At 36.5% G+C, this 72,089-nt stretch overlaps 2 protein-coding genes across 3 annotated transcripts in view; both read left to right on the top strand.

The window, feature by feature from the left end:
- Nucleotides 1-15,516: 15,516 nt before the first annotated feature.
- Nucleotides 15,517-43,728, top strand: LOC149794655 (threonine synthase-like 2). Of its 2 annotated transcripts, none has more exons than XM_089964255.1 (10): nt 15,517-15,733; nt 19,370-19,592; nt 22,481-22,675; nt 26,474-26,626; nt 34,854-35,005; nt 35,703-35,769; nt 36,923-37,068; nt 37,901-38,026; nt 39,261-39,403; nt 40,775-43,728. In XM_089964255.1, the coding sequence occupies exons 2-10, from the start codon at nt 19,370-19,372 to the stop codon at nt 41,004-41,006; spliced, it is 1,437 nt and encodes a 478-aa protein (XP_089820381.1). In that variant the 5' UTR covers nt 15,517-15,733; the 3' UTR covers nt 41,007-43,728. The 2 variants fall into 2 exon arrangements, with proteins under 2 accessions (XP_089820381.1, XP_089820380.1); XM_089964254.1 differs by having other exon boundaries at nt 15,517-15,672.
- Nucleotides 43,729-50,394: 6,666 nt separating this feature from the next.
- Nucleotides 50,395-72,089, top strand: part of LOC149794656 (uncharacterized) — a 31,338-nt gene continuing 9,643 nt past the window's right edge. The window contains exons 1-7 of the mRNA XM_089966215.1: nt 50,395-50,702; nt 54,935-55,142; nt 57,856-57,944; nt 64,068-64,174; nt 66,500-66,705; nt 70,653-70,839; nt 71,508-71,633. Coding sequence (XP_089822341.1) covers nt 50,669-50,702; nt 54,935-55,142; nt 57,856-57,944; nt 64,068-64,174; nt 66,500-66,705; nt 70,653-70,839; nt 71,508-71,633 — 957 coding nt within the window. The 5' untranslated portion in view covers nt 50,395-50,668. The remainder of the gene's footprint in view (nt 50,703-54,934; nt 55,143-57,855; nt 57,945-64,067; nt 64,175-66,499; nt 66,706-70,652; nt 70,840-71,507; nt 71,634-72,089) is intronic.

Here is a 72,089-nt window from a genome sequence, read left to right on the forward strand (position 1 = left end):
ACGGTATCATGGCGCTGTTCAAAAGTGCTTCATACAGCATTGACGGAAGAGAAATTGAAATAATTCAGGATAATGTTGACGTTGCTACAACAATCCTGGGATTAGCGAGATACTCAGATGATTACACTAGATCAGCTGGTCCGACTATGATGTTCGCTAAGGATAATTCTGATCATCCTGAACACAGATCTGCTATTCAAGTACAAACAGCACAAGGCACTGCTGTAGACCCACAACCGGCTGGATTTGCGGCCAGGCCAGGTGCTGCATTTCCAATATTAAGGCCTAGTCCAGATTACAATTTAGGTTTTGCTACGCGTAAATTAATGTTATCAGGTGAACGTAGGAGATTTTCATGCGCAATTCCACTGTCTCACATCTTTGGATTTTGCAGACATGTCAGAAAGGTTATTTTTGGAGTCAATCATACAGTTGTACTTAACCGAAAAAGTGATGACGTTGACGCCATCTGGCGAGAAGACGGTGTTGCTGGCGGTAAAGTAATATTATTCAAGCTTGCTTTGTGGATGCCAGTGATGTCCCCATCGATCACTGAAGAGCAACGGTTACTCTCTTTCATGGACACAGGCGGTAAATCACTGATATCGTGGTTAACAACATCAACAGATTCCATTCAAGGTGCCGGTCTCGGGCAGTTTACGTGGCATATATCATCACAACAGGGAATATCAGCGCCGCGACATATTTTTGTTGCACTCCAGCAAAATGCGAGGTTGACTTCCCAACTACAGAGTCATATGATATTTGACAAACTTGCTGTCTCTGAAGTTTCGCTGCGAATAAACGGACATCAAGAACCATCCGAGGATATAACGATAGATTTTGAAAATAATCAAGTTGCGCGTGCGTATCATCGTCTGATGACATTTATGGGACGTGATCAAAATATTGATACCGGGTTGCAGATATCACAACTGGATTTTACAACGCTGTATCCGATTTATTACTTTTCGCTGGAACATTTGGATCTAACCAAACAATCTGTCGTTGATATACACTTCAAAGCTCATGTAGGTGAGTTTCCCGCCGGCCCGCCTGCTGGGTTTAGAGCTGTCGCGGTTATACTCTCCGATAAAGCAATGCTGCTTGAAGGTGTTGGCGGACGAATGAGAGTCATTGACGCTCCAGTCGAGAATATGTAACGCAATTAAAATCAAACTTAGGATATAATGTCATACAATCACGTAAATGTTACTTTGTCGCCGTCGCAAATAAAAAAATTACAATCAGCGGCACGCGCACGTACCGGTGTGACTATCACGCTGTCGCATAATCAATTCGGTGGCGGTACAAATAAAATATCACTGACAAATACGCAATTTAATCATGTCAAAAAGGCCCGTGCAAGTGGTTCAGGAGCACGAATAGATTTTTCTGCTGCTGCTGTCGCCGACATGAGTAAAGCCGGCGGAATATTTCCTCTCATTCCAATACTCGCCGCAGCACTTCCCGCAGCGTTAGGAGCAGCAGCAAAGGCCGCAGCGTTAGGAGCAGTTGGAACCGCAGCTGGTCTCGCTGTAAAGAAGGCCGTTGGTGGAAAATATAAAACTCGCACAGGCGGAAATATATTCCCACTCATGTCCGCGTTGACGGGAACTCCGATACCGATTAAGGAATTAGTTAAAAATATAATATTACCCAAACTTGCCGCGGCGAATATTCGTGCGGGATCCGGATACAAAAAAAAAGGGAGATCCGCTCGCGGATCAGGGCTAAGACTACCAGGAACTCCGGCATCATGGTACCCAAAACGGGTTTAAAAACGCTTCGTGAGACGCAGTCTCCAATGAGCAATTTTGATTTATTAGATGCTGTTAAAAAATTGCGTATAAAACATTTCAGAGGTGTATTCATGCGAGATCAATTACCGCAACGACCAAATAATCCAGAAACTGGCATTATCAATCTCGACAACAAAGACGGTCCTGGAACTCACTGGGTTGCTTACGCGATCGATCCACGTGGAATTATCTATTTTGATTCGTACGGTTTAGCACCGCCAGTTGAGTTTCTCAGGTATGTCCGCGGAGTGCCTCGCACTCTCAACAGCAGATTTTTTAATGTTCCAGTGTGGCAGTCGACGTTACCAACACAAACATTAATTGATCCGCCCATTTGTGGGAGCGAGGTTTTAAATGTTCTTGATGCAATCTCAAGAAATCCAGCAACGTCTCCGCATCGAGTAGTGCATGAATATACCGCATCGAGAAATGCTAGCATTTGAAAAACAGCAATAAGAATAATGGTGGATATTTACGGAAGACCTTTCACAAGAAAAGTCAAACCTAGCACGGATGTTGATCTCTCAAAATATGCGACCCGAGATGAAGTCGATAATCTTTTGAATCTAGCCGGAGTTGACCCAGATGAGGTTGCTGTTTTTCAGGACAAACAAGGAAAACTAAAAACTAGCAACATCAAGTGGAATGATTTAATCCGTAATGTTCGTACAGCTGTCCCTGGTAACTTTCCCGTTTTTACTGACCGTGGTAGCATCAGGGATTCAAGTATATCGAACAAAATCATCAAAGACATCAACGATGAAATTAAAAATTGTGTGAAAAAAACCGGTGACACAATGACCGGCGAACTCAGCATGAGCGGCAACAAAATAACCGTTCTAAAAAATCCGGAAGGTCTCGAAGATGCCGCAAATAAACAATACGTCGACGCGCAGTACCAACTCGTTGCTGGCCTAGTCAGCGATAAAGTAACAAAATCCGGCGACGTAATGACCGGAGAACTCAGCATGAACGGCAACAAAATAACCGCGTTAGCGAATCCCGAATCCGACCAGGATGCGTCAAACAAACAATACGTGGACATCGTCAACGGTAAACTAAATACGCTGCGGTCAGAGTATGATGTTCACGTGAACGGGTTTAAAAGACTCCAAAGAAACTTCGTAAAAACTGATGAGGTCGTGGATAAGTTCTTTGGGACTCCTCCAGTCGTCGACACGAAACTTTCTGAAATCATACCAAATCTTACTAATAACGCCAACGATATCAACAAAATTAATACCCGGTTAGGTGTAGTCAGAACGGAAAAAAGTTTTTCAGATCAAGTTCAGATAATAGAAAATAACATTAACACGATCAAACAAACACAGCAGAATATCGTAGCGGGAATTCCTGAGATCGTTAACAAAACCAGTCTGATTAAAGTTCCCACTGGAGTTACTCCCGGGCATATCACCAACATCGTATTCACGGTATCATCGGGATTCGCAACATGGTCACGACAAAATAACACTATCAAATATACAGCAACAGCCACCGGTGTTTACAGGTTGTCTGTGTTTTCAGCCGCTAAATTTGAAATCTTCACAACATATCCTTGGAGACATTCCACCGATAAGTATTCCGGGGTTTGCACTGTAATACTAAACAGCGGAACCGAGGAAACATTTATGCTTGAAGCCGAGGACGATAGTTTAACAGCAACATCTTACTGGTTTTGTTTGGAATTCGTCGCTGCAACGCCTCAATTGGTTACCGCGTAATTGAAAATCGGCAGCGATTTTTAAATAAATGTCAACGACGCCAGATGCTCAACAATATCGATACAATCAAGTCCGTGAGTGGCAATCTGAGTTAAAAACTGTCATCGAAGTAACCAGTCAAAAAGTAAAAAAATACCGCAGACGCATAACAGTGTTAGACGTTATGGTTTATTCAGTATCCGCCGTTGTTGCATCCGCGGGAGTAATACTATCAGCGGTCACTCCGGTAACAGCAGTAGTCGCTGCCACGATCTGTGTTTGTACGACCACTACCGCGGCAGGAGTTTTCGGCATCATAGCAAAAAAAATATCCTCGTGTGCTAACACAAAATTACACGATTACACGACAAAATTAAATACAGCCACGACCGCATATCAGAAATTATCATCGCTGATATCATCATCGTTAGACGTGCAATCCAGCGACGCTACGTCGATATCAGATTCTGAATTTAAACTAATGTCAGATGCGTACAATGACTATTTGAAAACTAAACAAATAAATAATGTCACAGGAACTGCTTCAGCAAATAGTCACAAACACAACACCGGTAAGGACCACAATGATCTCAGTGTCCTCGACGACACCAGAATTCAGCATTAATTTTCGAACTCCAATTCGGGTGAACGAAATCGCGTTGTCGAAGCTCAGTGCGTATCACAGCTGGCCCAATATCAGGTCGGCATCATTTGGCGGTCAGCAGCCGAATAATTCGTTTGTGTTCGGGAAACCCAGCGCGGACCCACAACAACGTGAACTTGAATGGGATACAATTACGCTACCCACTGGGAGTTATCAGATCGAAGAAATCAACGCGGAGATACAACGCCAAATAAAACGAATCACCGGCAAGGAAGCCAAAATATCTGTGACCGCGCACGAACCAACGCTGTCTGCGGTCATTGAAATCTCAACACCGGGATACGCCGTGGATATTTATAGCAGCTCAATCCGAACAGTATTAGGATGGCCACGAGAACGACCCGAGGTTGAACCGGGTCCACCACCACCCGCGAAATCAGATTTCGAGACCAACAAAGAAGTACTACACGACCTCGTCGGGGATCATTTATTATTTGCAGATAAATTAATATCCGGCGAGGCCTGGTTTGCAACATCACCTAGAATTCCCGTAAATGTGTTACGGTCAGCTTTTTTTGATGGGTATGGATCCCGGGATTACCAACCAGAAGATATAGAAGCTCATTTTTTTAATCCGATCAAACAAGCACATAAACAACAGCTAGAACTGTTGCGAGTATATTTTCAAGATTATATTTCTGATATAACAAGTGGAACTGCAAGCAGTTCGGGAACTGGAAACGCTAGCGTTTCTACAAGCAGTTCTCGCGATAAAATTATCACCGTCATAGAAAAACTAAACAAACTCGCATCCGCGATGGAAATTATAAATCAAAAAATAATTCAGCATCTACTGAATCTCAAGGGCGATTACGGAAACGAAAAAAGATCGAATTTTGCATCCCAATTTGGTATTCCCGTGGAGAAGATTTCAGAATTTACACTTCCCGGATATAACGCGCGCACGCTACGAAAATCAGTCCAGGATCTCATCGATGAATCTTTCGAAGATATTTCCGCCGCGTACACGCGAACAAAACCGCAGCCGGTTATTCTCAAGCACGACAACAGTACAGCATCCGATGGCAGACACATCTCACCCGGGATCGTAAATATCACAGATGTGGTCGCGGTCAATCTTGTATGTGACGTCATCGACGGTAGCTACAGCGCATCAGATAATACTACACCCCAACAGGGGTTTATCCTGTATACGTTCACACCAAAAGATCCACCGGGTTTTTTGATTGTGCAAGAACCAATCAATGTGGTCTATCTGCGGTGTAATAATCCGTGGTTGTCAACGATAAATTTCAAACTCGTCGACCAACGGGGAAATTTGTTGGACCTGCGTGGCGAGACTGTCTCCGTGAACTTACTGGTGAAATCCTAGAAACGCATAGCGTTTCACAATTAAAAAAAAACAGTTGTGTATAATGGAACACGAATACATCCACGCACGAGTTCATATTCATGATAAGCAAATTCTTCACACGGCAATAAAAACCGCATTTGGAAACTCAAAGAGTCAGCCCCCAGAACAGTATTTCCCCGTTAAAATAATCGTTGACGTGTATGGCAACGAAGACTTCTTGTTAACTCCGTCACAATTGACGCAGTTACAGCAAAATCATATGATCACAGCTTGGTGTCAACGAGAACAGATTATGAACTATTCTCATTGTTGTATTGATGTTGAAACGCTTAAGCAAATCCTGAAAATCTGAAAACGCCCTTGAGAAGTCCTTTGGACTTCCAGAGAAATGCTTTGAGTTTCCAAGGGCAAAAAAAATAATACACTTTTTTTTTTACCCGTGGAAATGTGCTTTACACTCCAAGCGGGGGGCTAGCGTTTCTCAGGTTCTACTTTCACTTTGTGCTGTGAGTCACACGCGGCGGTTTATACTTCCTTGTCGGCCTCGTAGTCACAAATACTAGTATTTTCGTCAGAAATGCAAGGCATTTCCACGTCGACGTGGTTCACCACGCTTAGATTCTTTATATAACCTTTTAACCGTCTCACCCTGGTGATAATTAATTTTCGAGTCTCATACTCGGATGACAATCCAAGACGAATCTTCTCAACTGCACGGCACAGTGGAATAAATTCAGATACCTGATTTTCAGTTATCGTGGCAAGTGATCTGTGAATGCGATCTTGCAAACCCTTAATGAACCTATAACGGGCGGGGAGATTGTTCTTCCCCGATTGTGATAGCTCATTCAAGGATTCAAAATCTGACATAATTGTTTCAGTGTCTAGTAAAATATTAAAACCTCGCTGTTGTAATTCTTTAATTTCAACAAGTATGGTATTTATGTTTTCGTGATTCATATTATTATATATTTTTATATTTTTAATAGAAAAACTTTGCATGAGAAACGCTAGCTTTCCAAAACAAAACGAGACAGTCGGAAACATTTATCCCCTGCAAGGGCCTAGATCGTCAAATAACGTTCTAGAACCCCACGAGGACTGCTTCCGACATGACAATACAACATGTAACACGAAACACTTTATCCCCTGCAAGAGCCTCTAGATCGTCAAATAACGTTCTATAGGCTCAAGAAGACGTGTTTAGTGAATTGACAAGGACAAACATATAACACGTAACTTATCCTAAGGACGGACCCCTCTGACTGCCAAGTGACTCAGAGGCACATTTATTTACAAGACGAGACAGCCCTGGCTTCTAGGATCGAGTTCTCTAGCAGGCCCGGCAAACATTTATTTGACAACACAAACAACCTTTACCTCTGATTCGAGTATCACAGCAAGCAAAGGTACAATGAACATGTAATCTTATCCTAAGAGACGGTACAGAACAGACAACCTTTACCTCTGATTCGAGTATCACAGCAAGCAAAGGTACAATGAACATGTAATCTTATCCTAAGAGACGGTACAGAACAGACAACCTTTAACCTCTGATTCGAGTATGACAGCAAGTAAAGGCACAATGAACATGTAATCTTATCCTAACTTATCCTAAGACCTTATCCTATGACGACACAAACATACACAGGTGGGTCATTTTCTACGGTCAGCAGCAGAGCAAAACCATCCATTGAATCGACCATTGGATGGTGCACAAAAGACACCCGCCATTGGCGGATTAAATTTATGGTTTTGCTTGCGCGTGCTGACTTTCGATCGACCCAAAGGTCTTAGGGAGCGATTTCGTATATAACCCAACTGTTACTTGCGAGTTGGAAATTCGCTCTAGCAGTGGGCGGGACTTGTTTAAAATATTTTAATTGTATGTTTTCTCGAGCGCGGTCATATAACAAGCACAGAAGAGCAAAACAGTCGGATATATTCAGTAAAACGAGGATATTGTTTGTAAAAAAATATATATTCTACGGTAAATAAATGATTACATGTTATGAACTCGATAAAATATTTTATCAAGGTGGCTTTCTTAGGGGGAGCAAATCCTCTGACCAGCAACGACAACTCTGCAAAGCGTTACACACTCGTGGAGGAGTTATCGTCGTTTGTGTCAACGATAAGAGTTATATAACAGAATGAAATCTTCTGTTTGAGCTTCTTTGAAAATGCTGTTTTGTAGATCCCATCTGCGACATGCTGTACAGAAGGTGGACAAATACCGAAATACCTACCGGCGGCGTTTATTGACTGGAATACAATTTCTTCACCTGTAATTGCGTTTATAGATTTAATAGCTCTTCTTGCAACTGTTTTACAACGCCCTGTGTTACCCAGTAGGCAGTTCTTGCGTTGAGTGACCACGCGAAGATTGTTTATAGAGTTATCAAGTATGTTACCGTTAATGTGATCAATGACAAAACCCTTAGGGATCACTCCAAAGAAACATTCATAGACGAAACGATGACATAAATACCTCCCTTTGGTAACAGTAAATCTTAAATAACCAGCATTATCAACTCCACCAACTGGTCGTCTTCGCGTGCAGTGTCGTACTATACCATCTCGGTTTGCTTCATAATTTGGAATAGTTGGATGTGGAACAAATTCTTGTTCGGGGACGAATTCTTGATTCATTATACTATAAGCAAATCATTTGTCTAATTCATAATTTGTCTGAAAACTTATTTATGTAATCACGCTCCGAGAACGTGTTCGAGTCTGGATTTTTTTTATCATAATACCGTTTTAGTTCTCGATAGCGTTTCCCCCCACACGCTGAACATAATTGCGTTTTTCCTCGTACTCCAATGCCGCATCTGATACACGGTATCGGTCCTAGACTCCCGCCGCGGACCTGTTGAGCATGTTGTCCACAGTATTCGCCTCTGCAACGTCTGCTACACGGCGCTGATGAATTTAGTTTGATCCACTTGCATGAGTGCGCGGGCGCACCAGAGAAATGCTTTGCATGAGCGATGCTAGCATCGCCAGAGAAACTCTTTGAGTTTTCGTTCATTATATATAATATTTTTGTCTATTTAAATACTTGTCTTAATTATAATAATGAGTTTTGAAAGACTATCCAGAATAAAACCCGCAGGTTCTCGATTCGATCTTGACCGGTTAACCACTGATCGTCGACGAAGAGAGTTAAAGGAACTGCTTGGTGTTATCAAGAATGCCAAGGAAGAGTTTCGTCGTGATGGCGCCGCACATGTGTGGTCGACATATAAAATTATCCCCGACGCGAGCGTTATCATTGATGCTACCATGAACGATACAATCGCGCGTAACATAATTGGGTATCTCGACGATAGAAGATATTTCATACAGATAAAATTTATTGTCAAAGTGGTCAACGAAAACGACGATGACACGTGGATTATCCGTGATAAAAATGATCCTATCCTTGACATTAAAAGGAAAACTATTTTGTTGAGCAATAATTCTAGACCAGGAATGTTGACGGGGGTTGATATACCGTATTACGCCAGATCGTATCCAGTAACTGCAGTCGTTTACGGAATATATCCGATAAAAAAACCAAGTGTAGATAAACTCACGCCAATGAAAACATCAGTAATGTTAAATTGTGTAGCTGAGCGAGTAATGGAACATTTTAAAAACGCAGCACGTGGAAATGGTCTAACTGAGATCAGAAAAAATAAAATAACAACATGGGCTAATCGAGTCAAAGATACAGGGGCTACAATTAAGGATGTTGCCGCGCTAGAAAAATTATTAAGATTTCCTATAACGGTATTATCGCTAACAGGCGAGGAATTGTATAAATCGAAATACAACCGTAGTGGAGCTTCAATAACAATTATTGATCATAACAGCCACGCCTGGACGGAATCAGTTAAAATATTTCCACGCGATCGTGTTATAAGGTATTATTCCGCGGGTATGTTTGATTGTATTTATCAAATAAGTAAAACCGATCCGGTATCGGTATGGTTGTTTAGAAGTTCTGAAGTTGGTGATTATGACCAGTTCGTGACCCCGAACGGAGAAATATATAGAACTGCGGAGTTACAAAATGAAATGAAAGCGCTCACAGAAAAATATTCAACTGAGCAAGTTGATCAATTACTAACTAATTGTTTTACTGTTCCAAGTGTTGCCGCACATATAGCACGACAAAAAAATAATTGGAAACCAACCATGAAGAGTTTTCTCGAGAATGTTCAGCAGAGTTGCATCGAATACGGACACGGCGGTTTATGGAATAGTGTATTTGTTAGTGATAATATGGTATCGGTGGATATGATTGCGTGCTATCCAGGAAGTTTTCTTGGCTATGGCGAATGCGCTGAATACTTTAAACGATTTGGACATCCCACAAATTTAATGACAAGAGTAGCTATTAACGGACCTTTACCTGATTTTGACCTGACTGGATTTGCTCGCGTGGAATCGTTCGAATTTGCAACACGGTTACATCCTATTAATTATGCTTGGTTTGGCAGACATTTCCACGAAAGGAAGTGGGTGCCGTTTCCGTTGTTGCGGTTTATGGTTGACAAAACAATACTAACATCTGTTGTTGTCAGTGAGGGGATTATTTGTTACTCAAAACAAACCTCAGTTTGGTTACCAACTCCAACTGATACTGCGTGTTATTCTGACTTAAAATTAAATTATCCTACAGCGTCTGAAGAAGAATTACGCACACTGGCGTATAAACATGATGAGCGCAACTGTAAAGATCTCGGCCGAAGATTGATAGGTAAATTTACTCAAGGTGGAGCATATGATCATAAACGACATCACAGTCGATTAATTATGGATGAAGAAGAATTAAATTTCATTATCGCTGATACTACTGCGAAAGATACATTTTGTAGCCGCGAGGATATAATAATATCATTGCCGGGGATGCCTGGAAAACGATTAGGAACAGTTGTTAGTTATATCGACGGTGATTCAGCTCAGTACACTCATTTGAGATCCTCTATGCTGGCTTATGTTTCTATAAATTTATTGTCGATGGTGAATAGAGTTCCCTTCGCGGTAAGGGTTGCAACAGATTCGTTTTATATTAACGAAGACGATTTAACAGCGTTAGATTTACCAACATCGGATGATCAATGGGGAACATGGCGAGTAAAAAAGGAAGAGTTGCACGCGTACTGTGAATCAGCTGATGTTGAAATTAAAGATGAATATCGTAAATCAACAACCTTGTCGTGGACAACTTTGTCGTTGCCTTCTGTGTACGATCCAATTGCTAGACACAGAACAGTTTATTTGAACGGACCTGGAGGCTGTGGTAAGACAACTCGTGCAATCGAACTATTTCGCGGTTCTGATTTGGTCGTGCTAACACCAACACACAGACTTGCCAGAGAAATGATACAACGCGGAGTAAAGGCCTGCACTTATCACGGCTTTTTCAAATACAGCGGCGGTACATGGACTCCTACGCGAATGGGAACGAAGTATATCCCGGAGAAAATCATCTGGGATGAAATAGACACTGTGCCGCTGGATACATTACAACGGTTCCTGACGTGGTTGTTAACGAAAAATACCGCAGTTGTGATGTGCGGCGATCATGGTCAACCACCACCATTTGTCGGCGAATCTCCCCACGAATGGTTGAGAGGGTTTGTTGATTATTACGAGGAAATGCGTGATGACATCAGAGCGCTTGATGACACATTAAAGGAGTTTAAAAAACTAATTAGGCTACAAACCAATAAAGTCCAATGTGAAATAATGCGTGAAATAATTCCAGAGACTTCATTTGATAACTTTTTAACGGCGTGGAAACCAGATGATTTAATTGTTGCAAGTAGAAAATCAGTCAGAGATACACTTCAGCGGCGACTATTTCAGTTACAGCGGCAGAAATTTCCAACGTTGGAAGTGCCGTTATGTTATAGACCAGATGATACACGATTGCAGAATATTGATGTTGATATTCCCGGAAAACCAGAGAAACAAAATTTAGTATTGAATGATATAGTAACAGTTAATGTCGATGCGGTCGAAGATGCATTAGCAATAAATAAATCACCGTGGACACTAGGATATGCTATGACGATTCATTCAGCACAAGGATTAACTATTTCTGATACAACTGTTTGGATCGTTGATGACCGCATCGAATGGTCAAATTTAGTTTATTTAGCCGTGTCCAGAGTAAGAAAGATGGCTCAGTTACGAAGAATTGTATTAGATACGTCAACGAAGTCAGCCGTTGTTGAGTTAACGCAAAAAGATCAAATAAGAAAAAAATTAGACAGTTACCGACAAAGTGACAAGAAAAATAATAGAGAGTTTAACCTGGATATCAACGCTGTGTTGTCGTTACGTGAGCGTCAGAATAATCACTGTGCGAGTTGTAATTGTTTATTGCTGTGGCAGTATCCGAAAAACGACCCAAGACAATTTACCGTGGATAGAATAGACAGCAATCTCGGTCATACGCGTGAAAATGTAATGCTGACCTGTCTTGAGTGTAATCGACGCAGAGGTGTTGCTGCAGTTATTTAAGTGATCGAGGTGGTAATTGTGTATCCGTGGGAATCACCTGAAGTTGCTCGCGTGTGAATCCACGCTGAGGAGCAGTCGAATCTAATCTGTAGATTGCGTTTCTCCCAGTTGATCTGGTTATGCTGGATATCTTGTGTGTGGTAACACTCCATGTGGGATCGGTTGCTCTTTTTTTTCCTCCTTCGAGTTCGCCGGGTTCGTATAAATACCTAACGGTGACATTACCCAGCAACGGGGACGCTAGCGTCGTTGGCTGCGTTGAAACACGTTCACTGACGCGGGGTATATATTTTTTTGTGATTGCATTTACAGGTCTCATGTTTGTTGTTCTGGTAATTTCATTATTCAGCGCGGCTATCACGTTTGGCAGTCTTGCAACCCATTCACGAGATCTCGTATCGTAAATGAATTCCCTCGCGTACTGGTATCCGAATAATCTCTCAGCGAGTGTTCTATTAAATCGCTCAACAATTGCCTGATCCCGATGAATTTCAGTATGCCCTCGTCGTATAACAACGTTATGCTGCTTTGTCAGTGATGACACCGCGCCCTGAAATTCTTTACCAGGATCAACTTGTAATAATCGGGGCCAGCTTAGAGGTCCTCGCTGATAAATTCGTTTAAACGCAGAGGCAACTTCAGCGGCTGTTTTAGTCGCTAACGGTTCTGCTTCTTTGTATCTACTAGCAACATCAACTACTGTTAGCGCGTATTTGTATGTTTTTCTACGGACAGTATCATGAGGAAGAAATAGTATGTCAGCCTGATGAACTTCATTGGGGGTACTAACATCAAAATGTGCAAAGTTGATTTGTCGAGGTGGTGGTAGGTAGATTTGCCATATTGCTTGTTTTGACAGCCATTTTTTGGCAACCTCGCGTGTTACTGATGCCGCGTTGGCGAGTTTATTAATTGCTGAGTTACCTCTCCAGTATCCGATTGGGGAATAATAAATCGCTTGCATTTTTATTTAATTATCCAGCGCCTAATGCTAATTTAGATTTCATCGCTGATCTTACTAACCAATTAGCGAGTGACTCCTTAAATGATTTATTTTTTATGGCGCTTAGTGCATGAATTAATTTCACATCCGCGATATGCCTGTCTTGTAGATCTTTACTTCGATAAGCAACATCATGTATGTGACACGCTGCGTCGATAGCGTTTATCGGATACTCTCCCGGTTTTGGTTTAGATTGTTCATCAAGTCTGATATCTAGTCGTGTCCCTGGACCGCAGTAATTGTATCCTGGGAGATGCTTTTCTCCGGGATATTTAGCCCAAGGGGTACCTGGAAGTCGTCCGAGGGTTGCTGCGATGTCACCTCCGCTGACTTTGTCAGGCTTTTTTTTTGAAATCTAAATTTTTTTGTGCCACATTGCGCACACTTACCAGAAAGTGCTTGTCTGTTATTTTTTGTTGTAATGGTTGTTATGTCGTTTGTAGGGGTTCGTGCCTTACACTTCACACAATATAGATCCATAATTATTATTCTTTATATACAAATGGAAATTACAGATTTTTCTGCGACGCGAAGAAAGGAGCCAGTTAAGCATAATTCAGTGCTACCAAACTCTATCCGCGCGATTATAATTGGGCCATCCGGTTCAGGTAAAACACAGCTGTTGCTGAACTTGATAATGAAGTGGATGAAATGGGACAAACTATACTTGATAGCTCCGTCTGTGGATGATCAACGTTGTTATGATGTTATAAAAGATTTTAATGAGAATGCAAAAGCGCTGAGTGAAGACGGCGAGGATGTTGTTGAATTTATAACTGATATTGAAGAAGCTCCGTCCGTGGAAGACCTTAACGGGGAAATAAATAACCTAGTAGTGTATGATGATGTGATGCTGGACAAGCAAAAAAATCCTGCAAGAATATTTTCCCGGGGTCGTCATAAAAACACTGATGTGATTTATGTTACTCAGCGTTATACACAAATTCCTAAAGTAATCAGGGATAACTGTAATCTTCTTGCGGTGTTTAATGGAGTTGATGTTCACACGCTGAGAAATATTCATCAAACCTGGTGTAGCGGCGATATGGATATTAATAAGTTTAAGAATTTCTTTAGTCGCGCTCAAAGAACCCCGCATGGATTTGTGACAATAAATTTACACGATCCCAGAACAAGATACCGTATCGGACTTGATACATTGTATGGTTAACATGAAAATGTTTTTCCTTGGAAATCTTCGTCTTCGTAGAGCAGCAGGGGGCGCAAACTACACCTGATTTTTCGATGATACCTCACCGTGGAAATTATGTCGGATACGAGTCGGATTTATTGAAGTAACTCGCGTTATATCAGCGGAAATACAAAGCATTTTCAAGGACATTTTTTTTTGTCTCGTTTTCTGAATAAAAGTGTTATTTCGTCGAAATAAGCCCTCTATCGGGAATAGTTTCAGTGGAAGGGGTATTTCGGAAAAGTATTTTGTAGGATTCGCCCCCCCTGCTGCTGTCTCTCTACTTTGATCTTTATTGAGCCTATAGTTTCAATTTGGATGAATTTTTCCACCTGTTGAATTGTGCTGCATTGGACAATCAGGTAGTTTCGCCTTGGTCTTATCAGTTTGAATTGTCCAGTGTGAATTTTGGCCAGTGCTGTCATAATACTATTGGTACTTAGACTAGCAATTCTGTTGCACCTGCCGCTTATGTATATGGGCCCCATACTGTTGAACCGTATTTGAGCTGTGGTTATACGAGCATCTTGTAGCAGTAAGCCTTGATGTATCTGGGGCAGGATGACAGGTTTCTTTGCAGAAAAGATATCTGATTGGCTTTTTTGGTTACACAGTCCTTGTGGGAGTTACAAGATAGATTGCTATCCAAGATGACACAAAGTACTTGGCGTTGTTGGTCTCGTTCAAGATTTGCTTGTAGATAGAATAGGAGGTGTCAATTGTTGGTTGTGCGTATGTGTTCGCACTATCACTGACACATGTAAATACTTATCTCCCGGCTTTTGTTTTATAAAAATAAAATATATCAATATCATACAACGCAATTGAATTATTTTGTTTAATCGTATCAAAGAAACAGATACCTTCGCTGGTAAATGTATAGTCCTACATGTAAGACCTGACGCTGATATTCATGTTTTGGGCACCTAAACAAAATCAACATGTGCTATGTCTTACATGTAGGACTAGTAAATGTGTTGTTCTCATATCAAAATTGTAAATTAATATTAAAAGAATAAAGTTTTACTAGTTTTTAAATACTGAATATTTAATTACTGGGAAATAGAAAGTTTGCATTCATTTTGTTTCGCAAAAGTATGATTTTTAACACAAATATAAGCTTATTTCATGATTTTCATCGTTGTATTTGTATCATGGAATAATTACGTATTATTTACACCATGACTTTGACTTCATTGTCTTTAGTTTACTGACTGAGTGTCCCTCTTCGCAATGACGACTCCAAAACACGCTTTGTGCGCTCAGCCGAACATTATTAACATAATCACCAGCGCTGAAAAGCTTGAATCACGAAAACGATTGACCACAGTTTATCAGCTGATGCCGTGTAAACAGCGATCCATATAACCATTAGGGCTAGTACTGGGGTGTTAAATCGTTACCCAAAACCACCGTACATCACCCATTGCTGCAGTTTTATTCAAAGAAATCAGTGCATCGAACATATAAAGTAATCTTCGTATAATGCAGCACATGTCTATTCAAAGAAATCAGTGCATCGAACATATAAAGTAATCTTCGTATAATGCAGCACATGTCTTTAAATTCTGTCGTTGTGAGACAACGGCAGACCATCATTATTAGCAGAGGGGAAAAAAAATCAATATCCGTACATAGTACATACAATGCTGTCGGGCATTTCTGAGCACCTAAGGTTTCCGTCTCGAATACTGAAGCAAAACGCATCCCAAATTCGACCGATTGACGAAAATAAAATACTGCTATGCTTACCATTTGAAGAGAGGCAATCGTCACCAGAATATTCTGTTCAAATTAATATTAATTTTTGGACACACCGGATACCACCCCCGTGTTTTCATGACTCGCGATATGTCGGCCTATTCTGCGCATAGCTTTGAAAAGATGTAGTGTTTATCCATTCGGCTATAGAAATGAAATACATTACTTTAGACTGTTTCTGTCAGCTGTTCAATGGAGTAATTATGTCAGGTTTATAGCTAGTTTTACAAAATTCAACATAACAATGCCAATAAATGCCCAAACATTTGTACAAAAATTAGTAAAGTTCAACATTTAAAAAAAAAAAGAAGCTATTATGTGGAAGAGAAACAACAATGAATAGGATGTAATATGTTTACAACGTCTTGTTAATGGGGAAAAAGTATTGGAAACAGACTATATGCCAGAGATTTTCTTGAGAATTTATGTTCTAGTGGCGAGTCAAAATGTTGGGTAGCATATGATTTTGTATGTGTGGGACGACTTGCGAAATTGGAAACTTGGATTAAGATACAGATTTTTTTTAAAGGTATTCATTTCCATCTTATAAATAATGTATTTATTAGATGATTGAAAAAGATACATAGTAAATAGGATTTTCTGGGTTAGAGGTTCAAGAAGGCCATGGAGTGGGTCTTAATGTTGACAGTTAGAAATCATATTTTCATACACATTTTGAGTCGAACATGGTATATATTTTTACACTTAATGAATATCACTTTTCTTAATTAAAGTATGATCGTTCTTTCTTGCTACAAAATGGGGTTTTGACCCAAAATAACATGAGATCCAATGTTTACAGAAATGACATATCATTGCGCAGAATTACCCGACACGCAGAATTGGCCGACATGGGAGGTATATATAATAGGCATGGTTGGCAACACAATCTATAGGTGTGTAGGGTGGCCTGACATGAGATGTTATTATCCTAGTCCTACAATAAGGCATACCACATGTTGTTTTTGTTTTAGTGCTAAAACATAAATATTGGGTGTTGTGTCTTATGTTGTAGGACTAGTTATTATCCAGGACCTATGGTAAAACTGGCCATGACGTGATGTAATTGTCCCTGAAATGATGCAACTGGCCATGCATGACGAGATGGGATTGTCCCAGACATAATGCAACTGGTCATATATGACATGAGATGTAATTGTCCCTGACATGTAATGCAACTGGCCGTGTATGACATATGATGTTATTTTCCACGAAGTGATGCAACTGGCCATGCATGACATGTGATGTTATTGTCCCTGACATGATGCAACTGGCTATGCATGACATGAGATGGGATTGTCCCAGACGTAATGCAACTGGCCATATATGACATGAGATGTAATTGTCCCTGACATGTAATGCAACTGGCCATGTATGACATATGATGTTATTGTCCCTGACATGATGCAACTGGCCATGCATGACATGTGATGTTATTGTCCCTGACATGATGCAACTGGCTATGCATGACATATGATGTTATTGTCCCTGACTTGATGCAGCTGGCTATGCATGACATATGTTATTGTTCCTGACATGATGCAACTGGCCATGCATGATGTGATGTTATTGTCCCTGACATGATGCAACTGGCTATGCATGACATATGATGTTATTGTCCCTGACATGATGCAACTGGCTATGCATGACATATGTTATTGTCCCTGACATGATGCAACTGGCCATGCGTGACATATGATGTTATTGTCCCTGACATGATGCAACTGGCCATGCATGACATGAGTTGGGATTGTCCCAGATGTAATGCAACTGGTCATATATGACATGAGATGTAATTGTCCCTGACATGTAATGCAACTGGCCATGTATGACATATGATGTTATTGTCCCTGACATGATGCGACTGGCCAGGTATGACATATGATGTTATTGTCCCTGACATGATACAACTGGCCATGCATGACATATGATGTTATTGTCCCTGACATGATGCAACTGGCCTTGCATGACATATGATGTTATTGTCCCTGACATGATGCAACTGGCCATGCATGACATGTGATGTTATTGTCCCTGACATGATGCAACTGGCCATGCATGACATATGATGTTATTGTCCCTGACATGATGCAACTGATCATACATGACATGTGATGTTATTGTCCCGGACATGATGCAACTGGCCATGCATGACATATGATGTTATTGTCCCTGACATTTGATGCAACTGGCCATGACATGTGATGTAATTGTCCTTGACATGTGATGCAACTGGCCATGACATGTGATGTGATTATCCCCATCATGATGGAACTGGCCATGCATGACGTCTGATGTGATTGTCTCTGAGATGTGATGCAACTGACCATGCATGACGTGATGTGATTGTCCCTGACATGTGATGCAACTGGCTATGCATGACATCTGATGTGATTGTCTCAGACATGTGATGCAACTGACCATGCATGACATAATGATGTTATTGTCCCTGACATGATGCAACTGGCCATGCATGACATGTGATGTAATGGTCCATGACATGTGATGCAACTGGCCATGACATGTGATGTAATTGTCCCTGACATGTGATGCAACTGGCCATGACATGTGATGCAACTGGCCATGAATGACGTGATGTAATTATCCCTGACATGTGATGCAACTGGCCATGACATGTGATGTAATTGTCCCTGACATGTGATGTAACTCATAGTGACATGAAATGTTAAACTTCATGACATGTGACCATGACATATGATATAACTCATATACTTCCACATGAATGTTGTACTCAGATGAAATTAGTAATATACTACAACCTGCATCTACAAACTGAACCTCTTGTTTTGTTGGTGATATAATGTTTGTATTTTCCTCTGCTGCTATCTTTCATACTGTAAGTAATTAATATGCACAAATTGTGGAACTGCTTTAATATTACCTATTTCCATCTAATTTCCCGTAAGTCTTACTGCTCTATCTCCCCGATCCTCCAGTACACACTGTGAGTCATAAAGCATTAACAACTTTGAAACTGATCCTGTGAATGATTAGAGTTATGTACGGTCATTGTTTTTGTTCTTTTTTCATGCTTATTTGATTCTGGTGGCCTAGTGGTTAAAACATCTTCCTCGGATGTGGGAGGTCGTGGGTTTGATCCCTGGCCAAGTCATACCAAAAACATAAAAATGGTACTAACAGCTGCCTCGCTTGGCATGCTGTATTAAGAGGTTAGTGTTAGGACTGACCAGCCTGGTGTCAGGATAATGTGACTGGGTGGGAGATCATGCTACATGTCTGCAGCATGATGATGCCCCAGTGCTAGACATCACTGTAAACTGCCACACTGCAGACATTGTAATGATATGACTGAAAGGTTTTTAAAGCTATGTTAAAAATCCAAATCACACACAGTTTTTTTAATTCAGCTTGGGTTTTTATTCTAGATGAAGTTCGACAGTACAAGGGGTATTGTAAAGGGGCTGAGTTTGGAGGAGGCTATTTTTACGGGATATGCTGAAGATGGTGGAATATTATTACCGGAGACTATTCCACAGGTCACTCTGGATCAGCTGAAGGCATGGTCGAGCCTCTCTTACACAGAGCTGGCCAAACAGGTCATTCCAATGTTCGTAACTGAGGACGATATTCCAAGAGAAACACTGAATGGTATATTTTTATCCCAATTATAAATCTCATCTGGCCATTGATCTTTGAGTCCCTCCATCGATTCATCTCTAAAATGAAATGAAACTTGATCAATGTAATATGTTCTAAAAACTTGAATGATGTTAATTTTGCTACCTGACTGTGTGATTGTGATAATGAGCAAGAATTTATATCTTTTGCAATTTCTTTATAATGAGAAATAGTAGCATCAGCTATTCTAGCGTTTACTGAATACATGTAATTGTCACAAGCCATGGGCAGAAATCTGCTATGCTGTCATTTCATCTCTAATTTAATGCATTAAGATTTACTTTCTCATGAATATGCATGGCCCTGCTTAACCAAACACTGCAGTGCAGTGCACAATTTTTATTGGATGGTTGACCCAACATGACCTGATTGAGCAAGACCGTTAGTTTTTTCTTTCAGCAAATCATGAAGTTATGTCAGATACATGGACAGATAAGAGTATATTTCATGGCTGGTTAAGGAATTGGTTTGTTGACACACATGGGAAATAGGAAATCTTAACACAGGTAGCTACGGGCGAAAAAAGAAAGGGGGACATTTTTGCCTGTGGCTTGTGATGATGAGGTTGTGAGTTATTAGAAGTTTTGCTAATATGCAGCTTTCCATACCATTTACTGTAAATATCTATATACATGTGTGTATCTATACATTGTTATGTATATTTGATTTAATTTAATTGTTTGTTAGTTCTTAAAAAAATTTTATTCCATTACATACTGTTTTAATGTAACTTTATTTACTGGATTTGACATTTTCCAGAAATTCAGTTCAGTACTGTTTGACCTGACTGTTATTTATAAACACTTAATAATAGAAACACTGTGTCTAGTTTCTGACCTTGATTGAGAACCAGTGATTGTTTTGGTAAACAACTTTAAAATATTTTTAAAAATATTCTTTCTCAGAGTAAGATTCATTAAGTGGCTTCAAGGCCATACATGGACTACATGACATCAAGCACGTGTCTATTATTACAAACTTCTAATTTTTCTAGAAGGTTGACCTACATCCAGGAATTTGTTTTGCATCTTAAACTTGTGTATAACTGTTGTCTTTATAGATTAATCAGTCGGGCTCCAAATAATGTGTTGTGACCAGCTTGAGTTGAAATTTTATTTTATTGAATTTCAAGTGATTTTTTTCCCCTGGAAATACATAGTGCTCCAACAAAATTGTTGGATAAAAACATTTATTGGAAGTTATACTGAATTAAAAACTGGAATAATATTTTCTGTGATTCAACAAGAAACTGTTGACACAACAATGCTTCACAGATTACAACAGACATCATTGTCTTCCATTTTGGATTTTGGATTTCATTGGGATTCGAACTCAGTTTCATTCAGGACTTCTTTTTTTTACTAGGGCTTCATTTTTTAATTCTTGGATAATTTTTGGATTTGATTTGTAAAACTGTTAAAAAAATTCTCATTTTTTGCTTGATATTCTTGGGAAATAAATTATGTGTCAAATTTTACAAAGCTTGTTGTCTTCACTCTTTTCTGTTACTTTTTGTAAGACCCTAGACTTGTAACAACAAGTATGTATAATGCTTATTATAAGATTTACCAAGTGTCAGAATTAGATTACAGTGTTTTTCTCTGCAGAATTTCAAAGGTATGAAAGGAGTTTAAAATTGTTTCTTTTTTTATATTTTTGGTTCTTGTTTATGTTCACTATGACAGTTTCATGACTGCAATACTTGGGATTGAACCTGAACCACAGAAGTGCAAAACAGCTGTGTTGCGACTGCACATCTAGACTTTGTAAATCCGGCTTTTCATGTTGTTGTCTTTGTGTAGCATATGAATGCATTATATATTTTTTTCTTTGGTTTCAATTGTATTGTGTTCAAGTTATATTTGAACAAATTTATGATGTTTTGATAATGTTAGAACTATCAATCATTTTGCAGAGTTAAAGTTTTAGATATAGAAAGAAATATAAATACTAATGACTTATACAAATTGTAGCATCCATGTTTGTTGATTCAAACCAATTTTTGCTTCAAGCTTTATCACAATTAACGTTCCTAATACATATTATAATGAATATACTGTCTTTATTTCTACAGAATTATGACCCAAGATCAATTTAGCATTTGAATGGTTCTTAAGCACTCTGGAATTTGGTTGAAACTTTAAAAATGTTATGATCTTGATTAAAAGCCATTCATATGTTAACAGAGTAATGGTGCTTATTAGACAAAGAGTTTTGAGTGGAACAAATATTGCTAAAGCAGATGCTGTCTAATTTTGGGCACAGTAAAGAATTGATCAAATCTGATAGGAGTTAATGAATTTTGGCGATCACATGGAGATGCACCTTTGTTGCTTGTAAACATAATTTGATTATTTATTAGAGAAAACTATCAGTAATTATGTCAGTGGGAACTTTGTTTTATTGGTATGATTAGGAAAACTCAGAAGCTAATACTTGTGTAAATTCTGGCTACATATATTTGCTAAAGTGATGTCATACAAGGCAGACGGAAGCTAAGTTCTGAAACATGCACATATAGAGTGGCTACAGTTTATTTACACTTTGATATATGTTGACATATGTGAAGGAATGTTTAATATTATAAATGTGGACAGCCTTGATACTGGATGGAAGTGAAGTACAGAGATTATTCAAAATGGTTTAAAATTCCTATCCAGGTTCACATTCCAATATTTCCTTGCCTATGACCACCAAAGCTGCTATTCACATGCTTTTTGGGATCAACATGTATTGTGCATTGAAACTGGGTTGCAGCGACCTATATTCCAGAGTTGATTCAAAATGGAGCAGAAATACTTGTTTGATGCAAATTCTAATTTTCAAGATAATATTATGGATTCCCAACCATTTTCCAGGTTTGCTGGATGCTGCTTTTACAACCTTCACCCATCCAGAGGTAGCACCGATCAAGCATCTAAAAGACAACCTGAATGTGATGGAACTGTTTCATGGAAAGACTTGGGCATTTAAAGACCTGGCACTTTCATGTGTGGGACAGTTCTACAACTACTTCTGTGCCAAGAGAAAACAACATTTTATCATCTTAGTTGGTAAATATAAGTGGATTGGATCTTAATTATCAGAAAAGGTTAATAATGAAAGAGACCCATGTTGATTTTAAATTAGCTTTTTGCATCATCTTGGTGCCTTAATTATGAGTACACTGGCCCCTCAGCATACCACCCTTCATTATACCACTGTATGAATAAAACATTTGTTTTATTATTGCCACAGTGGTCTCCCACTTCATTGCCCTCTGACCAGCAGCCGTCCACTGTGTATGGTCAGAATTCCTTGGCATTGATGACTTTTTGTTGAAAAGTACCCCTCTATGATGACGACCCCTCTAACAGTGTATTAGTGCCATAAACCAGTGCATTAGTGCCAGAAACCAGTGTATTAGTTCCAGAAACCAGTGTATTAGTGCAAAAACTGTCAAATTTACCTCACTTGAGCATCCACATAAAGAAGTTTACAGAGAGAAGGGGGCCGCAAGTGGCCGAGTGGTCTAAAGCGCTCTCCATTACGGATCACTGCCATCCATACTGATTATGATATTAGATGTTAGGTTGTGTCATGTTGATAATACAGATAATTTTATCAATGAAAAAAGTTAACTCACCAAGAAGCAGAATATTGTCCAGCTCAAGTCAGCATGATATCAGGTCACCAGAAAGTAAAAATGGTATGTTAGCTCTCATGGTCTCTCTCTTGTAAATTATAAAATGATCTGGGAAGGGGACTACTCTGGTGGCCTAGTGGTTAGAACATCCACCTTGGATGCAGGAGGTCGCAGGTTGGAACCCTTGCTGAGTCATACCAAAGACTTATAAAAATGGTACTTGCAGCTGCCTCGCTTGGTACTCAGCACTATGAGGTTCATGTTAGGACTGGTCGGCCTGGTGTCAGAATAATGTGACCAGGTGGGACATGATGCTTTATGTCTGCGGCATGATGCCCCAGTGGCTGACATCACTATAAACTGTCACACTGCAGACATCATAGCGATATGACTGAAAATTTGTTAAAGCTACATTAAAAATTCAAAATCGCACACACACACTGTTCTGGAAAGGGTACTTGACTAAAACATTCAATCAGGAGTTAAGCTCACTTCCACTGTGTACATTAAGCATTTCATGTAATAACTACAGATCTCCAATGAAGGAATAAGTTGTTGCTAAAAGTGCATGATATCATTCGACATTCTCCATTAGAAGAAAGAGTAAGAACAGTTCAGTTAATTGAAAAGAGTAATATTCCTTTGATTACAGCTTAGAAATTTGATGTTCGAATGTTTTAGAACAAAAATCGTCATTTACACATTCAGCAGCAGTGGGAAATAGGAATGGCAAACAAAAATAGTAACAGTCAGATGGTTATACCCAGATTCTGTTGATAAAATGGTTTTGCACCATGATAGATGATTGTTCTTAATTGTTTTAAAAAGCATTGATGTTGCTGTTGCTGTTGTTGTTATGAGGTTTAACGCCATTTTTCAGCACACGATAGGCTATACATGGCAGCCAGTATATTAATGGTGGAGGAAGATCCCAGCAAAACCCCTGGAAAGAACCACCAACCCACGAGAAGCTGGTGGCAAGCTTTCTCACATACCCACATTGGTAAGATGGCAGTGAACTGTAACGGAGATCGCTTTAGGCTACTCAGCCACTCAGGGCCCCTGCATTGATATTAGTTTTATCACATTGATTCCATAATCTTTAATGAAATATTACATATTTAAAAAAATACATCTGTCATATGTTATAGTGTTATGTAATTATTACATCTTTGTGATTCCCCTCTAGAAATGTCATGCCTCTTCTAAGGCCACATTCCTGCAGTAGATAGGATGGCTTTGTTAGAGGGGACCGCTTCACTTGATTGATTCCAATTTATTTCCTGGCTTGTGAGACCACATTTCCTGTGGATTCAAATCATTATTGCTCAATTGTTTATGTCCAGATATCATGACACCTTTGTTGGAACATAACTCAGTGATTTTATGTACTGTTTTGACACTGGCTTGTTGGAACATTTCTCTGTTTTTATGTACAGATATGAAACAGGCTTTTTGTAACATTTATCTGTTTTTATGTGCTGATGTGACACAGGTTTGTTGGAACATTCTTATGTGTCTTTATTTTGTGAAACAGGCTTGTTGGGACATACATATGTGTCTTTATGTCCTAATGTGAAACAGATTTTTGGGACATCCCTGTGTGTCTTTATGTCCTAATTTGACCCTGTCTTCTTAGAAAATATGTTTTTTTTCTGTGCTGTTAAGACATACCTGTGTGTTTTAATGTTCTTGTTGGAATATATCAGTGTTTTTATGTACGGATACAACAATCTCTTGTTGCCTGTCAAATGTGTAATCAACCAAGGTAAAACCTGTAGCAGCACACTGTTCCAGGGTCTGTATGATGTGTAAACAACCAAATATAAGGTAAAACCTATAGCAGCACAGTGTACCAGGGTCTTGTTAATGTTTGTGTGTGTGATTTGGATTTTTAACATAGCTTTAACAATTTTTCAGTTATCACTATGATGTCTACAGTGTGGCAGTTTATAGTGATGCCTATCACTGGGTCATCATGTCACAGACATGTAGCATGATGTCCCACCAGTCACATTATCCTGACACCAGGCCGACCAGTCCTAACACTAACCTCTTAATGCTGAGTACCAAGCGAGGCAGCTGTTAGTACCATTTTTGTAAGTCTTTGGTATGACTCGGCAGGTGATCGAACCCATGACCTCTCACATCCTAGGCAGATGCTTTAACCACTAGGCCACCGGAGCAGTCTTGTTAACATGTAAATAACCAAATATGTGGTAAATAGCACAGTGTTCCAGGGTGTTGTTGACATGTAAGCATCCAGATATATTGTACATAGCACAGTGTTCTAGGGTCTTGTTGACATGTGAACAATCCAATATGTCAGGGGTGCACAACCCGTGGTCCACAGACTGGATCTAGCCTGCGAACGTGTTCTGTCTGACCCTCAGACAAATTAAAACAACACAGAAATCTGGTCCGTGAACAGTAATTATATTAAAGAAATTAGTGTTTGTGGCCTTCAAGTGGTCTTAGAAAATGCAATATGGCCCTTTGCCAAAATTGTTGTTAACCTGTGCAATATATGGGAAAAAAGGAGTGTTCCAGGGCCTGTCTGATGTGTAAACAACCAAATATAAGGTAAAACCTGTAGCAGCACAGTGTTCCAGGGTCTTGTTAACATGTAAACAACCAAATATGTGGTAAATAGCACTGTGTTCCAGGGTGTTGCTGACATGTAAACAGCCAAATATATGGTACATAGCACCATGCTGTAGGGTCTCATTGGTATATAAACAATCCAATATATCAGGGGTGCACAACCTGTGGCCAACGGGCCAGATCTGGCCTGCGAAAGTGTTCTGTCCATCCCTCAGGGCAAATTAAAACAACACAGAAATCTGGTCCGTGAACAGTAATTATATTAAAGAAATTAGTGTTTGTGTCCCTCGAGTGGTCTTAGAAAATGCAATCTGGCCCTTGGCCGGAAAAGGTTGTGCACTCCTGCAATTATATATGGTAAATAGCACAGGATTCCAGGGCCCGTCTGATGTGTAAACAACCAAATGAACTGGCAGATCTTGGTCTATCCAGTTTGTTTGGAGTAATCAGGAGAACAAACAGCATGGACTCTGATTTGCAGGCACATTATGCTAGAGCAGATCTGGATCTTTGTTGTTTGCAGTTTGACTCAGTTTATAAATACATACAGTTTATAATGTGAGTAAAATCTTGCATACACTAATCAGTAGGCATGAAAATAGTTTTTCATATCTGTTTGAAGGTACCTCAGGAGACACAGGGAGTGCGTCTATAGAAGCTGTGCGGGGTCTTAAGTGGGTTGATATCATCGTCCTGTTACCAAAGGGCCGAATCTCTGAGATTCAAGAGAGGCAGATGACATCTGTTATAGAAGACAATGTACATGTCTTTAGAGGTCAGAGGTCACACCAGATACATATTTTAAAGATTTGAACTCATGCATGAATATATTTAATTGCAGATTTGAACACTTGTATTTTAAATACATTTCCTTAAGACATATAAATGCATTCCCTTAAGACTTGTATAAATGCATTTCCTTAAGACTTGTATAAATGCGTTCCCTTATTACTTGTATAAATGCATTTCCTTATTACTTGTATAAATGCATTCCCTTAAGACTTGACATATGAATGCATTCCCTTAAGACTTGTATAAATGCATTCCCTTAAGACTTGTATAAATGCATTCCCTTAAGACTTGTATAAATGCATTTCCTTAAGACTTTTATAAATGCATTTCCTTAAGACTTGTATAAATTCATTTCCTTAAGACTTGTATAAATACATTCCCTTAAGACTTGTATAAATGCATTTCCTTAAGACTTTTATAATTGCATTTCCTTAAGACTTGTATAAATAAGACTTTTATAAATGCATTTCCTTAACACTTGTATAAATGCATTTCCTTAAGACTTTTATAATTGCATTCCCTTAAGACATGTATAAATGCATTCTCCTAAGACTTTTATAAATGCATTTCCTAAATGCATTTCCTTAAGACTTGTATAAATGCATTCCCTTAAGACTTGTATAAATGCATTTCCTTAAGACTTTTATAATTGCATTCCCTTAAGACTTGTATAAGTGCATTCCCTTAAGACTTGTATAAATAAGACTTTTATAAATTCATTTCCTTAAGACTTGTATAAATGCATTTCCTTAAGACTTTTATAATTTCATTCCCTTAAGACATGTATAAATGCATTCCCTTAAGACTTTTATAAATGCATTTCCTAAATGCATTTCCTTAAGACTTGTATAAATGCATTCCCTTAAGACTTGTATAAATGCATTTCCTTAAGACTTTTATAAATGCATTTCCTTAAGACTTGTATAAATGCATTTCCTTAAGACTTTTATAATTGCATTCCCTTAAGACTTTTATAAATGCATTTCCTTAACATAATAAGTTTACTGCAAGCAAGAATATTTTGGTGCATGTAATTGTTTCCTTTTTTGTTGAAATGTTTATGAAGTTGAATATTTGAGTTCATAAAAAGATGGGTTTTTTCAATCTTAAATACAAGATAATGACGCAGAGGAAATATTTTTCTCAGTCATGTGTACGTGTAAAAGACAGTTTGCTCACAGAAGATCACTATAGGATTCACTTAGCCTAAATTACTGTCTTTAATTACACTTTTATGATGTTATTATACTTATTACATTCTTCATTTGTAACCGGTCCGGTGGCCTAGTGTCCGCCTCGGATGCGGGAGGTTGGGGGTTCGATCCCCGGCCGAGTCATACCAGAGACTTACAAAAATGGTACTAACAGCTGTCTTGCTTGGCGTTCAGCATTTAGAGGTTAGTGTTAGGACTGGTCGGCCTGGTGTCAGGATAAAGTGACTGGGTGGGACATCATGCTACATGTCTGCGGCATGATGCTCCGTGCTAGACTTCACTATAAACTGCCACATTCCAGACATCGTAGTAATATGACTGAAAAATTGTTAAAGCTACGTTAAAAATCAAAATCACATCACATCACTTCTTCGTTTGTTCTAATTTTCTTTCGGCTTAAAAAAAAAAAAGTTCAACTTGGACAATACATTTTGCTCTTTATCTCCCCTTGCCACCGGGTGTTACTAGTTTTTAAGCTTAGCTTCCACACAACATTTGTTTTGAATTCTAACCATCCATAGAGAATTTGAGATTTATTTTGTGTAATATTCATCCCTAAATATGTGGTATATGTTATTTCAGTAACTTTGCAAATATTTTGTGATATTTGTCACTTTCTTGGACTTGTACAACATGCTGTCATTGATGCTTGGTGTAATTCAAGCTTTGTACTCCCTGCCTTTTGCTTGCCCACTCTGTCAATAAGAAGTGTCATTTTAGCTAATTATTAACACACCGATGTTAATTTATCTATTATTTTATATTTTCAATTAAACATATCCACTAAGTGCAACAAATACAAGAAGTTTAAAGCCAGAAAAAAGTGCATGAGTCATGCCTTATGTGTACAAAATGTACATCATTTTCCCCATGCAGCATGTATGCATTATGGAAGGGCATCAGTGGAAAATCACACAATAGCGCAGATCTTTTAAGTATCCATCCAAATACCAGATCCCTTGCAGGTCTTGTTATGGATATTACAGGAGTCCCCACTCACCCAACTAAAGTTAGATGGAGAGAGCCTTCTGCTGCTATAAACTAAACAGATTTAGGAGAGCTAAGTGTGTATATTTTGCCATCAAAGATATGCCAGCATTCATACAACACATGCATGCATAATGCAGGAGACAGCGACACAGTTTCTTTGTTCTGGCCAAAGTTTGCTTCTTTTTCCTTGAGTTGTTTCTGCATGTATTTCAGATACAATGTGGATGTGTCCACCCAATTTTAGGCATGAGACCCTCTCTTTGTCCAAGCATGGCCTTTGGACCTGTTAGTCCATGTGCATGGGGTATTCTTCGGATCCAGTTGATCTAAAATATAGTATGGTATTGTAGTCAGGAGCCATGCCGGCCATCCAATAATCCAGCAGTCCTAGCCTGGGCTCAGCTGTGGGGATGTAAGTGAAAGACCCATCTGTCTAACCATGGATCTAGCTTTTTCTGTTTATAGTTTTGGGAAATGTTAGGACTGATCTGTTTGTAATTGCCAGGCCGAAGGATACACATGCATATGATGATGTGACTTGATTAAAAAGTCCATCCATTCAGCCATGCTCAAAAGCATGTTAACTATTCTCCAGGCTAAATATAACTGCTCCGGTGGTGTAGTGGTTAGAGCATCTGCCTCTGATGCTGGAGGTCGTGGGTTCATTCCCTGGCCGGGTCATACCAAAGACTTACAAAAATGGTACTAACAGCTGCCTCACTTGGCACTCAGCATTAAGAGGTTAGTGTTAGGACTGGTCAGCCTGGTGTCAAGATAATTTGACTGGGTGGGACATCATGCTACATGTCTGCGGCATGATGCCCCAGTGCTAGACATCACTATAAACTGCCACACTGCAGACATTGTAGTGATATGATTGATTTTTTTTTAAAGCTACGTTAAAAATCCAAGTTACACAACACTCCAGCCTAAATAGCCATCCATCCTGGTACTACAGAATTATCCAGCTGAGCTGGCTTTTCCTACATTCACTGTTTACCTATATGATATTTGCCATGAATTATATAGAGATGATGGCATTGCATCATTGTTGCCACATGGAATGGTTTATCCTGAAATGGAAGCAGACCACGAACATGAAGCATCACACAGCGAGTGTTAAGATGCTCCTAAGAAACAGTCTGATTCTACCATGGAGATGATGGAGTTTAGTTTCAAGGCTGCCATTGAGGATAGATACAAAGTGTTGCCAGCTTTGTGATGCCTTCCACCTTTTACCACCAGATGTGATTAAATGTTGATTGACACTAATGATGAGGAAGACCCTCCAGCCTTCTGGCTGCTTCCTGAGTCAACAAAAATCAAAGAAACATATCTGTGACCCAGGGAGTGCTAAGACTTTATTTTCAGAGAGACAAGTACAGTACAAGCAACATTTTCATGGCACTGGTACAAGACATATTCCACCACCTAACATACTGAACTCTTGGAGCTGGATAAAAATTCAACAGTGGTTAACATGCCAGTCCCACTTTTTCACACAGTAGATAAGGACATGTTTCACACTTCTTCAAAGCTGGGTTGGAATGTTGTCGCTATGCCTTTCATGTTAGAGTTGGACTTGTTAGTTATTTTCTGACAGGCAGAAAAATTGGTCAGCCAATATGCCTGAGACAGCCCGAATCACCAAGCAGCTCACTGTTCAGTGATGTATGCATTAATTGCCTAAGCCTGTCTTGACCTGATACGTCATGATGCTTGTTGCTAAAGCCACATCATGCTCTGGCTTTATGGTTGACTGTTTGGCTTGCCATTTCTTTTTGCAGGTAAAATTGAAGAATTTAATAGGCAGACAGTTGAAGAACTACCCCATCAGTTTGCCTCCTCACCCTCATACTTATTTCAAACCCAGCCATCCTTGTCACAATGATGAGAGGCAGTAAATGAGCCAAGGAAATGGTATCTTTATTTCCCAAGTAACATTCAGTTGTCAACTTTATGCCAGGAGACAAAAGCCAAACCAGTCTTTGGAAGAGACAAAACTAAATATATAATCATACTTACAAGCTGTTCAAGTAACTCATCATCTCAAAACACAGTAAACTTGCAACCGTTATTGACAACGGGTCAAAAATGTTTCGGACCAGCATAAACAAAATCTAAAAGATCCCATTTAAATTCTCACTGGGGTTTATAAAAAACAAAATGCCAGCTATTTCATTTGGAGAATTGATAATTCATCCACTAAAGTGGGCATTTATTGTTTTTTTTTAAAGATAGCGTGCAGATTATCTCTCTGGCCTTGTATCACACCAAATCTGGCATTTTACATTCATTTGTAAATGTTAAGTCACCGTATTCCAACATTGTGCAATCAGAATATTTCTCCTGGCCTACTGGTATCTTTTTCACTCATTGAAAATCTCCTGGCCCCCAGGTATCTTTTGCACTCACTGAAAATCTCTTGGCCCCTGGTATCTTTTGCACTCATTGAAAATCTCATGGCCCCTGGTATTGTCTGCACTCACTGAAAATCTCTTGGGCCCCCTGGTATCTTTTGCACTCATTGAAAATCTCATGGCCCCTGGTATCGTCTGCACTCACTGAAAATCTCTTGGGCCCCCTGGTATCTTTTGCACTCATTGAAAATCTCATGGCCCCTGGTATCGTCTGCACTCACTGAAAATCTCTTGGGCCCCTGGTAACGTCTGCACTCATTGAAAATCTCATGGCCCCTGGTATCGTCTGCACTCACTGAAAATCTCTTGGGCCCCTGGTATCTTCTGCACTCATTGAAAATCTCATGGCCCCTGGTATCATCTGCACTCATTGAAAATCTCTTGGCCCAATATTATCTTTTGCACTCACTGTAAATATCCTGGCTCCTGGTATCTTCTGCACTCACTGAAAATATCCTGCTAAAAGACCTAAATCAAGGCCCAAAACTCTTGCTAAAGATATAATTTCATTATATCTCATTTACCCATTACTCATGTGATCTATGAACTTCAAGAAAATTCATTTTGTCAGTTTTAATTGTTTACTTAATGTAAATAAATTTGACACTGGCTTTAAATTTATTTTTATGGACTTTGGGTGGCATAATGTCACCAACAAAATTGCCATGACATTGGATACCTAAATGAACACAAGCTTCATTCTCAAAATGCTTCATTCATGGATCCCATACATTCAAAATATGCAAGTTTTACCAGTTACAAGAGATGTCCAGTCCCATCGCACTCATCAGTTTATTCAAATCTGGGATGTCAGATATACTTAAAATAGAATTAGAATAAATATTTGTTCAGGTGGAAAACATATATGATTATATTATAATTGCAAAGCTTGTTGGGTTTTTTATAAGCACTATACTGACAACTCTCTGTCAACGTTCTCTCAGCGAATGATATTAGGAAGGATCCTTGATGACTTACATTATCCTTTATGAATACTGAACCATACTGAATTGGTCCAATTTGTCCTTTTCAAACCAGTCTTGAGTATATATTGTCCAACTACATCATTAACTTCAGTGTCAAATGCTCTGAAATAATCCAGGAAACTAAAATTTCTCTATCATGTGAGCACTTTCCTGTATTTGTATATTGTTCAATTCAGATGCATAAAACAGTATAATCCTAAATTTACCACAACTGCATAAAATAAACCAATTATTTTTTACATAACCAAATGCATGCTACAAGGAGCATGAAATGCACTGCCTGTTAAGCACTGTAACTGGATATTGGTAGATAAGTTGCTGCATCACCAATTAGAAAAAAAAATGCTAGGGTGTAAAATTTTGGAAATCAGACTGCTCCTGAATTACTCTTGCAGATGATAAAAACATGTCTGTCAAATTCTCAAGAGAACTTTGCTAAAACGTCATTCTTGAATATTTAAAAAAAAATAGGACTGCAAAATAAATGCTGTTTTTGGCAAGAAAAGTAGTTCAATTTAGAACCTGTCACTGACACTTGGCTAGGAAATAACCATGAAACGGCCTCTGTTACTCACCTAGGAATATTACAGGTTGGGTCATGCTCCATCTGACTCTGCCTGCTGTGCATGCTGGGATGGGTACCTCAGTCCTAAACCTAATAACAGCTAACAGTTTATGTATAAAAAACATGATTCCAGCCTTACTCTACAGCTGTGAATTTTGGAATGCACTTCAAATTGGTGACCTGCAAGAGCTTACACATTGCAAGACTTTATAAAAATTAGGGATTCCCTGAACTGACATGCCCAGATATCTGTGAGTCAGTGGCTGATAACAATCCATTGATTTCCCCAGAAACTACATGGAGGATTGCCATTAAACTTTACAAACACACGTTCATCCTATGGTTTAGTTGGTCCTAAATGAAAATGGTGCCACTCAGACTTCATCAAAAACAGAAAGTCATCTCAAAATGAGATTTGCATCAGAACACTTATTATTATGTTTTGTTGGTCCTAAATTAAAATGGTGCTGATATGACATCCAATATGGCCACCATGGTGGCCATCTTGAAAATCTTGTTATAACTACTACTTCTAAGTGTAGAGCCATTTTGTCAGAGGGTTTTCATCAGAAAAATTCTTGTGTGGTTGAGTTGATTCTAAATGATTGTGATGCATTGGCCTTGGATATGGCTATCATCGTAGCCATCTTGAAAATATTATCTCTGCTCCTCCCAAATAGATGGCTATATCAACATGGGCTTTTAACCAGTAGACTTCTTAACAATACCTAGTTGGTCCTAAATGTAGATGGTTCCAGTTGTGCATCCATTGTGGCTGCAGTGATGGATGTCTTAAAAATCTTTCACTACTCTTTGGGAATGGATGGTCTTATTGACATGTGGTTTTTAGCAATAGACTTCTAATGATGTCTGCTTTGTCGTAAATAAAAATAGTGCCAATCTGACATCCAATATATTCACCACAGCATCTTGTTTGAAAATCAGGTTATTGATGAAGAATATCAGTGATGATTTCAACTATCAGAAGTTAAAAGGATGAAATGGGTTTATCTTTAATTACTGGATATTCTTTCCAGTAGAGTGTGAGACCCTTCCAGGGACTCTTGTTTCATGTATCTGCCAGGTCTTGATGTTTCCTTAGTGTCAAAATTGTTGTGTCAGTATACTTAATAACAAGAGAAATTGCCAACAACATTCACTGCTATGCATTTGACAGGTTTGAACCTGAGCTACATGACTGTAAAACTCAGCCAGATTAATGACAAGCCATAGTTACTCAAACTTTTAGGAACTGACTTCAAAGCTAGACTGAATGAAAAACAACTTCATCATTTTCAGTTCTATTTATTTCTGTTCCTTGTTTGATGAAAAGTTTGGTCAAAAGCAGATCTTTCCAGATAAGCTAGACCAAAACTTTAGGTCTCTTTGACTTATGGAAAGTTCACTGTAATCATTGATGGAATTAGTTCAATTTCTTTCTGTTTTATTCATTAATATTTGTAAGTTGAGTTTATGGAGGAAATAAAAATTGATTGATTGATTGATTGAGTATATTTAGAGATATATAAGTATCTCAGTCTGCAAGTGGCCTTATCAACAGTATCATAATAGATAATGGCCTCATTATCAATCGTACAGTTTTAAGTATTTTAAAATTAGTTTGGCATGGATGATAGCAAAATTCATAGGTATTAAACACATTGTCAGTTATAAAACACGTTTTACATTAATTAGTAATTATGTTCCCCACTTCTACAATATATTAAACTTGTAATTTCTTATGGCGATTTTGTTAGTAATTTTAGTGTTAATGAAGCAATTCTACTGTCTTGAGATATTTTACAATTATCAGTCTTTGCATGTTTATAAATAGGATGGGTTCTTTATAATGTACATCACTTAAAAGCCAAATATTTTAAGCCAAAAGTTTTTTAAAGGGCTATTTAGAACTGAAAGCAGACATTTAACTACTGTGCACCTTGTTTACACGATGTTGTCCTAAAACAATAAATTGGTTATTTGAAAGTTTTGACACTTCTCTGTCAAAAATATATCTTTTTCTTCCATTTTTTAGTTGATGGTACATCTGATGACTTGGACAGGCCAATTAAAAATGTTTTATCTGATGTAGAATTTAAAAGGCAACATAGGCTAAGTAGTATCAACTCCATCAACTGGGCTCGCATCATGGTGCAGACTGTTCATTACTTTTTTGCTTATCTACAGGTATGAGTTGTTCATAATTGTTATCCTCCTCCTCTTCCACCTCCTTCTTTTCACCATCTTCATTGTCATCATCACCACCATCATCATTACCACTATTTTCATCATTATCATTGTCATCACCACACCATTATCATTATATTGATGAAATGTAAAATGTTCAGAAAATTTTATCATCACCATCATAACCACCGCCATGGTCTTTGTCATCATCACTATAACCACCAGCACCATCATCATAGTTATCACCACCACCACCATTATCATGATTATCATTGTCACCATCATCATCACCACCACCACTATTATCAATATCTTGATGAAATGTAAAATGTTCAGAAAATTTGATTTTACTTAAGTTTAACTTTTTAGCATTTTTGTAAGTGATAAGTTCACAATATCTTTTTCTCAGTTAGTGACTCTCTCGATGCACAAGATGTCACCATCTTTTCACTTGTTAAAGGAGTATTTGTCCTTTTATTTGACACATTGACAGGTCCTTTATGGTTATGCAACACGATGACAGTTTTTTTCAAAGTATCTCCAAATTGTGATAATTATTTCAATTAATGCATATTTCATTTAATGTGGATACACTTTTAATATGATGTTTCCTAATTTATCTTCATTATTTACTATAAATTTTAATATCATAGCTCTGTTTGATTTCTTGAACAGTTTCCATTGTTTTTACTTACAGATATGCCCCAGTTGTGATAGAGAGGTGCAGATAATAATCCCTACAGGGGCTTGTGGGAATGTCATGTGTTAGTATTCATATATTAATTACATGTGAAACTTTCATTAATAAATAAAGTTTTTTTAAAATTCTGTCTGTGATGTTGGAAAGTAATATGCTAAATCCATGTGGGAATTTCATGTGTTAGTTTGTAGATTTTGCACAATTTGAGTAATACATTATTGCAGGTTACCTTGTTTCAGTAATGGAATAGTACTTCCATGCTGTGAATATATCATATTAATTAAGTGACTTTGATCCATAATTTTAGTTGAGTTGTGTTTCATCCGTAAAAAAATGCCATTCTGTTAGCTGTTCCATCCATAAAAAAAGACACCATTCTGTCAGCTGTTTCAACCAGTAAAAGCACCTTTCTGTCAGCTGTTTCAGTCAGTAAGGATTCCATTCTGTCAGTTTTGTTTCAACTAGTAGAGATACCATTTTATCAGCTGTTTCAGTGTTTGTTCTGTTTCATTGTTTGTTTTTCTTCTTTTTTTCTTTCTTTTGTCTCATATCCTTGACAGAAAATAAACCCTATGACCCAAGAGTGTTGTGTTAGCTTTTTATATATTGCTTGGCTCACATTGGAAAAAATCCCACAAAAAAATAACCTACAACAAAACAACAAATTTTTAATATACAATACTAGAACAGAACAAATACTTAAATATACAATACTACAAACGAGACTTATGATACACAATCTGCATGTTGGTATTTCAATATATAGCAACATGATAGCATAAATGACAACTTATCAGACACGATGACCCTTACCATTCAGATGCTACAATTCTTGTGAATTGTATTCACCACCATAGGCGTAGAAAAAATGAATAAAATGATGTTCGTCCAGAGACAATACGACAAACACCTAGGGCTTTTATTAGGTGCCTGGCACTCAGTGTTATCATCCCCTTCATGCGCCTTGTGCACTGATCACTCACTCACTCACTGACATACTCACTCATGACAAACATGCACCTGGGTCACACACAGTCACATGACCTCAGACAAATACTGAAAGATGCTAACCAGGGGTTTCTTATAATTTGGTTAAGAAATGTTGTGCATTTGACTAGTTAAAATGGGAGATTGTTTAGTAAATAGTGTCTCCTGTGCAGGTTTGATAAAAGTACTCATTAAAATTCTTTTAGAAAAATAAGATGTCTTCTCTATAGCAGGATGTGTTGCAAGGAAAATGGGGTTGCCTGTACAGTTTGTGTGTGCTGTCAATAAGAATGACATTGTTGCGAGGACAATTTCATCTGGGGATTTCTCCATGAAAGAAGTCACACCGACATTGGCCACTGCCATAGACATTCAGGTTTGCATCTACATCTGCATGATTCTCAGTATAATGATAACTAATTTGAGTCCTCCAGCTATAAACTGAAAAGGCCTGGGTGCCATTCCGCCCTCCTTCTCAAAAATTGGTTTATGAATCTTGTAAGTAAGAAACATGCATCATTGTTTGAAATCATTAGCTTGTGATAAGAAACATGCATCAGCATTTGAAATCATTAGCTTGTGGTAAGAAACATGCATTGTTGTTTGAAATTGCTAGCTTGTGATAAGAAATATGCACAGTTTGAAATTGTTAGCTTGTGATAAGAAACATGCATCAGTGTTTGAGATCGCTAGCTTGTGATAAGAAACATGCATCATTGTTTGAAATCATTAGCTGTTTAGAAACATGCATCATTGTTTGAAATTACCAGCTTGGCTTGTGATAAGAAATATGCTATGTTGTTTGAAATTGTTGGCTTGTCATAAGAAACATGCATTATTGTCTGAAATCATTAGCTTGTGGTGAGAAATTTGCATCATTGTTTGAAATCATTAGCTGTTTAGAAACATGCATCATTGTTTGAAATTACCAGCTTGGCTTGTGATAAGAAATATGTTATGTTGTTTGAAATTGTTGGCTTGTCATAAGAAACATGCATTATTGTCTGAAATCATTAGCTTGTGGTGAGAAACTTGCATCATTGTTTGAAATCATTAACTGTTGGTAAGAAACATACATCATTGTTTGAAATTGCTAGCTTATGATAAGAATCATGTACTTTGTAGTATAAATGTTTGCAAATCAAGTATTTTTTTTTAATTGTTTCCTTAAATTCCTAATTTTTTTGAATAATTATGTATCTTTGTAGATGCCATACAACATGGAGAGGATCTGGTATTTGTACTCAGATGGGGACACCAAGCTAATCTGGAAACTTATGCAGGAGTTTGAGAAAAACAATAAAACCCAAGTGCCTGAAGAACTAGCAGCTCAAGTATTTATTTTTCACTTTACTCTCCAAAGTTAAAACATTGCATTCAGTCCATTATCCACTTTATAAACATTGGTGTATTGCTTTAGCTTTCTATCAAGCTTTGTAAACGGCATAATTCAAAATATGTCTGATGGTCAGGTAGTGGCTGTGTTGTCCCACGTCTGTTAAGTGTTTTAGAGGGCACTGAACCATGCTTTCCATAAATGGTGACCTTCCGTCATGTTGGTGCACGCTGCTGTCCATAAGTGGTGACCTTCCCTCTCATTTGTGCACCCTACTGTTGGTAAGTGGTGATCTTCCCTCAGACTGGTGCACCCTGCTGTCTGTAAGTGGTGACCTTTCCTCGAACTGGTGTACCCTGCTGTCCGTAAGTAGTGACCTTCCCTCTAATTGTTGCACCCCACTATCCATACTGGTCTTTAAATTCTGGAAGTTTAATCTACTGCTTAAGGTAATGCTCAAAATTATTTTCACTTTAGTTGCATATATTATCTTAAATGCACCAGTGTGGTATATAAAATTGCCATTTTTATAGAGAGGCTGCTCTCAGAAAAGAATTTACCACATTTATAATGCTCAGACAGGCAGACAGTACCCTGGTTGTCTGGGTCTGACAGGCAAAAGCACCCCACACAGCCCAGTACTACCCTGCTCTGCCTAGAGGTCTGGACCTGACACTGTATGGGTGTGCTGTAGTCTCTGAAGTGGCAGAAACTCAAGAACTAGATGAGATCACTGATGTTGAGAAGTGACCACAAACCTTTGCACATGTTACCTATGGGCATTGACTTTATTACTTACAAGGGTGCAAAGTGAGGGTGTTAACATATTGCTACCTACCTATCCCCAACTATTGTTTCTTTGATTTTAATGTACTGATTTAAAAAAAAATTTATTTTATTTTACCAAATTACTTTAATCTGGGTCATCACTGACTTTTTACATGCCATTGGTTCATTCAGAGGCATGGAAAATTCTGACTCAGCTGTAAAGGTCAAAGATCAGGATGGGGGTTGGGGTGGAGCATGGCTGTTATCCAGAAGCTGAATTCATTACAGACAAAACTGAGTTTCAATTTCCATTTTTTGTTTCAATCACTGCATATCTTAATTTTCTCAATCATTTATTAAAACTGCATGATACAAGCTTAAAATGGTCAAGAGAAAATGACTGTTAACTGAAAATTTACAGGGTGTCACTCTTTTGAAATACTGTCTTATCACTTTACTTACAGGTTAGGAAAGCTATTGTGGATACATATGTGGGGAGTGATGATGTTGTCAGGGCAACCATAAAGAGATGCTGGGATGAGAATGGCTATGTGTTATGTCCACACACTGCTTTAGCCGTTGCTTACTACTATGACAAAATGAAAAGGTGCTTTACTTGTTTAGCTTTCAATTGGACATTAATCATATGGTCCATGTATAGAAGAATGTATTATCTGGTGTTTGATTAAGAAGATTTGAAATAATTTTCTTTTGTCAGAATATGAAAAATATTTGCTTCATGGACCTGGCTAACATAAAGTCAGAAATATTATTTGCAGAAAGTTGTTTTGGAAGTGGTCCTTACTGAAGAATTTATTATAATATGACAACAAGAAGCTGCATTAATGATTTGAAAGGTTATGGGTACTTACAGAGGAATAAGTTGAAGGGTTATGGGTATTTATAGAGGAATAATTTGAAGGGTTATGTGTATTTATAGAGGAATAATTTGAAGGGTTATGTGTATTTATAGAGGAATAATTTGAAGGGTTATGTGTATTTATAGAGGAATAAGTTGAAGGGTTATGGGTATTTATAGAGGAATAATTTGAAGGGTTATGTGTATTTATAGAGGAATAATTTGAAGGGTTATGTGTATTTATAGAGGAATAATTTGAAGGGTTATGTGTATTTATAGAGGAATAATTTGAAGGGTTATATGTATTTGTAGAAGAATGATTTGAAGGGTTATGGGCACTTATAGAAGAATGATTTGAGGGGTTATGGGCACTTATAGAAGAATGATTTGAAGGGTTATGGGCACTTATAGAAGAATGATTTGAAGGGCTGTGAGCACTTATTGAAGAATGATTTGAAGGGTTATGGGCACTGATAGAAGAATGATTTGAAGGGTTATGGGCACTTATAGAAGAATGATTTTAAGGGTTATGGGAACCTATGGAAGAATGATTTTAAGGTTTATGGGCCTTTATACAACACCATATTGCTTCATCTGTTTTTGTTAATCCAGACAGACGTTATTGATGAAAAAAATTCTGGAAAAAAATATTTTAACAAGTTGTAAAAGTTAGCTCATATGACAATATTTACTTTTGTGTTATACCTAGGCTTATCTTGCTGGATGCAGTTATCAGCAATTTCTAATTTAGCACAAATGTTCCTTTTCGTACAATTTACCTCTGAATTTCAGGAAGTGAAAATGACCAAGTGTAGCTAGCACTTTTTTGAAAGGTGCACATCTTGAGTAAGGCCAAGTTGTAAACTCTGTAACCCATATTACACCCATCAATCATACACCAAAATAATGGGAATTAAAGGTTCTTCAAACTATACCTAAGATATAAAAGGTCTTTTTTAAATAGCCAGTATAACCAGTGAGGAAAGCTAGGGAAATTCTTTTTCTTTAAAATTCTAACCCTATGCAAAATACGAAACTGTAGAGCACCACCTAACATCTGGGAACAAAGGTCATCAGGATAAATTTCACATTTCTGAATGTTCCCTTATTAATTTTTAGGTCCGGAGCAAATGATGGAGTCCCATCTGTTTGTATAGCAACAGCATCAGCAGCCAAGTTTCCAGAGGCAGTCAAAGCAGCAGGTCTGACTTTAACTCCTTCTGCAGATGTCATAGCCTTGCTGTCAAAACCAACAAGATCAGAGGACATGAACAAGGGAGATAACTGGGAAGAGATGCTGAGGAAGAAAATTGAGGAAGTTACTACAAATTTTGAGAACAGGATGACTTAAGTGACTAGTCCACAAAAATTAATTATATTTATTCAGGGAAACATTTCAAAATTAAGTATATTTATTCAGGGAAACATTTAAAAATTAATAGTATCTTCGAAATAATTCTGTAAATAATTAGAATTTTAATTTGCAATTTTTGTAAATACATTTAATTATACGATTTTTAAATTGCATTTACACATTTTATCCTCGAGTTAGAATGTTCACCCCTATAAATTTGCTGTAGCATCTTTAATTGTATCAGTTCATTTATAAATTATATCCTCAAATCATCAGAATGGATTGTCAACCCATCTAACTGAACTGTACAGTTTTTAACTATTAATGTATAATATTTTATTGAGTGGTTGGGGAGACACTGTATATTTAAGTGATATAGCAGTTAATGCATTTACTATTAGAATATATGCTGATTAGGACTTGTGTACTAAGCCATTTTATATTGTTTATTTTTAAACACACCATATGAATACATGATTTTGAAAAATACAGACTGCAAAAAAAATATTTGCACTTTATATCATCTGTGTGTGGTATTATTTAGCATTTACACCCAGACGTTTGCTCTCAGGTCCAAAAGTTTCGCTCAAATTTCTGTTCCAAGTTCAACCTGTGAGTAACTGTAAGTAACTGAAACTGTAACGGATTGTGATTAATTCACAACACTGATAAAAACTAAACAGATTTGAACTGCATATGCTGTGCAGAAGTTGTATCCTTAACAGGGGCAAACCTTATGTACAGTTAGATGCACACACTGTATACAATTAGATCAGTTATCCTTACCAAATGATTTGGGGATGCACACTGTGTGTTATCCTTATTATATGATTGAGGGACATTGTATATGATTGAGGTGGTATCCTTAATAGATGATTTAGGGACAGACATCATGTACAGATAGATGTGTCATCCATACCAAATGATTTAGGACACACTCTGTATATTATTAGATGTGTTATCCTTACCAGATGATTTAGGGACATACACTGTATATGATTAGGGATTGTATCTTTACCAAATGATTTAGGGACATACACTGTATATAATTAGATGTTTTATCCATACCAAATGATTTAGGGACATACACTGTATATGACTAGGTATTGTATCCTTACCAAATGATTTAGGGACATACACTGTATATGATTAGATGTTATCCATACCAAATGATTAGGGATATACACTGTATATGATTAGAGATTGTATCCTTACCAAATGATTTAGGGATATACACTGTATATGATTAGATGTGTTATCCATACCAAATGCTTTAGGGACATACACTGTATATGATTAGAGATTGTATCCTTACCAAATGCTTTAGGGACATACACTGTATATGATTAGATGTGGTATCCTTACCAAATGATGTAAGGACTGCTACGGTGGCCGCCTCAGATGGGGGATGTCGTGAGTTCGAAACCTGGCCGAGTCATACCAAACACGTAGAAAAATGTTACTAACAGCTGCCTCGCTTGGCACTCAGCATTATGGGGTTGGTTTTAGGACTAGTCGGCCTGGTGTCAGGATAATGTGACTGAGTGGGACTTGATGCTACATGTCTGTGGCATAATGCTCCAGTGCTAGACATAACTATGAACTGACACAATGCAGATATTGTAGCGATATGACTGAAACATTGTTAAAGCTACATTAAAAATACAAATCACACTCATGCAACCAGATGATATAGGGGCACACACTGTACATGATTAGTGCTGGTATACTTAACAAACTATTTAGGGACACGCTGTGCACTTATTAGAGGTGATACCCTTACCAAATGATTCAGGAGCATACACTTTAGATTTTGATTTCAGCTTGCATTTTTTTTTTTTATAATGATAATTTGAAAGTGTTCTGTTTAATTGGTGATTACTAAATGATTCAGTTGACACAAACCAGAGAGATTTTATTTCATTCCTCTATCCCTCAACACAAACACAAAACACTTGATATACTGCACAGATTTGGTTATAATTGGTATACAGCTGTACCATCTACCATCACATAATGTGCCAGTAGATCTTGGTCTATGCAGTCTGTTATGACTAATAAGTAGAGCAAACAACATAGACCCTGTTCTGCCAGGCTTATGATACTGATGCAACTCCAAGGTCTATGTTGTTTGCAGTTCAACTGAACTTACAAGCAAATGTAATGCCAGTAAACCTTATACACAAATACTTGCATGCATGCAAATACACACACTCAGATCTCTATCTCGATCATGCACAGTCAGCAGGAATTTTGAAAGAAAGATAAAAATTGTACCATTTGTCTTAAATTAGGTGAACATTTTCATAATCAGTATTCATTACTAGGCTTAGAAGTTCCCAAAAATGTATTGCTGATCTTGTCTTTTATGCATTCTGAAATTCTAAAGATATGTTACACATAATTGCTCCCATTTTATTATTAGCAACATAATATAGTAATTTTATTATTGCTAAGACTTTCTAATACAGTATCATTTATGGTGAATTGTTCAGTAAATGATAAGCAAATAATGGCACTAATACATGTATATTACCAAGAAGTGTGTAGTTTACAATCTAGAAGTGACACTGCAAAATTGGAATAAATAGTCATGCATTAAAAAATAATTGTATACCGAAATTTTGCATAGATTGGATATGTATTGTATTATTTTTTGCAGACATCAACATGTTCATGTGTTTATGGAAGGAAAATAAAGTTCAAGACATAAAATTCACTCGTTTGATGTTATTTTTGTTCCTTATAATGTAACCAGCATGGTTAATTGTCTTTTTATAATACTGTGTTCTGTGACTGTCTTTCCATCTTGCCACTTTTTCCTTTCATTTGTCAGTTATCTTTATAACATGTACCATAAAAACTGACTGGTAAGCATAAATTCAATTTTTGTGAATTACTGTGTTGTAATGCGTTTCTCTGTAAATAGGCACATTGAAAATAACTGCACATCATTTTCGTGATTTCAAAAATAATTGGTCCATTTTAACAGCGCTTTTAACATATTTTTAGCTTTATCATGCCAAAGAAATGGGAGCTAAGTGCCCTTCCCATGGTCACTCTGAGGTCTCCATCCCACACCCAGGCAGTCTACACAGGATGGCCTGGGAGGTATCAATCCTGGGACCCTTAGATTATGAATCTGATGCTCTATCAAGTCTATTCTTTCATCTGAGGGATATCTGCCATGGTATTGTTGCTTGGAGGTGCAAACGTTATTAATGTGTGACCAATAGTTTAAATACCCATTCCCACCTGTAGGTTTTGACAAGACTTATTTTACCCAAACCAAGAAGATTAGCAGTCAAGATTAAATATTTCATGCAAAGATAAGTTTTCAATATAATAATTTCATCCTTAACAGGAAAATATTGTTTAGGATCTTAATTTTTTAATCTTAAAAAAAATTGTTCAGTTTTCTCAAGCACTAATTAAATATATTGATACAAAAAAAATCTATATTTACATCTGTATTAATGCTAATTTTATTCTTTTCAAATTTAATGGTACTAAATTAAACCAGCTATGACCTGTACTTTCTGTGAAATGTGTTCAATAAATAATGTCCTATCACTGTCGAAACCAGGGAGTCATTTTTATTTGGTACAAATAATATAGTAAAGACTGAGCCTCTTATTGTATGTCCCATGGTTGGCATGCCCTGCTTATCCAGTAAAAGTGTTGATTTTACTGTGAAATGACAATACCGTTCCAATGACTGAAAGCAATGAAAGGAAAGCCCTGAACATTTATCTACCATTATTTATTTATGGTAACAAAATACTGTGATTCATACCATTTTAATGAGACTGGAATATTTCATATTTAGCCAGGAAAATTTACTTTTAACATCTCCCCTGTGAAAGTATAAGATGAAATAGACGTAACTACACACAACAAACAGATGCATGTTTTTCTGTCTAGTGATTAATACATTTTAAGTAATAAATATCTTAATAAAAAATGTTGGTGAATAGTTTTAATGACATGTTGATTACTGCAGAGTGCTGTTTCAGTAAAACATATGGGTATTGTGAAAAACATTTTCAGTTCTGGAAGTTTAGAACTTTTTTATGATTCTCATAGACACCTGGAATAATCAGTCTACCTTCAGGCAGGCATTATTTTAAAAGCTGTCATCCCTGGGTACTGGGTATGTTTAAATGGAACAGCATGGAGCTAATAAGCCAATCAAAAAGAGAAGCCTTGATTAAAAGTAGATCACTGTATGTTGCTTGTGTTGTAAATTCTATAATAATCAATTTGTTACATCGCAGACAGGAATGGAGAGAAGCGAATTACATCAGTGTGTGTGTGTGATTTGGATTTTTAACCAAGCTTTAACAATTTTTCAGTCATATCACTACAATGTCTGCAGTGTGGCAGTTTATAGTGATGCCTAGCACTGGGGCATCATGTAGCAGACATGTAGCATGATGTCCCACCCAGTCACATTATCCTGACACCAGGCAGACTGGTCCTAACACTAACCGCTTAATGCTTAGAGCCAAGTGAGGCAACTGTTTGTACCATTTTTTGTAAGTCTTTGGTATGACTCGGCCGGGGATCGAAACCCTTGACCTCCCGCATCCGAGGCAGACGATCTAACTACTAGGCCAACAGGGCGGTCAAATTACATCAGCATTAGTTCTTCAAATGGTCTGAGCCAATACACCAGCTACTATCAAAAATAAAAATTACTACACAGAAAGACTTAACTGCCTTCATTAATTTAAGATCTCCATTTTTCGGACAATAGTCAAGTAATCAAATTAAAAGTTCATAATGTTTTGTCTTGAAAGAGAAATTTAATTAGTTGATGCACAAAGTACACCCTTATAAACGGTCCAATGACAAAGGCAATTCAGTTGACTCAAAACTGAGCAGGCTGCTTCAGGTTTTGTAACCATCACTTTATGACCAGATAGATTACATAATTCTGATAGAATAAAACAATTCTCCATCAGTACTGTAACCAGATACCTCAAAGCATAAGCCTGTTTTTGTCTAAAATTTTCTGGCATTCAAAAACATTTATAATGATTTGTCCTCATAAATATCATTACAAAATGTATTATTAATGGTTAATTGATTTTACTACCTAATAATTCAAGGTCCAGAGAGCGGCTTGCATACATTAATAATTAAATTGTGCTCAATGATGTCTGGAGAAATTTAACAAATATATGAAAGAATTTTGAGGTGGCTATAAAAACTGAGATGACTTCTTTTTTTTTATTTCCAAGAATACTTAAGAGTTATTATTAGGCTATTAAATCAGTTAGCCATCACTGATAATTGTGATTATTATTGGATGACAATGTTGTTATAAAAAAATCCTCTCTTCATATATACTTTTAAATGCAGGAAAATTGTTAACAAGCACTATCCTCATGCGTGGAGAGATCTTTACAATACCTGTGGAGAAAAATGGTTTAGCAGATCTCTCACCTTGACAAAGTAATCGTAACAGAACCTGAAGCAGCTTGCTCAACTGGAGTCAACTGAATTGCCTATGTAATAGCACTGTAAATGGGTGGTATGATGACTATTCTACAGGGTTTTTAATCCTAGTTCGGAAAACAATTTCAGTTGATAAATTATTAGATCCAAATGTAACACTGCCTACTTATACTAAGCATTTTCTATAAAAGTATTAAAAAAATTAAATTTTCTATTGAATTTTAAATTTTGTCCACATTTATTAGATTATAAATAAGATTGACTGCACATTTAACCAAAAATGGTGGAAAGATTAAACTAAAGCAGTTTGAATTTTACACTGTATAAACCATTCATAAGTGAACAGTGCTACCTCAGAGTTAGTAAAATATATCACTCTAGGTGTAAATATGTAATGAATGACACACTAATTGACTGACAACTGGTGAATAGGTTCAGCTTGATGATTTGTTACTTAGTAACCTACACCAAATTTTAAACATAAAAAATTGGTATTCTGTTTGAGTGCATAAATATGATAATAATGGTTTTGTTTGTCAAAGCTAATGCATGTTTTATCATTACAATAAATTATGTACCAACAGCACAACACTTGAATTATGTCAAGCCTGCTGCAGGAACACCATGTACATAGTGAACACCTTTAAATGTAAGTTTATGATATCCCATTTATTCATAAATTGATGCAGACAACTATTTCAAAGCACTTTTGTTTAATTTGTTCTCTGTGCTACGTTTCACTGTCAGACTCTAATCCAACATACCTATCTGACCTCACCCATGTGTACACACAAGCAAGATACTTACTGGTACACTCCTCTTCTGACAATCATATATTCATTATTCCCACTATGGAAACAAAGTCATATGGACAGCGTTCTTTTCCATACCAGGTCCCAGCAATGTGGAATGAATTGCCCACTGAACTTAGACACAAAGACAAAGTGATCCCATTCAAGAGTGCTCTCAAAATTCATTTATTTCAACTGCAAGAACAAACTTAAAGACCTAATAATGTTTCCTACCTTAAATACTCTCAGCATATTTTTTTTATGTTTTTTAATTTCATGGTGTTTGTTTCTGTAATCATATCATTATATGTTTTTTATCTTATAGGTGTTGTCTAATGTAAAGCGCTTAGAGCTTCTAAAGATTAGGTGCTATACAAAGTCCTCATTATTATTATTATTATTATTATTATTATTAATTGGTTACCTGGATGATTGTTTTACAATGACTTTGCAAAATATTCTAGAAATAAGCTTTGCAAAATATTCTAGAAATAAGCTATTTGTTGCAGCAGCAGACACTCCATTTATGAGATTTTTTTGCAAAGAAGCAAATGTTGATTTTGCAAAATATAACACTTAGGTGCCAATATTAGACACTCAAGAAGTTATTGCAAAACTCTTTACTTCACATGCTAACGAAAGTAGATATGTAACTAAAGTGATATGTAGCTAATATTACTCTTGAGAAATTATAAATTTTGGTAACTATTTAGCATAGTATTTCAAATAGTTTTTCCATCTGGCATGAGTACTCGGGTTATGGTTTACATTAAGTCATTTTCTCTGACACTATTATTGACAGAGTCACATAAATTGATATTCCACAAGACATTTCACTGGACTCTGGCTAACCTTTCCATTTTGGTAATTTTCTTGGGTACTACTGCCTATGGAATACCATAACTTAGTGCATATATGTAATTGTGTCATGAAGAGTACTAAAGCCATAATTAAAAGTTAGGTCACTTAGTGATGTGTATTCACATTGATCTTAGTTCAATGAGGTTAGCATTCAGGTCATTTTCTCAGAAACTATTGCTTGCAGAGTTACATACATTAATAAGGTCATTGATGTTGACAACTGACTTTACAATAAAAAGCAGGTCAGTGTAACCTATGTTTCATGGTCACATGAATTTGGCTAACCCTTGCATTATGAGGGAAATCAAATTTCATAAGTCACAGTGTTTTAATAACCGATCACTTCCATTTCATATTTTAGGGATTGTGGACTACAGGTAAGATTTACTTAGCTTTGAAAATGAAGAGCTTGACAAGGTGCATTCAAAACATCATTGACTATTTCTGTGTAACAAACATATATCTCAGACATCAAGTTACCGCTGTAATTTTGGTGAAAACTAGGTCACTGACATATTTCAAGGCTCAACGATATGTTCTCAACACTGAGCTCAGTTTCAGTTGGTGTGGGTTTGCATTCCAAACATTTTCTGAGACAGTTTTGTTCACCGAGTTGCACAAGTTTACGCTGAGATATAGAGTAAAACACCTTACGGAATCAGTATAGATGGCTGAATTTCTTTGTGGTACAGTAAATCCAAATGTCAGAGTGATACCATTCTGTGCTCAGACTGCTGTAAATATTACCAAAGAAAGTGTAGTGATAAAGAACTTAAATCTTAGTCTCTGAAATCATTGAACTTCATCTGCAAATCCTGTGCATTTGAAGATGACAAGCATGATGCTGGAGTGGCTTTAAAAGCTAAGGGGATTTAAATAATTTGAGTATTTTATTATTCCTATTTTAGTAAAATAATTTATAATACAGTATTTTGTAAAATAATTAAATAATACAGTATAACATTTAAACTATTTTGAAATGTTGTTTACATTAAAAACATTGTCTTCATGCTTGCAAGATAACAATATACTCCACAAAATAAGTTAATGTCTGCTACTTCTTCATTTCAACTTGAAATAAATTCAGAAATGTTATGTGGGCAAAGATTCTTAATTTATCACAAAATTTAAGCAGATTCTTGTTATCTGGTTTGATAATAAATCGATCTTTCCTTCAATCCTTCCTTCCAGAATTTCTTAAATACTAATATTGCTAGCTGTTTGCGGTTCACTAATATTTTGGTTCATTTTTCATGTTCATTCTTTCTTATATGTTTATACATTATTAATCATTTTGGAATTCATTTGGCATGCAAAATGGAATGACATTTTCAATAAACAATTTGCCAAGATTATGAGAACCTTAAGATTTTTTGTTTTTTTATTTAAATCATTATATCATGCAGATTTCTATAGCATGGTAGTTAAAATTAAAATAAAAAGGTGTGATAATCTAATCATAGTTAACAGCTACTAATTAAGCCAACTTATTTTCGTTTTATTATATTAACATTAATTAATCAAAGATCGCAAAATTATTTAAAGTCAGCATTTTAGTTTGTTCTAGAATGGTTTTAAATTCATCAAACAGGAAAATTACAACAAAAGCACTTTATTTAAAGCGACATTGATAAAGCAGGTTTTGCAAAGTACATGTAATGGACATATGGTCTCATGAACAATATAACTTCTCTGAATCATAGCTTTAAGCGTTCAACTAATATAAACATTTAACACATGCTTTTAACTTTCAAATCACAATTACTATTGATGAAACTATCTGAAATGTGCAACTTCAATGTTGAAGCTATTGCTGATATGATAGACTTATTCATGTCATTTTAAAATTCAAATGTTACCTAATTTTCCTTTTCTTATAGCTTTTTTCTTCGGCACATGTCTGGAAAACTTACTGTTGCATCCATTTTCGTCAGCAATGAAACTACACGTCATCCACGTTGTATATATGCAACCAATTATACAACTTTAGATTTAAGTTTGTTTCGGTCTTTTCACTGTGTTCCGGTTTTTCTGTAAGTTTTCGGTGTTCACAGACAATTATTTAAACTCAGAGATGAATAATGCTTATCATAATAAGAAACATTAGCTCGTTCAAGATATTTTACCTTTATAAAATGTTTCTACGCCCCCTTTGATGAGATACAGGAATATGTTTTAAAAACAAACAAATAAACAAAACAAAACCCACAAAAAAACAAATAATAATAACAAGCTGTATGTTTGATTACAATCTTTCTGCTTGACGAGAAACGTCACTCTCTATAGTCTGAATAAATGAACGCTTACTTTTTTGTGTTCTTGATACATGAAGCATTTCTAGGATGACAGTTTGATCTTGATGTCATCAGTTTTTGAGTACACATATCATGCGATGGCTGATGGTGGGAAACTCGAAAGTTTAATCAACTCGCTCGAGCTTATTTTCTCCCAGCCTGTCATGCCAGTTTCTCTTTCAATACACGACGACAGCATAGCATATTTTAAGCAAAATTTATTATGACAACCAACTTCCAGGATTGAGTAATGGATGGCGTGAAAAATCGTACCTGTTTATGGGGTACGTGAAATGGCCGGTACACAGTAGAAACATCGAACGTACTTAAATTATATGCCGTAGTGTATTGGTTTTGTCAAATTCATAACTTTATTAATTTAATATTAATTGTTTAACAGAATTATGTTTACTTTTGTTGTTAAGAAAATTGACGCAATAGTAAATTGTACAGGCAGAAATTGCACATTTTAATTCTTAAAATGTGTATTTCCGGAACAGACAATAGTCTCCAGAATTATTAAACAATCATTGTTTAATTTTTAAGTAAATAGAAGTTTAATGTTAGGAATTATTTTAATTTTTTACACGATTATGAAGGTATCAACATTTACCGTAACTAATCAAAAACAAAGATAGTAGAACAAAAAGAGAAATTAGCAGAACAAATAATTAGTTGTAGGGTTTTAACGCCATTTTTCAGCACACGATAGGCTATACATGGCGGCCAGTATTAGTGGTGGAGGAAGAACCCAACAAGAACCACCGACCCACGAGAAGCTACTGGCAAGCTTTCACACATACCCACATTAGCCAAATCCGAGACTTGAACCCACGCAGACAGAGGTGAGATGGCAGTGAACCATAATGTAGAGCACTGTAGACCACTTGGCCACTAGGGGCCGCCCAGAACAAATAAAACAATAACTCTAAGTTTAAGCTTATGATACATGGTAGTCGTACAGTGTAAGGCAGATCACCTGATATTTTTCTTCTCGGGGGGCGATGGGTCTTACTGCCTAACTAATGGCGTTGTGTAGCGTGTTTTGATGTCAACTAACAGTGTAATGAGTCAGATACATTACTATAGAATGCACATCAGAGGAGCATTTCATAAATTTCCTTTCTATAGGATAATATTTTTAATGTAAAAAAAATATTATTTCCAGCCAAAATATAATTTTCACAATGTCAGATGCATTTTTATTGTTTAGAATATTTTATACTTGTACCCTATTGGAGTTTCATTGAGAGTCGGAGCCCCAAGTGGTCTAAAGGGCTCATGATTACAGATAACTACCATCTCACCTCTGTCTGCATGAGTTTGATTCTCGGGTTCAGCCAATGTGGGCATGTGAGAAAGCTTGCCTGTAGCTTCTCGTGGGTTGGTGGTTCTTTCTGGGGGGTTTTCCATGTTCTTCCTCCACCATTTATACTGGCTGCCATGTATAGACTATCTTGCACTGAAAAATGACATTAAACCCTACAACAACAACATTTTTGAGTCCATTTCAACAAAAGGATAATATTAATTTCATGATATTTTTAAAAAGGTCTATTTAGTACAATTCTCGGTCAATCTACTCATTGCCAATTATATAATTAACATTTTGAGTTTTATAAACAAAACCAATGATACACAGTGGTACTGCATTTACAATATAATTTTATTGCATTTTCAGTGTTTCCACTGTATTCGGTATTTTGGTGCATATTGTTTCTATGTGCTGCCTTTTGAGTTTTTTATTTATTTTCTCATTTTAATTTAAAAAATTTAAAATCACAAGAGTTTAATTGAATCAAGCTTTTATTTGCTTTTAAGTAAAACTGCAAGCAACAAAGATCTTTGTGCTTGCAGATCGGGGTCGGTGTTGTTTAGTCTACTCATTACTTCTAACAAATTGCACAGACCCCAATCTGCTGGCACATTGTGTGATAGCAGATCTGGTCTGTGCAGTTTGTAATTGGACTCGTCTCATAAGTGAGAATATACAGTACTGCTTAAAAAAAGACAACTAAAGAAAGCAGAAAGCCCATAATAAACAACTATTTAATATCTAACCCTACTGTGATCCACGTACTTATGTGATCCACATACACTGTACTTGTCTTTTAGATGTTGAGTCTTACCAGTTAAGTCACTATTACTGGCAACTGCTCCAGTGGCCTATTGGTTAGAGTGTCTGCCTCGGATGCGGGAGGTAATGGGTTTGAACCCCGGCCAAGTCATACCAAAGACATAAAAATGATACTAACAGCTGCCTTGCAAGGTGCTCAGTATTAAGAGTTTAGTGTTGGGGCTGGTTGGCCTGGTGTCAGGATAATGTGGCTGGGGGGACATCTTGCTACATGTCTGTGGCATGATACTTGAGTGCTAGACATCACTATAAACTGCCACACTGCAGACATTATAGCGATATGACTGAAAAATTGTTAAAGCTACATTAAAAATCCAAATAACACATACACACTATTACTGGCTTACATATTGGTGTCAAGAGTTTAAAAAGTGATCTCAGTCCTGCCACATTGTCACCTCACATTTGCAACTGCCAGTTTAGATGATCTTACTTGACGTGATACGTAGCCTCAGTCTTTGGCACTTTCATTAGATTTAGATCCTTACAATAGAAAGGTTCTTCTTCAACCAAGGATATATGCTTATATTTAATTGCTTCACCATCACTGTTAGCAAAAAATGTAGACCAGTTAGTTTCTACTGAGATCCAGTCATTTTTTAAATCAGTTTTGATTACTGCTGATGCCTGGAGTCGCTATCACTGGCCAACATAATACACCTGGTTTCGGCCACATGAGACTGTATCTCATCAAACACAGCATTTAACTGGACCTCATTTGGTAGATATGAATCCTTACAAAGCAAGATATCTGCATCCATTTTTAAACATGCCATCAATCTCAGTGATAAGGTATCAAAATTTTACAACATGCAGTACAATCAGCATCCTAAAGTGAACATCTGAATTACAAGTTGCACAAGTAGAAATTGAAGAGAATCAAATTTTCCTCAGGAGCATCAAACAGAGAGAAAGAAAATGGATAATTTACAACTTAAAAAAAAAGTATTTTATGATGTAAGAAAAGAGTCATTTGACTTAATTTTAAATGTATGAATGATTTATTCATTAAATTATGTTTCAGGTAAATGTGTTATTTCACATACATATACGAACATTATGGTGATTAATTAGGATATACATGCCTCTTATTCGCATAATAGGTTCCAGTAAGGGTTTTGAATAGGACAGTCAATTCTTAATTGATGATGGATTTTTATGACATTATTATAAAGTACAAGAAATCATTTCTTGTCATTAAGTTTATTACTTACAATTTTCATTTGCCAGATAATTATGTTCTCTTTATTTACTTGTCATCATGAAGATTATTAGAAAATTAAAATAGATATGTCAGTGAGAATTTAAACTTTTAAGCAGCAATAACATATTCACATACTGAATTTTCTGTCATGGTGTGTAGTGCAATACATAGAAAAAGCATTTGTTCAAAGACGACATATTCTACAAAAAATTATGAATATTTCTATGTAGCAGCATTTTATGGCTCCTCGGCACTATAGTGGCTCTTTGGTGCCAACTAAAGGTAAAAGTTCCAAAAAATGTTAAACTGAATTGCGTGGACATTTAAGATGGCAAACCCTTCCAGATAAATGCATACATAAAGTATAAGATAAAAAATGCAATGTATATGTACTGACGTTACAATTCTGTAAATATATACAAAATTAAAGGCAAAATTGTAAGATGCATATCTCCGATTTTAAACCTGCAATGTAAATGGTCAGACACAACCTCCATGAATAAATTAAGAGATTTTAGATACTTTGAAAACTAGGGACAAATAGAAAGCTTTAGGTCAGGATATAGAATACAAAATAAATAAGGTTATCAATTGTTAAAAAGGCTTAGAAATGTTAGAATCTTTTATCCAGGTAATATTTGGAAAGCTGTAAATGAATATAACGAGGTTAAAACATAAGTGCTTGTGCAGTATTTACAGGAGTTAAGCCAATAGAAATCATCATTGAATTTTGATCAGTACTTTCCAAACTTTCCATGTTAAAATAGGAATCTGTTGGTGAAGAGAAAGTCGTATGGTCGTAAACTTGGAAGAAAAAAAAAATAGATGCATGTCATAACTGGAAAGGTTGCTTCCTTGCTCTGGATAATTCATGATCATTAATAATTTTCTATACTCTGAGCATAAATATTGTAAGAGTTCAAAGTTTTTGGCAATATCACTCTGCCTTCATCAGCGACTGATGTTGATCATGTGACTTATAATGGTCAAAGGAAATATAACATGATATATCAATGATGTCAGCGTATAACCAGTTAGAAGTTTGCTCTGGATAACATTGTACAGTTATAATCCAAAAAGTCCATAAAACAAGCTTCCCAAATGAAATGGACAAGATTTTTTTCCTTGGAATAATATATTCTACTTCATTAACAAGTTGTGCTATCCATAAGCAGATGATGCTGATTGTGATGACAGTCTGTTGATTTTTGGTGTAAAATTGGTTGGAGAGAGCAGTGAACCAAACGAACTGGATGCCAGTCTAGGAATCCTACTAATCAGCAGCCATGAGGTTTCCACTTTATGTGTACATGATCTGAGAACCAGACTGCAGAAGCAAGTCCTGTCTTTGCCAAATGATTTTGTCTTCTGCACTATTGAGGGGTAAGTTAAATTGTAAATAATAAAGGAATGAAACAGTTTCAGGAATACATTTGCAATAAGTTGGTCAGCAATATTTACTGTTGACATTTGTAAAAGAAAATAATTTTTTTAATCATTATCTTTTTCTTCATATTTGGTTCATCATTGTCTTCATCTATTATTATCATCTTGTGGCAAAATTTAAAATCATCTTGCCTTGGTTAGAAATGTATAGTATCATGAAGCCATTAATGTGATGTAAATGTGAGTCGTGTGTTCTATAATTGTCATCCACAATACCACCTCACGATGTCACAAGCTGTTGTGAATCTTTATGAAGCATTGGCATGGCAGTGATGCATTTTTTATTTTTTTATTAAAATTAATATAGAGTTTGCCTTATGAAGCAAAGCATGGCAAAATGACTGCATATGTGTTTATTTCATTACAGTTGCTGCACAGTTTGCCTTATGAAGCAAGGCATAGCAAAATGACTGCATATGTGTTTATTTCATTAACATTACTGCACAATTTGCCTTACAAAACAAAGCATGGCAAAATGACTGCATATGTGTTTATTTCATTACAATTGCTGCACAGTTTGCCTTATGAAGCAAGGCATAGCAAAATGACAGCATATGTGTTTATTTCATTAACATTACTGCACAATTTGCCTTACAAAGCAAAGCATGGCAAAATGACTGCATATGTGTTTATTTCATTACAATTGCTGCACAGTTTGCCTTATGAAGCAAGGCATAGCAAAATGACTGCATATGTGTTTATTTCATTAACATTACTGCACAATTTGCCTTACAAAGCAAAGCATGGCAAAATGACTGCATGTGTGTTTATTTCATTAAAATTACTGCACAGTTTGCCTTACAAAACAAAGCATGGCAAAATGACTGCACGTGTGTTTATTTCATTAAAATTACTGCACAGTTTGCCTTACAAAGCAAAGCATGGCAAAATGACTGCAATTGTGTTTATTTCATTAAAATTACTGCACAGTTTGCCATGCAAAGCAAAGCATGGCAAAATGACGGATGCATATGAATGCTTTTTATTCTGATTTTTATACAGTTATTCAGTTTGTCATAAATAGATTAAGTGTGTGTGTGTGTGTGTGATTTGGATTTTTAATGTAGCTTTAACAATTTTTCAGTCATATCGCTACAATGTCTGCAGTCTGACAGCTTATAGTGATGTTTAGCACTGGGGCATCATGCCACAGACATGTAGCATGATGTCCCACCCAGTCACATTATCCTGACACCAGGATGACCAGTCCTAACACTAACCTCTTAATGCTGAGTGCCAAGTGAGGTAGCTGTTAGTACCAAATAGAATAAGTAATTGTTGTCAAAAGTAAAATCATTTATATTTTGTGCTTATATGCAACATATTTGATTTTTGTTAATGTTTCAGATATAAATAAATTTCCAGTAAAATGAGCTCTTGTTTCAGATCCTTTTCATTTTAATGTTTTGTTGCAATGGTTTCTTTTGTTATTTTTGTCCAGCCCATGACAAATATTGGAGAAGGCATAAAATCACAATCACACTTCTAACTTTGCATCCATTATGTCAGCATCTGGAAACTCAGATGCTGTATATTTGTGTTGATAATTGCTGTATATACTCACATACAATTCAGATTCAACTGCAATATACATGTACATGGACCCACACTCTGGCTTTATGTTAAAAGATTTGAGATGTTATTCTTTACATTTCCCATTATGTTTGCAAAACAAACTAAACATTAAAATAAATCTATTTGTGCCTAGAGTATAAGATTGTGAGAATCCTGCAAATCTTTTTACCAGTGTCCCTCTGAAAACATGCAGGGATGCTGTCAAATCCTGAAATTCATTTTGTTGGTTGTTTGAAAGTACAAATGCAGGTCCTTGTTAATTTTTGCCTGCCATTTGTTGCATGGTATGATATGGACTGGTTCTACTTTTGCAACCTGCCATAAACATCTTACTTTTAAACAATAGGAAAACAGATTGTCAATTGTGCCAGGTTGAAAGAGTCAAGTTTGATTAATGAAGTTAGATTGCCAGTCAAGTGAGGAACACAGCATGGCTTTTAAACAACTATGCATGACTGAATATGTGGGACTCAAAGCAGATAAAAATGGTTTTGAAATGTAATTTTTAATTTCAAACTCAAATACATTTCATTTTAAAATTTGGCTTTAAGACTGAATTTGAGTTAAGTGTCCCTTCCCAATTTTGTAATCTTCCTTCCTTAATAATTATATAGTTGGTCACCATGTCTTTTTTTTTAATGAACTGATAAACATTTAAATAGTTTTAATTAAATATTTGTAATCAGCATGTATATCCCTGGTCTCGCCTCAGCCACAGAAGCAGAAGGAATGAAGTTTGGTGGTTGAGGGAGTAACACAGGTTTGAGCAATTTACTGTATATACTTGCTGTTAGGTCTAGTCCAACTGCAAACTGCACAGACCAAGATCAGCCATCACATAATGCACTGACAGATCTGGGTCTATGCAGTTTGTTCGGAGTAATCAATAGATCAAACAGCATAGATCCTGATCTGCCTGTGCATTATACGACAGCAGATCATGTTTCGTGTTTGCAGTTGGACTTGTAAGCGAGTATATATGGTAGCCGGAGCAAAGGAAGATGAATAATCTATAATAATATTTATAATAATTTATCATCAGGCTGGTAATAGCTGACAGTGTTTAATTTTTCAGCTGGCCACTGTCAGGGGAACAGGAGGGGCAGCTCAAGGTCAAACAAATTGTGACAGAAGAGAGATCTATTCTTTTGAAGAGGAAGTATGGTAAATTAATAGGGTTGTGGAACACATTCTTTGCATGTCACAGCAATCTGAATATTTGCGTACTTTTTATGATCCACATTTGCAATGGTTGCCTGTATTTGCCTCACCAGTGTATGGTCTCTATGACTATACTACATGAGAAAAAATATCCAACATAAAGCAGTGTGGTAGTGGATGTTATATATAAAAGCTATTATGTTTGTATTGTTCAATATTGTGGGCAAGACTGAATTAAATAGAGCAAGCATGCAGGCCTCATATATTTCAGGCAAGACTGAATTAAATAGAGCAAGCATGCAGGCCTCATATATTTCAGGAAAGACTGAATTAAATAGAGCAAGCATGCAGGCCCCATATATTTCAGACAAGACTGAATTAAATAGAGCAGACATGCAGGCCCCATATATTTCAGGCAAGACTGAATTAAATAGAGCAAACATGCAGGCTCCATATATTTCAGGCAAGACTGAATTAAACAGAGCAAACATGCAGGCTCCATATATTTCAGGCAAGACTGAATTAAATAGAGCAAACATGCAGGCCCCATATATTTCAGGCAAGACTGAATTAAATAGAGCAAACATGCAGGCCCCATATATTTCAGGCAGGACTGAATTAAATAGAGCAAACATGCAGGCCCCATATATTTCAGGCAAGACTGAATTACATAGAGCAAACATGCAGGCCCCATATATTTCAGGCAAGACTGAATTACAGTGAATTTCCTAATAACCTGTGTCAGATGTGAGCTTACTTCATGATAACCTGTGTCAGATGTGAGCTTACTTCATGATAACCTGTGTCAGATGTGAGCTTCTTAATAAAGTATGTCAGAGATAAGAGCTTCTTGATAACTTATGTTAGAGATGTGAGCTTATTTCGTAATAACCAGTGTCAGAGATGTGAGTTTCTTGATAACTTATGTCAGAGATGTGAGCTTATTTCATAGCGATGATTTCTTTAAAAAATCATGAAGGCCATGGGTTTGTGGAAGGATGGATTGTTAAATACCATTAAGACAGTGGGTGTGTGTAAGGACGGATTGTTAAATACCATTAAGACAGTGGGTGTGTGTAAGGATGGATTGTTAAATACCATTAAGACAGTGGGTGTGTGTAAGGATGAATTGTTAAATACCATTAAGACAGTGGGTGTGTGTAAGGATGGATTGTTAAATACCATTAAGACAGTGGGTGTGTGTAAGGATGGATTGTTAAATACCATTAAGACAGTGAGTGTGTGTAAGGATGAATTGTTAAATACCATTAAGACAGTGGGTGTGTGTAAGGATGGATTGTTAAATGCCATTAAGACAGTGGGTGTGTGTAAGGATGAATTTTTAAATACCATTAAGACAGTGGGTGTGTGTAAGGATGAATTTTTAAATACCATTAAGACAGTGGGTGTGTGTAAGGATGAATTGTTAAATACCATTAAGACAGTGGGTGTGTGTAAGGATGGATTGTTAAATACCATTAAGACAGTGGGTGTGTGTAAGGATGGATTGTTAAATACCATTAAGACAGTGGGTGTGTGTAAGGACGGATTGTTAAATACCATTAAGACAGTGGTGTGTGTAAGGATGGATTGTTAAATACCATTAAGGCAATGGTATGTGGAGTGATTGATTGAAAAAAACATTTAGATAATGGGTATATGGAACTGTGGATTGTAAAAAACAACATTTAGGCAATGGATATGTGGAGGGATGGATTGTAAATCACATAAAGGCAATGTATATGTGGAAGGATGGATTGCAAATCTCATAAAGGCAATGGATATGTGGAAGGATGGATAATTGTAAATCTCATAAAGGCAATGGATATATGGAAGGATGGATTGTTTAATGTTAATCTCATAAAGGCAATGGATATATGGAAGGATGGATAATTGTAAATCACATAAAGGCAATGGATATATAGAAGGATGGATTGTAAATCTCATAAAGGCAATGAATATATGGAAGGATGGATTGTAAATCTCATAAAGGCAATGGATATATGGAAAGATGGTTAAAAAAACATTAAGGTAATGGATGTGTGGAAGGTTGAATTGTAAAAACAAACAAAACATTAAGGCTATGGGTAAATGGAAGTATGGATTGTAAATAAACATTTTATGCAGTGTGGAAGGATGGATTGTAAAAAACAAAGACATTAAGGCAATGGGTATGTGGAGTGAGTGATTGCACAACCATTTAGGCAATGGGTATATGGAAGGAGGGATTGTAAAAAAAAAACATTTAGGCAATGGGCATATGGAAGGATGGATTGTAAAAGCAAATCATTAAGGAAATGTGTATGTGGAAGAATGGATTGTAGAAAAACATTAAGGCTATGTGTATGAGGAAGGATGGATTGTAAATTGTAAAAAAGCCATTAAGGTTGTTGTTGTTGTTGTAGGGTTTAGCGCCATTTTTCAGCACACGATAGGCTATACATGGCGGGCAGTATTAATGGTGGAGGAAGAACCTGGGAAATCCCCGGAAAGAACAACCAACCCTCGAGAAGCTACTGGCAAGCTTTCTCACATACCCACATTGGCCAAATCTGAGACTTGAACCCACGCAGACAGAGGTGAGATGACAGTGATCCGTAACAGAGTGCACTTTAGACCACTCGGCCACTCGGAGCCCCTAAACATTAATGTAATGAGTGTGTGGAAGGATGGATTGTAAAAAGAAACATTAAGGCAAAGGGTATGTTGAAGGATGGATTGTTAATTACCATTTAGGCAATGGATATATGGAAGGATTGTAAAAAAACAAACATTAAGGTAATGGGTGTGTGGAAGATTGGATTGTTTAAAAAACATTAAGGTAATAGTTGTGTGGAAGGATGGATTGTTAATTACCATTTAGGCAATGGATATATAGAAGAATTGTAAAAAAAAACAAAAAACATTAATGGGTATGGGAAAGATTGGATTGTTAAAAAAAACATTAAGGTAATGGGTGTGTGGAAGGATGGATTGTTAAAAAAACATTAAGGTAATGGGTGTGTGGAAGGATGGATTGTTAATTACCATTTAGGCAATGGATATATAGAAGGATTGTAATGGGTGTGTGGAAGGATGGATTGTTAATTACCATTTAGGCAGTGGATATATAGAAGGATTGTAATGGGTGTGTGGAAGGATGGATTGTTAATTACCAGGTAGGCAATGGATATGTGGAAGGATTGTAAAAAAACCCAAAAACTTAGAGATGTTTTATTAAAAAGTACCTTTTATGCTTTCTACTGGTCATAGAGCAGATGGGCTTCTAGAATAGCCTGTTGTCTATAATCCATCTGTCAATTAGAGCAATTTTGTTATTGCTACTCCTCTAAAACTGCTGTCAGGATTTTGATGAAGCTGTAAAGACATATTCATCCCAAGATCGATTGGTTTTTTATGAAGATAGTGCTGTTTAGACATCCCATATAGCTGCCACATTGGCCATCATGAAAATCTTGTTATAGCTACTCCTTCTGTATGGAGGGTCATATCAACATGGAATTTTAATTTAAAGACTTCCTAAATGAACACAGTGTCAATCTGATGTCCAAAATGGCCATCAAAGTGGTCATCTTAAAAAATTATTAACATGGTTTTTTTAACCATAAAACATATTGTAATATCTGATTGATCTTGGATGAAAATTGTGCTGCACCAAAGTGACCATCTAAAATAAAGTTAAACTTCTGATGTTTATATCAGTAAACCTTTTTTCTCTAAAAGACTTCTTATGTGTCTGTTTCATCCTAAGGGAAAATGGTGTCATCCAGTTTGATCAACACTACTACTTGCCTTGAACTGAAAGTTATATCAAAATGGGGTTTTCACAGAAAGCATAAATGGTCCTAAATGAAAATTATTCCCATCTGACATACAATATGGACACTTCTGTGGCCATTTTGAAATATTTTTTTTATCGCTACTAAGACTAGATAGAAATTCATATTTACATTGGGTTTTCATTAGAAGACTTATGATATGTTGTTGGCTTTAAATAAAATTGGTATCAGTCTGATGTGCAATACAGCTACCAATTTGTCCATCTTAACAATTTAACTGCTCTGGTGGCCTAGTGGTTAGAGCGTTTGCCTCAGATGCAAGAGGTCATGGGTTCAATCCCCGACCAAGTCATACCAAAGGCTTATAAAAATGGTACTAACAGCTACCTTGCGTGGCGATCAGCATTAAGAGGTTAGTGTTAGAACTGGTTAGCCTGGTGTCAGGATAATGTGACTGGGTGGGACATCATGCTACATGTCTGCGGCATGATGCCCCAGTGCTAGACATCACTATAAACTGCCACAATGCAGACATTGTAGCGATATGACTGAAAAAGTGTTAAAGCTACTTTAAAAATCCAAATCACACACAGACACTCTTAACAATTTGTAATCACTACTTCTCCATCATTGGTCATATTGTGATAGGGTTTTCACGTATTATGTTATCCACTTGGCCCTAACTGCAAATGGTATGAGTCAGATATGACCATCAGTGTTCCAGCTAGGATTTCAAATGACAGGGGTGCTGACCGGACAAGATTTCATGATCAGGGCATTTCATGTGTGAATGGATGTCATATACATGTAAATAGTAAAAAAGAGAAAAAATATAAGTAACTTTGACTCAACATCATTTATTTCTCAAACTGTATTTCAAACAATATGTAACTAAAAGCTAGGATTCTTCTTTATTATAGGTTATAGGTTTTGGGTCTGTTGCTGTGTCATTTATCCTGGTTTCCTTGGTAGGTTCATTTTGAGAGAATCTAAAACAAATACAAATGTTCATTTTACTCTTTATGCTCCAAAAATATTTTTATAATTTGAAGTTTAAAATTTGTGACGAAAATAATAAGAATAATAATAAAACAACAATAACAATAATAATATATGTCCTTATGGTCCACACAGTATACAATAATTAGAAAATTAATATGAAAATTAAAAGCATGAAACTGAAAGTATAATTTCTTTCTCTCTCTGCATAATGTAAAGAATATAATATTCTTTTAAAAAAAATAGTGACTTTTTTGTAGAATCATCATTCTCATAATTGTCAGATATGTTGATTTTATTATAAAGGCAAATCAGCATTTGTATTTCATTTCATCATTGTACTGACATTGAGAAAGAAATATGTCCGTCTACACATGATGTGTTCTGAATAAATTAGAGGCAATTGTACATTAATCAACAATGAGTAAAAGAAAAAAAGCATAAATTAAATTGAAGGCTTCTGCTCATTAGTATTTCTTTATACACACATAAGTAAGAGTATATGGACAAAAAAGGCTGCATTTTTCTGTTATCATATGCTTTAAAGCAACACATACCAAACAGAAACGGTTTTAGTTTACCAAGACAACAACTCTTGATGCCGGTGCAAGGGTAGAGGTTCAAATAGGAATAAAATAAACATTTTGACCTCATGAATAAATTAAAAATAAAATGCAGTTATCGAAAATATTATGTCACTTTCCTCTTTTGCTTAGATCCTGTCTTTTTGAGCGAACTGTCTGTGGTAGGCACTCTCGGTGGTGATTATGTGTGCATCGATAATGAGCCTTAATGATTAAAACTGAAGTTAACCAATGGTATGGCTGTGGTAAAACTGGCCACAAGCATGGTGCCAGAACAGAATTAAACTTTGGAAGTGATTGATCTGGGCACTTTTAAATTTGATAGGGGTGTTTAAAGGCATCATAAAATTGACGGGTGCTAAAAAAGTTGGGCAGGGCATGGTGCCCCTCCATTTATGCTTAGCTGGAACACTGACCATCTTGGTATTGGGTTTTCAAAAAAACGTTTTCTAATTTCTAGTTGGATTTAAATGAAAATGGTTCCAATCTTACATCCACTCTATTTATTTTGAGAATTTTATCATTCAAGAATATCAGACCTGGTTTCAGCACTCAGTGGTTAAAATGAAGAAATGGTATTATTTGAATTCAGCAGAGCATCAGATCCTTCAGGATACTCTTGTTTATAAAAAAATTTATTTAAATAAACATAAGCAGGTATTCAAAATTTATGATTTTATTTGAAAGTTACATGTACCATTATTAAATTCTGTTTCTGCATGCAGTATTATTTTTAAAGTTCTTGATTATTTTATTGAATTCAGAGAAACCCAAGGTTGGGATTAAAGGAAGGGATGGACAACCAATTGGATTCATTTTCTCAGATTTCTCAGTACACCTAAACCAAGCAAGGCAGGATGTGTATGAACAGGTATTTGTTCTTTAAGTTTCAAATAACATAGTTGTTATGAGGTTTATTTATGTATAGTGTTCTTTTGTTTTGTGTTACAGAATTAGAATTGAACTGTATTGCATTTAAAATTATTCTTCCATAACTAATTCTTACAGTTGTTTTACTACTCAGTCTGAATTACTTTTTGTGGGCTTAACAGCACATATTGCAGGTGTAAGTGCCATTAACATCCATTTCTTGAATAATTAATTCACCCCAGAAAGCAGTTCTACTATGATTAATTACTCGCTGGTATGGAAGTAAATAATGCCCCAAAACACCCTGTATGTATTTTCATGCATTTTTGTGTTGGTGTTTGTTTCTATTAAAAGTATCTATTAAAAGTGTTATCCATTTATATCTATTTATCTATTATAGTGTTATCCATTAATACCTGTTCCTTATATCTCTGTATCTTTTAAGTTATCCATTTATACCCGTTTCTTTAATGTAGTTCAATGAGATAGTCATGTCAATTTTATTGATACCTGTCCGTTATATGTAGTTCAATGTGATAGTCATGTCAATTTTATTTATACCTGTCCGTTATATGTAGTTCAATGTGATAGTCATTGTGAATTTTATTTATACCTATCCCTTATACATAATTATTTTAATATGATAGTCAGTGTGAATTTTATTTAAACCTGTCCCTTATACATAGTTCAGTGTGATAGTCAGTGTGAATTTTATTTATACCTGTCCCTTATAAGTAGTTCAGTGTGATAGCCAATGTGAATTTATTGATACCTGTCCCTTATACGTAGTTCAGTGTGATAGTCAATGTGAATTTTATTTATACCTGTCACTTATACATAGTTCAATGTGATAGTCAATGTGAATTTTATTTATACCTGTCCCTTATATGTAGTTCAATGTGATAGCCAGTGTGAATTTTATTGATACCTGTTCCTTATACATAGTTCATTGTGGCAGTCAGTGTGAATTTTATTTATACCTGTCCCTTATATGTAGTTCACCATGATAGTCAATGTGAATTTTATTTATACGTATCCGTTATATGTAGTTTAATGTGATAGTCAGTGTCAATTTTATTTATACCTGTCCCTTATACATAGTTCAATGTGATAGTCAATGTCAATTTTATTTATACCTGTCCCTTACATGTTGTTCAATGTGATAGTCAATGTGAATTGTATTTATACCTGTCCCTTACACGTTATTCAGTGTGATAGTCAATGTGAATTTATTGATACCTGTCCTTTATACGTAGTTCTGTGTGATAGTCAGTGTGATTTTTTTTTATACCTGGTCCTTACACGTAGTTCAATGTGATAGTCCAAGTGATCTGCAACTATATCTGTCCCATATAAACATATATATATATATATATAGTTTAGTGCAATAGTCCACATGATCTACATTTATATTAGTCCCTTATATATAGTTTAGTGTGATAGTTTGTGTTATCTACATCTCTCTCTGTCACTTATACATAGTTAAACATGATAGTCTACATGATCCCTCATGCACAACAATTCACAAATTCTCCACCTCTATATCCATTTTGTATGAAACATGTGAATGTGTACATGTCTCTTCATGTCCAAGTAGTGTGTGTGTGTGTGTGTGTATGTATATATATATATATATATGGCTATAAGGTTGTGATTTGTATAGTTTCCAAGATGAAATCCAAGGGCAAGTCTTCTGCTCCATGCTCGTGACCCAGGGTGTGTCTGATGCACAAGTGAACATGATGGGTCTAATGCACAAGTGAACATGATGGGTCTAATGCACAAGTGATGCAAGGTGTGCTTCTGATGCACAAATGTATTTATCCCTTCATGCTCATTAAATGTATACATTGATATAGGTTGGGGAACCTTAGCAGTTTTCAAGTTATGCCCCATGTCAGCATCTGTATCGAATATATGTCTTATTTCTATTCTTCAGGTCCTTCAAACCTATTGCAGTGTATATGTGTCTGATTTAATTTCCTCAAGGTTTTCAAACTTACTGTATTGGATATATGTCTAATTTTGTTTCCTCGAGTCTTTCAGACCTTCTGTATTGGATGTCTTATTTCATTTCATCAAGTCTTTCAAACCTACTTTAACAATGTTCACCTATGTTTGTTATGTCTTAAGTTTAAACTCTAATTTTCTAGGAGTCCCTTACTCACCAGTATAAGCAAAATTAATAAAGCTGTTAAGAGGCAAAACAATATTGTCCACAGAACTCGGTCATATAACTCACTGTTTGAACATCATACACATACTTCTGCCACAAATTTCAATACACAGCTTGTATGAGTTAATAAATATATATGCTGTTTTTCAGGTGTTATCTTACAAGGGTATCTACAGGAACTTTCAGTTTCTTGATCCAAATGGCTGGCCAGTTAGTGCTCAACAAGAGACAGCGCTGACTTTGATGGATATTTTGGTAGGGTCTTGTGTCACAATTGATGTCAAGTTAGAGCCATCACCAAAGAGGGATGCGGAATTTTCACCACCCGATAGGCTTCCTATTAAAAGACTTAAAGGGTCAGTGACAGATAAAGGTATCTCACTGAGATCTCTGTTAAAGTTACTAAATGTTACATAATGATTTTTATCACTGACACTAATAAAAAGCACCACCACCTGATTCTACGGATGAGATATAAATTGTTACTCTTGTCCAACTCTTTCATGTCATGCACACCCAAGAATTTTTTTTCTTCTGTTCAATGAACTTTTGATTCATTCCGTGAATTAAAACCATCTTTTCTTGTTGGCTTTATGTTGGGAAGAATAAGATCAAGTTCAGTTTTTAACATTTTCTGATAAAATGTGACCAATTTATGGTACCCATTTGAATTAAAACTTCGTCCTTGCATATTGAACGAAGCTATCTTCATTTGTATCATATTAGTAGATCAAATATCCTATTAACTAATCTATTACACCTTGTTCTAGCTTAACAAACATGACTTTGCAGTTTGACCATTAATATCAGCAGGTTCAATAATTTCTTGCACTGAAAACATAAAAATTTAGAGTTTGAATGCATTGTAAATTAATGAGCAGTCTATATAAAACTATATGTACATAAGCGCCCATGTTCTGTGAAATTTGTCATGAAATTTGCTTGGAAGTAGAGTGTGTGTATTCATTAAGTATTATATAAAAAAATGTGCCATTTACTGGTCCAAACCCTATGCTCCATTAGAGAAGTTAGAAGAAATCCACTTGCCTATGATTGCAGTTCAACACATTCATATGATCTGTAGAACAATTTTGAAAATTTCAAAGCTAAAGAATAAATCAACATCTCGGATATACAGACAGATTGATGACACAACTGCACAATATATATTTAGACCTAGCCCTGTTATGTACACCACATGCAGATTTTTCAGAGGACTGTGCATCATCTTTCATAAAATGCCTAACTCATATTTTTAAAAGAATATATTACAAAAACTGAAGAGAATGTGGGACTACAAAGGGAATATGTAATCAATTAAAAACCACATAATTGCTTTGTTCCAAGTCGGGGAATGTACTCACTTGATATGGTGTATGAACATGCACTTGGCCAGACAGCCTGGACATATTCCTATGCCAAATCAAGCTCTTTCTTTCCACTCACTTGGACCAAAACACATATGAAGTTTTGTCTATATATGTATGATTTGTTTGACATGTGTCATGTATGCCAGCATGATGGACAAATGGAATGCTGTGAAACATAATCAGGACAAATCCAACTTTTGGAAACATTTCAGATGTTAAGAAATTTCATACTTAAGTTATTTACTAGTGTATGTGAATTTGTTAAATATATGTATCCATTGTAAGGTAGTGAGTCATCCTATGATTTTCAGGAGCATACTTGTTTTCTGTCTGAAATTATGTAATCTTCTCAAGTCCACAAAATGTTCTGGTTTGTTGAGTCAGTGTGTTTTGTGTTTACTGGCCCTCTCTGATAGCTATCTTGCCCAGGTGTTGTCATCCCACCCAAAGTTTCCCTAACTATAATGCCAGTGGTGTAGCTAGTAAATTGATGGCTTCAGTATCACTTCAGATTTTTATCAATAGGCTCTCGAATGTCAGCACTGTTCCTAATAGTATCCGCTATAATCTAAGTTTAATCTTCCCACTTCAGTTATAGATTGCAGCTTGTAGAAAAATTAACATACACATAGCAAATTCATCTACTGTAAGGTGTTGGTCATTTATTTTAGGGGGGGTAGTGGGTGTGTGGGCTGTGATTTTCTTTTGAGCTGAAATATTTTCTTTCTTTTTATCTTGTGGTAATCAATTTTTTTCTTCAGATAATATTGTGGCTATAATAGGGTTCATTTCGCTCAAAAGCAGAGCAAATTATGTTTGATCTATTCACAGGATGAAAGTAAACAAGTGTCTGTCTCCAGTCCAGAACATTAAATTGCCAGTCCTAAAATGATACAATGGTACATATCGCGGTACTTTCTGAAATATCGCAGTACAGAATTTTTTTATGGTACCCAGCTCTATTGTTTAACATGCATATAGAATTGCTAATGTGATTTAAAAGTGATTATTCTGATTTCTTTAGAACTAAAGGTTAGAAAGGAAACAAGACCAATTTATATTCATTATGTTCTGTTCCCTCATACCAGCTTAATGCAGTTTAGCAAAGTTAGAATTTTAATTCTGTAAATTGAAATGACTTTGCATGCCAATTTATATGAATATACTGTAGTCAAAAACTTGTTTATTGTGGTTTTGTGCATGATTATGTATCTGACTCAGAAAAATGTCATCTTGGTAAACTAAAACCGTTTCTGTTCCTTTGATTGGAAAAATACATGTTTTATAAGCTAAAATGTTATATAATTCCATTCAGTAATGGTAATATATGAACCACGAAAAAATTAATTTCATCCTGGAAAAAAAAACCTAGAAAACAAATGACCTGGAAATTTATCTTTAAAAAAAGTGTGGTAAGGCTTTCCTGGTGCAGGTTGGTTCTGTCATCTTGATATTAATTTAGAGGCCGAAAATGGTCACAAGCTGAAGAGAAATGGTCCATACTGTGTTACATGTCAGACTCAGATTAGACATTCATGGAACAGTCATCAACAAATAGATCATGAATTGTGTGTGTGATTTGGATTTTTAACGTGGCTTTAACACTTCTTCAGTCATATTGCTGCGATGTCTGCATTGTGGCAGTTTATAGTGATGTCTAGCACTGGGGCATCATGCTGCAGACATGTAGCATGATGTCCCACCCAGTCACATTATCCTGAAACCAAGCTGACCAGTCCTAACATTAACCTCTTAATGCTGAGTGCCAATCAAGGCAGCTTTTAGTACCATTTTTGTAAGTCTTTGTTATGACTCGGTCGGGATCGAACCCACAACCTTTCGCATCCGAGGCGGATGCTCTAACCACTAGGCCACCAGAGCAGTTCATGAATTGTGTAACTTTGTCCTTACCTGTAGTCTCCTCATATTGAATAACTTTTCATCAGTCTGGTATTAGATGATAATCCCAGTATCATAGTCATAGAAAGCATCTGTAAGCATGGCAAAGAACATTTTACCAAAGAGGTATGGGGAAACACACAGCCTTGCTTGACTCCATTGGTGACTGGTAATGGTTTAAATGACTCAACATCATCTACAACATGAGTGAGCATGACTTCATAACAATCTGAGGACTAGCATCCTAAAGTCTATATATGGTTACTAGACCCTTGCATTAAGTGTCCTTTGAAAAAATCTGTCTCAGTAGCTGGAACTGGCCTATTTACTGTAAATTATAATATTTTTGACCTTTCAAATTGGGAATTCTGAAGATGTGGCTTTGTTGTAACAAACCTTGTTTTGAATGACCTTTGGACTATATTGTTTTAGTAATTCATCAATCTTCTCTGGGGAAAAACCCAGTTAAAACATTCCATAAAGGACACACATTTATCAATTATATAAAAGTAGAATGTATTAGTAAACGTAAGGAAATGGTCCTGTAAAAATACAGTATGAACAGGTGCCTATTTTATATAGATCTGTTCTCTAAGGCAGGTTTCTACTGCTCTGGTGGCCTAGTGGTTAGAGCATCTGCCTCGAATGTGGGAGGTTGTGGGTTCGATCCCCGGCTGAGTCATACCAAAGACTTACAAAAATGGTACTAACAGCTGCCTCGCTTGGCGCTCAGCATTAAGAGGTTAATGTTAGGACTGGTCAGCCTGGTGTCAGAATAATGTGACTAGGTGTGACATCATGCTACATGTCTGTGGCATGATGCCCCAGTGCTAGACATCACTATAAATTGTCACACTGCAGACATCATAGCGATATGACTGAAAAAGTGTTAAAGCTACATTAAAAATCCAAATCACAAATCACACATAAGGCAGGTTTCACTTTATGTCTGTGAATTTGGTGTCTTTGATGAATTGACCAACCTTTTATACTTGCCCAAATTTGTGATTTACATTAAGAATTTTGTTTTTAAGGTTACGAGATCTGTCTTTTCGGTCCAGTAAGGATGTCGAAAGGCAGCAGAGTGCTGACTCCAGCAACACTGGTGTCACAAGTAGTACAGCGAAACAGATTCTTATCAGTTATGTCAGAGCTGAAGCTGCAGAGCATGCAGTCACCCTTAAGGAAGAGTTGTCTGCCCTTGGATTTAGTGTCTATTTGGTAAGAGATATCTTGACATACTGCCTTCACAAATTAATTTAACCATTGTTTAATCTAGTTTGAAGATGTAATATTTTTAGTAGTTGAATAATTTTTTATAATTTACATGTAGAAATGCAGACATAATCAATTTACATTTTTCTTTTATTTATTTTCAATTTAGTGAAAATGCATTTCTGTTACATATTATTTGTGTAATTGGAGGTGGGATACCTTTTATTCAAAATCCAAGGTGAAAAGATTGTTTACTTATACAGTACAAGGTTTTAAGCATCTAGACCACTTATGTTTGGCCAATATTTTGCTTATTTTTCTTGGCTCAGTGAAACACCAGTTTTGTATAATGTAGTGGATGTTGGTCAATCCGGGATGTAATACATATTTGTTGATTTGTATATAAACTCTGCAGGGGGACATTATATGCACATGTCACATGAAATCCACTCCTGATGGTAATGTTTGATGGATTGAAACTAGTTTAGGAATGGTACATTGTAGTAAGAAGATTTAAGTCAGATTCAACATTTTTTAAATTTGACTGCTTTTGCACGTGCTTGACTAGAACATTACCCTTGCATATTTAACCAAACATTCTCTGATTGCACTATATTGGTGGCGGCATCTGTGTTTTATGGACACATTACTCTCCTCTCTTTTTAATTCTTCAGGATGTGCATGAGATCAGCTCCGGTGTAGACTGGCAAGATTCTCTGAACTTTGCAGTCAGCAACTGTGAAACATTTGTTCCTCTTGTAACACATAGATATGGAGAGACCCAGTGGACCAATAGAGAGGTACAGTGCTACAATTGGCCAGCCTTTATAAAGGCAGGAACAGAAATGGCTACAGTCGACCAAATGACAGCTAATTATTTTTTTTAAAAATGTACCCAGCATGAATAGTTTTGCTGAAACTAAAAGAAAACTAATTACCTTTGAAACACCAATCATTCTGTATAAATACTAAGGAAATGAAAAATATTCAGTCTCAATCAACGTTCTATAATTATTTGTTGTTGCTGCCAGGATAACAAATAGGCATTCATTTGGAACCCCCAAAGTTGGCGCTTAGTCACACCTTCAATAACACATGCACCCTTTATCAAAGTAATCTGACTACAATCCTCAAAAAAAGATCACCTTTTATGAAAGGAAGTCAGTACCAAACCTAAATAAAAGCATGGAATCTGATGAATCGTTGCAGTTTCCCGAGTGACTGGAACATGTGTATTGTGCTGTGAAAGTTTCCTT

Source organism: Sinohyriopsis cumingii, chromosome 7 (genome assembly GCF_028554795.1).
Source record: "Sinohyriopsis cumingii isolate HCF-2022 chromosome 7, ASM2855479v2, whole genome shotgun sequence".
Lineage (NCBI taxonomy): Eukaryota > Metazoa > Mollusca > Bivalvia > Unionida > Unionidae > Sinohyriopsis > Sinohyriopsis cumingii.

Coding starts and splice junctions, on each gene's coding strand:
- LOC149794655 (XM_089964255.1), top strand. CDS start 19,370: ATGAAGTTCGACAGTACAAGGGGTATTGTAAAGGGGCTGAGTTTGGAG. Junction 19,593..22,480: donor TCCAAGAGAAACACTGAATG/GTATATTTTTAT, acceptor ACCATTTTCCAG/GTTTGCTGGATGCTGCTTTT. Junction 22,676..26,473: donor ACATTTTATCATCTTAGTTG/GTAAATATAAGT, acceptor ATCTGTTTGAAG/GTACCTCAGGAGACACAGGG.